The 69,603-nt window shown below is 39.5% G+C and overlaps 2 protein-coding genes across 3 annotated transcripts; both read left to right on the top strand.

Annotated features, from left to right (window-relative positions):
* Positions 1–17,092: 17,092 nt before the first annotated feature.
* On the top strand, positions 17,093–29,580 carry LGI1 (leucine rich glioma inactivated 1; the record flags this gene model as incomplete). 2 transcript variants are annotated; one of them, XM_082002025.1, is made up of 8 exons in its annotated part: positions 17,093–17,837; positions 18,224–18,295; positions 22,206–22,277; positions 22,381–22,452; positions 26,583–26,654; positions 27,921–28,090; positions 28,514–28,678; positions 28,763–29,580. In XM_082002025.1, the coding sequence occupies exons 1-8, from the start codon at positions 17,647–17,649 to the stop codon at positions 29,578–29,580; spliced, it is 1,632 nt and encodes a 543-aa protein (XP_081858151.1). In that variant the 5' UTR covers positions 17,093–17,646. The 2 variants fall into 2 exon arrangements, with proteins under 2 accessions (XP_081858151.1, XP_081858152.1); XM_082002026.1 differs by lacking the exons at positions 22,206–22,277; positions 22,381–22,452 and having other exon boundaries at positions 17,588–17,837.
* Positions 29,581–47,066: 17,486 nt separating this feature from the next.
* On the top strand, positions 47,067–53,602 carry SLC35G1 (solute carrier family 35 member G1). Its single transcript, XM_082002084.1, has 3 exons — positions 47,067–47,536; positions 51,557–51,737; positions 52,260–53,602. The coding sequence occupies exons 1-3, from the start codon at positions 47,329–47,331 to the stop codon at positions 53,017–53,019; spliced, it is 1,149 nt and encodes a 382-aa protein (XP_081858210.1). The 5' UTR covers positions 47,067–47,328; the 3' UTR covers positions 53,020–53,602.
* Positions 53,603–69,603: the final 16,001 nt, after the last annotated feature.

Raw genomic sequence — 69,603 nt, 5'->3', positions numbered from 1 at the left:
TAAGGATGGAGGGATGGGACAGGAGGGAAGGGGGAGGTGAGACACAAGGGTGGCCCTTTCAGCAGCAGCTCTCTATTAGATCAGCTTAGCAGTAAGTTACAATACTTAAGTTACAATAGCCCTGAACTTCATGTCCCAGAAAGGAGACAACATCACTGTAGTTCTTACTTTACTTCTGCTCTAGATCTAGAAATGGGGTAAGTATGAGACCTAGTACATCCAGAAAGCTTAAGTGAGACATGATTTTAAAACTTTCAAGAAGTAAATGTTTTCTCTCCCAAGTTTTCAAATCATCAGCATATTCTTTACTTAACTTTAATCACTTGGTTTTCTGATGACTCAGTGTAACAATTCCGTAGAAAGTTTTGGGAAGAAGAAATGGAAATCTCTTTTCCCCCAAAAATTCTTCCCAGGGATATTCTTAATAATACAAGGTAATGTCCATGATTCTGAAATAATCCCAAGAATTCATCAGCTCCTCTATGTTTACATTTATGCTGTCTTTCTTCCAGTCACCTATGTAATCTCAGAGCATATTACGTAAGCCATGGAGATAGCCTCAGCATGCAAAAAAGTTTGATTGAATTTGCCACTTCTCAGTCATCTAAATTCATTAAATGGGTGGTAAAACTGCTGCTGACACCAAGAGATTTATGAATACATATTGATTCATGTAATTTGTACCAGAGAGCAAAAGGTGCATTTTAACATCTGAGATGTGTGTTCAGGACAGACCTCTGACCTTCTTATCATTTGGGGGTAGCATTATGTTTACTTAAATAACCTGTCCATTTATTTAATTCCCCTGTATTTTTATGGGGGGTACTTTTACCCATGTGTATGTATGAAAAGCAGATATTAAGTCATGGAGATGCAGAATTCAAAGATCATACCTGACATACTTACTAAGCTGTTCCTAAAAGCTCCCAGTATAGGAGATTTCACAGCATAAATAGCTTAATCTATTAAACTCTAAGGTATATAGGGTTTTTTCCCTAATATCTAAGATAAATTTCCTTTGTTGTTACTTGAGGTAATTTCTTAATGCCCTGCACTAGTTGGTACAGAAAGCAAGAACTGATCGTTACTTGAGTAACAAATCTTTACATACCGAAGACATGTATGCCCACAGTCTTCCCTTTTGGAAGCTAAAGAAATGAAAGTACTTCAACTTTTCCCTATTGGTTACATTTTTGAGAACTCGGTATGTTTTATTGCTCTTCTTCAGACTTGGTTTTCTCTGTATATTTCTAAGAAACACTAAGCATAGCTGTTTAGCTAGGAAGAAATACCTCAACCTTCATGCAGGTTATTGCCTCCTAAGATCTTCTCGTAAAGTTGCTTAAATTCAAGAGCCTCTGATTTGTTTGGTCAAAATTAGTTTTGTTAGCCAATTAAAAAATTGGTCCAATTTGTAATGAAGCAGATCAGGTGGCTTTGCCAGCAGGACAGAAGAGGCAGCTACCACTGGTATCGAGGGCAAGGCAATCACTGACTGCCATATCCATTGGAAGAGCTGTTTGCAGAGGGCATGTATGACTACATTTGAGTTTGATGATGAGAAAGTAATGTGGAACCATCAAGAATGCTACTAAAATTGACATTTTTCCTGTCTAAGCTTTCCTCGTTCTCCATTAAGCCATTTATTTTGTTGAAAAATGTAGAAATTAGACTTTCTAACATTATTTTATGTTGGCACCTTCCTATCTTCTACATGTCTATGGAGTAAGTTGCCACATCATTTATTTTCATGTCTTCATGATACGAACAGTCTCAGGACATCTGTCATGTTCACCATCACTGGGACTGGTCACTCCAGACCAGTCATTAAATACTACTGTCATTCCATAATCATCTAGAGGTTATGTAAAGAGAGCAGGCTGTTGAAATGCATGGTTATTTGGTCAAATTCAGTAAATGCTATGTTCCAAGTTCTTTGTCATACAAAGGGTATCAAACATGGAGTTTAACTAGCCACTAGATGTCAATGTTGTTGTGCTAAAAGGCAAATGCAGTTTTATTTGTTTGGCTGTTAAAGTAATTTATTAAATAAAAGCACTTCTGGATTTAAATTTTTTTCTAGTATAGAGTCAGTTACAAAAAATATCATAGACAAGCTCATGCTATGTTATTTTGAGAGCAGCTGTGCTGTTTTATGCTATTTTGGACTTGCAATTACTGTTTCAGTGTGTAATCATTGTTAGAAAAGTGCCTTTGAAAAAATAGCATCTGATGGTTCATCAGTTTCCTTCCTTGTTCCAAAATCCTGTATCTTTTTATAAGTAACTGCAATCATTGTATTGCATTGTATTTGTTAATAAGATAAAACAGAGATAATAATATAGTATCTAATCCTATTATAAGTGTATAGAATTTCCTAGATTCAAATTAGCGGTGGAAATTTTCCTCTTAATTATTCCCGTTCAACACCATTGGAGATCAATGTCAAATACATTGTGTAGACACAGAATTTCTAGAACACTGAGGCTTCCAGTATGATAAACAATTTGGAAAACTTGGTTCTTTTGAAAATCTGGCCCTGGTTCTATGTAACTTGAGGCAGAACTGACAGATGATGGAATTTTAGAAGGCCATGTGAAGTAGGATTTGACCCATGGACCTTTCTTATTCCAGGCCCCTGTACTTCTAGGGTGAACAAATCACTCCAAATCTCCACAGCTACTTATTGCCTAATGCAGTGGCAGACTTTTATATGAAGGCAGTGCTTCTGTTGGCTGTCTACAGTTCGCTTTGAGACCAAAGTTTGTGAATTAGTTTTATAAACACTAATCCAAAGCTCAAGAAGAAGACGGTATACATCTCAAATTCCAGGTTAAGCTTGTTCTGCTGACAGAAGAAAAAAAATAATCAAAGGCTTTTATTAAAAACGGAGTTGAAACAGTTGATGTGAAAATCTCCAAGAAGAAAAATATGAGGAAATTGCTTCATTGTCATGGACTGAGCTAGTTTAAATCATGCTCAAAACTTTATTTATTAACATCACTTATACTCTTAAGATGCTAATGAATCACAGATAAATGAAGGCTTGTAACTGTTTTAATTTCTAACATCTATTTTAGTTTTCTTGACTATGAATACAGAGTTAGGTAAGAATCTTATAATATCTTGATAACCAGTTTATTTTATTCATTCATTCTGTTGCAATTAAGGGAACACTCATAGCAACAACGTCAATCCTAAAATTTCTGTGAACATCAAAAAATACCATTAAAATAAACTAAGCTGCAAGCCCTTGTTATATGTGTATTGTTAATAAAGTCAGTATGACCCTATAAAGACTAACTAATTCAGTTATGGAAATAATAAAGCAGACTTGCATCAAAAAATAATTCAAGGAAGGAATCTCCCATATTATCTCTACAGTTGGGGGTGTTTTTTTGACAAAAAGTAAAGAATTTTACCTAATAAATCCCCTAGAGGTATATCATGCAGACTCCTGTCTATTGTCCTTTAATTATCACTGCTAGTGCCATGTTGTGTGGCAGGTAATTTTGGTCTCTAGAGCTTACAGTCTGGCGGCAGCTCTGCTGAAAACAAAGCTTACTAAAAGATTACGCATGCACGTAGGCATGCATAAACAAGTATAGTGACTTCAGCCTATCAAGAATTTAATTAAAAGGTAATTATCAATATGTACAAAATGCTACTACTTAGTTTTATCAATCTGCATTGAAATAAATGGAATATAGAAACTCACTCCTCCAGTGTGTTCCAGTTTTCATTTGAGGAGATTTTAGAAGTGCATTATGTTTAAATTCCCCAAAGTATGAACATTTTCCTAAGAGAGCAAAGAATGCTTAATCCTATTTTCATATCTAGATCTGTTATGGTGAAAAGCGACTAATGGCATTCAAATACATAAATCCAAGAAAAAAGGAAATCTGCTTTTTCCAGTTTGATAGCAGAGTTATTACATGAGGGAAAAATGAAAGAAAATAATAAGAGGCAAAATAAATATAGTGAAGCGGAAATAAAAAAAACAACCAACAAACAAGCAATGTACTTGTTTTCTTTAAATTATATTGTTTCCCGCTGGATTTGTTTTGTGAAAATAAAAAAAACCACCTGAGCAAAATTACAGTCCATTGCACTTTTAAATCATAGTGGAAAACGCATGCATTCCCGTGTTTCCTGATGCGCATTTTTGTGCATAATGTCTACACTGTGTATATATATATAGAGAGAGATAATAATTCACTTATGATGGGAATTGAGGCAAGGTACAAATCATTCACAGCTGAATGTATGGAATCTGAAGTCTTCTATATAAACACATGAGTGGCAAGTCACTATCCTGAGTCATAGAAGCAGTTAAGCACTGCTCATGTACCTGTCATAGAAAATCTGGAAAAGAAAGGTGCCTCAGAGTCTGAGTCCAAGACATAATGTGATAGAAAAATAAGGTTATATTCCTGCATGCACATTCCAGAAAACACCTGTGCTTTTGGAGATGTGTTGCTTAACCGAAAGCTGAGATCTTAATCCAGGAATCAAGAAAGTCAGTCCTGCAAACTGTACTGTGCAGCTGGTCAGGCGTGTTCATCACGGTGTTTTCCACTGGTTGTCCTAAAGCTAAGAAGGTATTTCATAGCAGAGATTATTTGCAATACACAGTCCAATTATATGGAATATACAATATAGTCAAGTGTTTGGAATCTCACAGATAGATTTTTAAAAATAGGTAAAAGAGCATACTAGGGCATAAAGATGACAGAATCAACCCTCGTTCTACCTTATGATTTCACTGGGATTACATATGTAGTAAAGTAGTACAATAACTGCATGTAGAGGCTGGTAGTGTCTGGGTTGAGGTGGTGAATAGCTGATCATTCAGTGGAAACTGAGGGATACAGGAGTATAAAGAGGCTGCTCTGAGCAGTGAAGTAGGATGAATCATTAAAAGTTCCAATTTCACTTTTTTTTTATGAACATGCTTATAGACTACTACTGTGAGACCTCATTTAATTAATAATACCATTAGCCATTCTGCTAGAACTGACCTTGCTTAGTAAAAGCATACTACTGGTTGCCAGATTTTGGAAATAATCGAGGTTATATTTCAAATTAAATACAATTTTGTGTTATTTAATCACCAATATCATTCAGACATGAAGTACTGAAATACTATCTACCTTTCCATTGAAAGTATTGCCAGGATACTATTCATTCCATGGCACCCAAGTGGAATGGGAAGGATAACTATCCTAAATGGGAACAAGTAGTCTAGCTTAGTTTCAAATATCACATTTGTTATGTATAAGTTATGTTGCTTATAGTGAGCAAAACTGAGCCGTGCAATATCCACAACTCTAGAAGTAAAAATGGCAGACTCAAAAAACTGCTGAGGACAGTATCTATAACAAGTAAAAAGAAATATTCCAGCTTGTACCTTGGGGGAGATCCTGCTACTTGCTGAAATCACATTCAATTTGCAAGCAATAAGTTGAAATGTTAACAGTTGCGTATCTAGATGACTGTCTTTCTTGCATGGAAATAAAATATAAACACATGAAAGGTAAGGGTCAGGAAGTGAAGTGAGATTTGAGTGAAAAAACATTTCCTTTAGCATATCATGGAATTTTGTCTCAAGTTTGCATTACACTCTCCTCAGATATAGAGTTCTTAAAAGATGGATTGCATTATGTAAAGTTATATTGCGATCTGTTTTAATATATTTTAATAATCTTGTTTTAGTCAATCCACGCCACTCTTTCACTGTACAATTAACTTTTATTTGAACCTCAGCCTTAACAGTGTCAGTATTTGCCAGGTTTCTATAATCTGAATCTGATAATCTGATATATGTATATAAAGGAAACTATTCTTCTGACTACTTCATTTACCTTGCATGTAGTCATAATCCATCCACAAGTTTTAAGAACTAGGAAAATTGGTATTTGGAGATGAAACATTAAATTCGGTTCCTAATATGGGACTCCTGAAGCATAATCTTTTTCATACAAACAATTTTCTGTCAAGGTTCAACCTTTCATTGTGATTTTCTAAAATCACCTAATTTTGGAGAAAGTTAAGGTAGCTGAGTAAGTTTAAGGTATACAGAAACAAACCTGTTTTATTACACGTTTGAGAGCTAATGTATACTGTGGAATAAAACTCCCATGTTTCTTGGTAGGAGTTACTTTGATGACCAATGTTTTGCCATCCATTCTTTCTTGCAACTTGCCCTTTAACTCATGTATCTTGCCTTCAAATTCAAGATTACTTGTTACCACTTGGAAGTATTTTCATAGAATCACAGAATCATTAAGGTTGGAAAAGACTTTTAAGATCATCAAGTCCAACCATCAACCCAACACCACCATGCCCACTAAATGATATCCTGAAGTGCCATGTCTACACGTTTTTTGAACACTTCCAGTGATGGTGACTCCACCACCTCCCTGAGCCGCCTGTTCCAATGCCTGACCACTCTCTCCGTAAATAAATTTTTCCTAATATCTAATCTAATTCTCCCCTGGTGCAACTTGAGGCCATTTCCTCTCCTTCTATCACTAGTTACTTGGGAGAAGAGACCAACACCCACCTCACCCCAACACCCTTTCAGGCAGTTGTAGAGAGCAATAAGGTCTCCTCTCAGCCTCCTCTTCTCCAGACTGAACAACCCCAGTTCCCTCAGCCGCTCCTCATAAGACTTGTTCTCCAGACCCCTCACCATCTTCGTTGCCCTTCTCTGGACACGCTCCAGCACCTCAGCGTCCTTCTTGTAGTGAGGGGCCCAAAACTGAGCACAGGATTCGAGCTGCGGCCTCACCAGTGCCAAGTACAGGGGCACGATCACTTCCCTACTCCTGCTGGCCAAACTATTGCTGATACAGGCCAGGACGCTGTTGGCCTTCTTGGCCACCTGGGCACACTGCCGGCTCATGTTCAGCCGGCTGTCAACCAGCACCCCCAGGTCCCTTTCCGCCGGGCAGCTCTCCAGCCACTCCTCCCCAAGTCTGTAGTGTTGCATGGGGTTGTTGTGACCCAAGTGCAGGACCCTGCACTTGGCCTTATTAAACCTCATATGGTTGACCTCGGCCCATCGATCCAGCCTGTCCAGATCCTGCTGCAGAGCCCTCCTACCCTCCAGCAGATCAACACTCTCGCCCAACTTGGTGTCGTCTGCAAACTTACTGAGGGTTTACTACATTATGAAAGAAAAGTCTTATTCAGACACTTTCTTATCTCTATTAATCTCACCTTCATCATCCTGAAAGGATGTAACCAGTGATATACTCCTAATGTAGAAAAGTGATTTCTAAAAGCTGGAAAATAATTTTAACATGCTTTTAATTGCAGAGTATAGAGATAACTATGTTCCTAGAGTCAGTCCTCAAAACTTCTGCATGTTCAAGCTTGACAAAATATTTCCTACAATTCCAAAACTTTTTGTCACACAAATTTTGAAAATGTAGGTTTCATAACCTTAACAATCAAATGACACTTATCTATAGCACACCTCACTGTTTTATGCAGTATATGAGTTGAAAAGTTAGGTATAAGCAGTTTTTCATTTGCACTATCCATTAAATTGTAGACAGGGAGGTAACTTCCAAAATTAACATTAGCTTTGTCAGCATTGTCAGAGGACACGCTGCCAGAAGTTCAAAACAACAATATGTAGTACAATTTTTTTATGTGGTTTCATTGCTGTCTTGAAAGTCATCAAATAGATGATGAATTGTCATCCTTTCAACTCTGTAGTAAGAACAACTAGCAAAGCATTTTGATATTTCCTTACTTGACATCAATGCCTGCAGAAAAATATGCCCATACAACAGAATATTCAATTGTTTTTCCCAGGTAAAAAGAAACTAATGTGCTATTAACATATGAAGGTAGTGTTGTACCGTGATCTACCACTACAATATGAAAACCAAAGCCTTAAACTTATGGTTGCATCCATGATTTGTACTGATTTGCAGTTCAGTGCAGTCTTAGAACAACACAAACACCCCCCGCCTTGGAGCCTGAGAGTCTTTATGAAAGGGCAGCACAGCCCAGGCCACAGATAATCAGCCACATCCACGCGGATCCTCCACGTCCTCAGCAAAGAGGGATTTAGCTATCTTCCTAACATCACCCATTCTGAATCTATAGCAACCCTGCTCTAATATGCAAAGCTATTTTTAGCATCAGGGCAGCCTTGAGAACAGCAGGTAAAGCATGAAAAGAATGAATAAGTGGTTGTGGTGCTTGCCTGTGAATAGAAGCTATATATAGCTCGAGAGAGAGAGAGAGATCTTAATATATATAATATGTATATGAAGGGAGATCTGCCACCCTGAGGGGAGGCAGAGGTGTCAGAAACATAGAGTAGAGCATCATTACTACTTCTGACCTGAGCAGTTATCTAAAAAGTCATTATTTCAGATTGTTCTGTTTAGGAAAATAAATTGTTAATGGAATCAGGGTCTCTCTGATTCAGTCTTTATTTGCAAAGAATGTATAGTATTCATTTCCCTCAGTGAAGAGCAAATTGAACAGCAGGAGACTATTTGCAGCTCCAAGCTCTTTTCAGCCAATACTTGCTCCAAGTTCTCTAGGGATGTTTCTCAGGTCCCCCTTTCCAATGCCTGGGGTCCAAGATCTTGGTTTCTGTGACGTGTCTGCTGCTCTCTGAGTTCCCAGTCCTGGTTTCTTGTCCTACTCTTTTTCTCTGATCTATTCATCCATTCGCTTAAAAAAATGCTTAGGAAAAAAAAGGCACTTTGTTTAATCTGTAGTGTGTGCCATTTATTTAGCTGGGGAGCTATATTGCTTCATGAAGGAGCTTATTACTTCTTACTGATGTATTATATTAAGGCTGGGAATTAGGCCTTCCAGTTTTAATGACTCTTTGCCTAAATCACAAGGGCAGCAACAGTGGAAACCTGCAGATGCCTAAAATTGATTGGTGTCTAAAAGAAAGTCAGCTGTATGGAATTTGGATTGTTGTCTTAGAAAAGGCATATATAGGAAGCATTGTAAGCTGAAAATGAGAATGTTATCATAAGATAGGGAAAATCCTTTAGCTTCTGAGCAGTCATAACTAAGACATGTATCTCTCTGTTGCCACGAAAATTACATTTAAAACTACAGGCAGTTCTTAGATAACGATGTTGTGTTGGTTTCGCTCTCCCACTGCAGTGGGAGAGAGCCAGCAGCCAGAAGAGCAAGTCCTTTCTTAAAGCTGTACTGAGTAAATAGCATGTTGGCGTATGAGCAAACAGATGTGATGGACTTCTTCAGCCCTCCAAAGTCTTCTCTGCAGGGGGATGTGGTTCGTAAGGAAAAGGGACCGGGGAGTTCAGCTTGGTGCGGTACCTTACTTGATGGAGAAGCTGTGCTGGGCTTTGTGCAGCGGCAGTGGGCCCACCACAGGGTGGGGTGTCAGGCAGATCTAGTATGTGTTTGAAGTAATTGGGGTTAACTCTTACCAAAATAAGTCATTTTTCCAAATTTCTTGAATTTTTGAGAACAATAAAAACATCAGTAAAATACACTTAGTGGAGCTATCACCAACGACCCCTTAAAATGCTTCATCGCTGATCCAAATCCCAGCTTTGTAAAGTGTTTTGATTAGCAATGATGAAACAATAATATGCGTTTGATGAGGCACATCCTTCTCATTGTGCAATTCGTTAGGTCAGTGGCACTCCTGTGAGGCTTTTACTTGAACTATTTCAGTGACTTCAGGGGCACTAAGATTTCTTTCATTGTGAATTATTCAGGATGTAGAAACCTTCTGTTTTTAATGAATAAAGATTCTCTCCTCAAAAGCCTGTTATCTCTGCCATGTAACAAATAAATTTCTGTACATTTAAATAAATAACATTTAGTTACTTTTTTCTGTCTGCAAAATGACAAGGAAAATTAAATACAAGTTTATACAGATCAGAATAATTCTGCAGGGAGCCAATGCCATGAAAAAAGTACAGAAGGGCAATGTAAGATAGCACAGGTCAAGGAAAGGATTTTATAACACGCCGTCTGTTTTTAATTAGCATCTTGGCAAACTGGAAGAGCTCAAACATTTTTCCAGGAAGAAATGTATTATAGACTTTTCTAGCTGCCAATTAAATGGCATTTAGCTACAGTGACAGTGGTATGTTGTTTTGGGTCTGTAGAAAGCACTTGCTCATGCTAGAAAATCTGGGACATTTTGTTTTGGATACAGGGTTCTTACTGGATTGGATTTTCTATCCCTCTGTATTTTTACTGTAGGCATCAAGGATACCTCCTATGAACAACTACTAAATTAATAAATAGTGCAAGGAAGGGGCTGGCAGAGTGAATGTCATAATTATCAAGTGTTTGTATACACCTCTTGAAGGTCTGTCCTCCAGTTAGATGATAACTTTTAAACAATGCTAGATAAATACTAGGGCATTTTATGAGGTTCATATTTTGTCCTGTTTGGTCCAGACTGAGGTAGTTTGTCACCAGTTCTGTCCTATGGTTCATTTAAATGTTTGTGAGCATTTGTAATATGAAACTGCCCCTCAAAGACGTGGCTCCCTATACATTTCTCTAACAGCAAAGTCAATACTCGTGGCCTCAGCTGCTTGTTCTGGCTCTAGCAATTCTTGTTTGGTTTTGGAACGATTTGGGCTTGTTTAGGGTTTTATATGGGTTTTTGTTCTTTTATCAGATGATTTTTTTAATCCAATTTAGAGAATAGCATTAGAGACAGAGTCACTGGTAGTGAGGTGTGGAAGAGGGCAGACCCAAGAGAAAGAGTGGGGAAGAAGGAAGCCAAGCCATTAAGGAAAGCGCTGCACAGAACTACGTTCTCAATATTACCACGTCAGTTTCTTCAGAAGTCATGAGACCGTTTCCAATTATAAATTAACCACAGATTTTCTCAGTAGTATCATGCTTTTAATGTCTGCTCAGGCTACGTAGGGGAAAAAAAAGGCAAAAATGTAAATTGCGTATTTGAAGAGGACTTTTCCTCCCTGAGCAGTTCCTATAGAGGGCACTTTAATCTTACGGTAGGGTGCACGCTAGGTGATGAGTCTGATGTCAGTTCTACGGAAGTGGATGGGCATGTTTCTGGCTGCAAAGCGCTCCCATTTCTAGCCTTGCACACACGAGATGTTGATCTTCCCGGAGTATAAATTAACTACTGGCAAATTTTCTTGAAAGTTTTCTTGAAAGATTGAGAAAGTGCAGATTTCAGCAGTAAGTGAAAACCTAGTGTTCTTTTTTTATTCTTTCCTTTCTTAATACTTCCCTCTGTGTTAGGTGTGGTCTCAGTTCCTGCTGTGAACCACGAAGTAGCACAACTTCACAAATCTTTGAATGGGGCTCTCGTTTGCTCTTGAGCTTTTTGTGCTCGCTCTTTTCATTTCCCCCCATCTCGAAATATCCATTGTCAGCATTTTCAAGGCAAAACACAGACAACAGAAACAAAACAGGAACTATTTGTTTAGGTCTGGAGAAAAGTGGGTAGTATTCATGAAAGCAGTTAACTTCATGCTAGTGGATTGTGTGCTGCAAAGCATACTTCTTTGTAACAAAGCTTAGGAGCCTTTAAAAACCCGAGAAAGCAACTGGTCCCACTCTGCTGGAAAACAGAATGCAGGAGCTAGGGAGGAGCTGAGGAATGCCAACTCTGGGATTTATACAGGCATCCAATCTGGAGGAGCAGGAACAGACAACCCCAGAGGAAACTGGGAGTCAATACATAACAAGATCGATAATATTTATGGGGTCTTTCTCATAGTGAAGGGCCAGTCCAGGTAGTTGAGGTTATGTCAATGTCTGACCTGAAGGACAGTTAATGGATTCTTCTGTTTGATAGTTTATTCTCTTCCTTTTCTTTACTTACATAAGGTAAAGCTACTGAGCTGTGGCACTTATCTGCCTGCCTTGGAAAAGAGTCAGACTGGAATGAACCGTCATCCCGCTGAACATGTAAACACACTTAACATTAGCAGTACTGTGGATATCAGCTGTTCAAAGATGATGGTCCTTAAGATTCTGTGATACTGGTTTTAAAAGTCATGTGATATCAAAACATAGTACATTTTGGAAACTTCATACCTAGCATCTTAGCTTTTAACCCTCTTGGTTACCCACGAGGTTGCATAAAATGTCCTCCCTAGGTCCATCCCAGCCTGAGAGTGCCTTTCAAAAATCACAAGGAGTTCAACAAATTATATAGCTTTAAAGTGTCTTCTGAGGTAATTTATAATACTCTCTACTATTGAAAAACCTGCAATTGAAAATAAAGCATCAAGAATCATAAAGATGTTGGAAGTCCTTGGTTGTAGCAAAGAAAACCATAAACATAGATTAATTTTGCCTAGTTTCTCTTTGGATGAAATACATTGTGCATCTGTTTTTCTTAAAGAGTGACAGTTCAGGCAACAGACATCTCTCCTGACACACTCTGTTATTGGTCAACTTCTGGTGTACCTAAGCCAGGGAGCAGTCCTAAGGCCACCTGCACACTCACCAGGATATGCTCAGTGGAGTAGATGTTCTGCATTACCGTGCAATTTGTCCATGAGAGCAAAGACCTGACTCTCTTCAAAGGTGGTCACTTCTAACTCCACAGTGAACTGTGAACTGGCTACTTTATGCAAGGGAAAGGAGACCACCCTCCGAGTTTTTCTTTCCTCTAAAGCTGGCAGCAATTAAGTAGCCATTTCCTCAGCTTTTTGACACAAGGACTGGCCTGGTTGTTCTGCTTTTAATGAAACTCTTGTGGTGTAATAAAGAAGGATATCCGTAACTCGGACCTGTATAGACAGGACAGGGCAAAGTCAGAAGAACTTTCTAAATAAAAAGTTCTGGGCAGCCCTGTGGCCATTCCCAAGCCAGCCTGTGCTATGAGCTGTTGTAAAGGCATCTCGAGTTTTATTATGCCTAACCTGCAGAAGGCCTCTTCCTGGCAATGGCTCTTGGTGCCAGATCCACCAGGAAGCATAGTCTTTTGAGAACTGTTTAGAATTCACAAGACTTAGTTTTGTTTATTGAAAGTACAGCCTTGGTCTCAGCTGCTTTAAATTTGCCATTTGCTGTGGAATTTCTTAAAAGGGTGGCACTGGCAGAGCAAAAACTCAGACTCATGAGATGTTTGTATGAGTCTTTGATCTCAAAATCCTTCTCCTCCAAACACAGTGGTAACAGAGTAATGACAATATTGTATTCTTTAGGAGACTCATGAATACTGGGGTGTGATTCAGGCTATTGCGCATCTGTGTGGTGTAATATTATGGGTCTAACACTCAGCACAGTAAAGTTCACTAAAGTCTCGCCATCACTGTCTGTGGATTTTGGATTAGGCCACGTATGTGCAGGCAGCTCATCCGGAGCATGGAAAAGGCAACACAATTTTCTAAAAGCAGGATGAAATAAAGGATAACTGTAACAGTAGATGTATCTGCAAAGAGAAACGTAGTCAACATGAAACCACATGAAGCTTATTAAAATTTTGTCATATGTTGGTAATGAAAACATATTGGGCTAATGCAAATATGCAACTATAGTCAGTGGAGCAGAGTTAATCCCTTAAAAAAGTATTAAATATTTTTAAAAATAGTTTTTGGCTTTATGTTCTGGCTGGTTGTATTTGCTTTCCTCAAATATTTTAGCAAACAGGTTTACTCAGAAGTGTTCACATTGTAACCAGGTATTTGCAAATACTTGCTAAAGATGTATTTTTAGTAAATATTAATAACAATAAATGTGTATGTTTGCTCTAGAAACCAAACTACAGAAGTTGTGCTAAGTCTGACCAAAGAACCCAAGTGATGCTCGGTGGTGAACATCTCCAATGGCAACTAGCAAAAGTATCTTTAATTTTGACTGTCATATACCTGCACCAAGCTTGTTATCAGATGGTTGATTTATTATGAAAAATTGTTGTTACCAAACAATCTGGATACACTGGAAGAAATACGCTATTTGATTTTTACAATATAGAGTGAATATGTGGGAAATAATCAGTCACTAAGGCTTACTTATCTCTGGTCAAAATTGAAGAGGTGAAATATCGCGGCATATTAAAAAAGTGCAGGAAATACTAAGGTCCGCTCTGCCCAGTGCAGCGATGGAAGACTCTCCGTCGTTACAACGAGGGCAGAAATTACAGGAGGGCACCGGAGGAGCGCGGGGGAGGCGAAGGGGAAGCCAGGGCGCACACCGCCCTCCTGCCACGCCGTCTTGGCCTTGGGGGGGCTTCTCCTCAGGCCTGCTCTGGCTAAAAGGAAGCGGCAGGGCGAGCGGGCCGGCAAGGGCCGGGCCGGGCCGGGCCGCGGCGGGCGGGAGCGGGGCGGCGGCGCGGCGGGTTGCCGGGGTAGCGGCCCGCCCGCCCCGGCGCGGTGGGGGCGGCCCCGGCCAGCCCCGGCCCGGGTCGGACCGAAACGGAGCCAACAGCGGCGGCCAGCAAGCGGCACAGTATATCCCTGCCCATGCTGAAACATGTCTGCCAGCGAGCACCTCCGTTGCACAGCAAGGTGAAGCTTTTTCAGCTAAAACGTTGTCAAATGACGGGAAGCGGGCGAAGTAACGCAAGCCACGGCTGCCTCATCCCCCCTGCTGAAACCTTGCTGAAAGAAAAATAAATTTTGAATCACTTTGTGCCTAATTGGTACCTGAAACACCAGCGACAACAAACTAGCAAGGACCTGGAGGCTGGTGCTGGGGCGTGGGCGCAGCAGGCAATGGCGGGCTCTGCTAGCCAGAAAACAGACAGGGATGGCGTCGGTGAAGGGTGAGCCCAGTGTTGCAATGCTCTGCCACTGAAAATCCACGAACCAATTTGGTTTTAGACTGCAACATGGCAAGAAATGAGATACTGAGCTTGGTGCAAAAGGACCCTGGAAAATGTGATTTATGCCTCTCTTTTGACAGAGCTGTTATAAATATTCGTAATGTTTGCAATTTTGGAAAAAACAGTTGTTTCGGCCTGTAGATTGGAATAGAAAACCAACTTCCAGGCGGTTCTCTGCATGGACAAAGCTGGAGTCAGGTTACTGCCCTGCTGCAGAGTGTGCTTTTCTTACCGAAAAACAGCTACACTGCAAAGTTTTCAGGAGGTTAACAATGTGGCTGGAGTATTAACTAAAAAGAAATGCCTAAGTAATTGATGGTGGATTTCAGTGAATGAGCCGAAGGAAATGAAACACGGGGTTACACCATCAGTGGCAAAATATTGCCATGGCAATGGGTAGCTTTGCCAGGAATAAACAAACAAACAACAACAGGCCTCTTCTCTTTCAGGAAAAAGTTAAGAGAATTTTCTATTCTCACCTCACCAAAGTCTTTGCTTTTGGACATCTCGGAGCAGAGAAGATAGTGTACCCTACTTATGCAAGTCCCACAGATCCAGCTCCCTTCTCAGTCATACAATTAGATCATTTCCAGAGCAAGAAGTAACCTTTATACCCAGGGGAAGGCATCGACATTTGCTTTATAATGATTTCAGTCCTTTGGTTACTGTAATTCTGTACCATTTTCCCACAGAAGGTGGAAGGGCTTAGAAATAACGCGGCTCTGTGCTACTCCTAGTTGGAGTCAGTCCTGCTTCAGGAGAGACTGCTGACAAGGAAGATTTCCTTATGAGCAAAAACATGGGCCCGCACTTAAATTAATAAAGAGCTTTAAAAAAACCACACTGCTGAGGGCGAGGGGAGCTGAGAAAGCAGGAGCTGCCCTTTTCTGCAGGCACAGGTGCCTGGCCGGGGAGCGTGCTGATGCACAGGCACCGGAGTCCTCTCCCAGCAGGGCCTTCAGTGGCGGCCCTCTGCCTCTGAAAGCTTTCTGGATGCTTCTGGCCATCCCCAGCCCCTCGGAGGATGCAGTCCCACCACTGGCTGTGAGCTCTGTGGGTCTCCTCTCAACCCAGGGAGATAGACCTCAGCCACGGCCCAGGCGAGGACTCGGCAACACTGGTATCCTGCCTACTCTCCATGTGCCGAGTTTCTTGCAGTTTTGCAGGCTGCTGTCCCCCTTTGACATCTTCTACCCGTAGCATCTGAAATTCCTGCTGGGAACCCATATCTGGTTATGTGCTGGGGCCTTGCTGGTGTCATTCCTGAGGAACAGACACAGTCTAGTGTCGGTCTCAAGATTTCATGGCCTGCAGAGCAGGAGCAATGGGCCAGAGCCAGGTGGCTATGTGGAATCAAAGGAGGAATGACCAGCAGTGAAGAGAGATCTCCTCGTCAGGAAATTGAGTGTCTTCTGGTGAGGAGAAAGCACCTACGTGAAGGAGCCAGTAGCGAGTGTGACTGTATTAACCTTCTGTACCATCGGGGTGACCCTGGTAGGCTTTGTGATCTGTGTATCACAAACAGTGCTGCCAGTCTGATGGGGAAGTGTCAAGACCGATCAAAGTTTGCAAAACTCTTCTAATAGCAATCCTATATCGAAAAAAATAAAATCATCCCGTATGGCTTTCCAGCTCTTTGGCATTCATTAGTTTTGCCTTAGCATTCTTTATATAATAACACTTACGTGCTGCTTATCTTAAGTTCCTTATAAAATATTTAATGTAGTTTACTGTAAAGTCTTCAGGCTGAGAACTGTTTCTTACAAGAGTATTTGTACTGTACCTAGCACTAATTTCAATTGCAGCCTCCAGGCAGTATTGTAAAGATTCATTATGACCATCAAGATCTGTCCCTATCCTGTCACTTTTCAAAGAAGGTCCATTCTTAACTACAGCTTTAACATAGCTAGTGTTTAAATAACATTTATTTTTTCATCTAAAATGATCAAACCAGTCTCCAAGCAAATAATTTTTTTTAATTTGAACTTTTAATTAATGTTGTCCATTTTGAATGGTGCTTGCTCCACTTTATTTAACAGCTCAGAAAACATGTAACAAATAAGAATGTTTGAAAAAAAAAAAATTCAGTTAGGGTCTATTTTGCATGAGAAAATATTTTGTTTAGGAATGACAGTTGTAGGCATTCTCTCATACATTGTAATATTTTCCATGTGTAGCAGCTTGTTTTTCAGTGGTACAAATATGTGCAATAAGGGCTAAGGATAAAAATTAATCTAACAGCTTTTGCAGCAATGCTTTTGGTGGTTTCTCTCAATTTCATTTTCTGTGGATACTGCCGTTTGTTCCGCTGCTTGCAATATGTGAAGCATAATTCTCAAAGGTTCACGAGGTTGTAGGGATCCAGTAAGAGATGACTGATTTCTCCCCCCACACACATACACTCCACCCCACACCCACTCACCCACCCACCAGCAAAACATAATGCTGTACTATTTTTGGTAACAGGGAAAGGGCCTCCCTGTGAAAACAGAAAGCAGTGTATTTCTCGGTTACATCACTTTGCAATCTAATGCTGTGTCGTGCTCAGTGGTTTTGTGGTGATGCAAGTCTTTTTTTTTTTTTTCTCTCCCTTCAGCCGGTTGGATTTTCCCCATCTTACAGCACCTCGCAGGTCTCTTCTCTGAGCAGTACGTTGCCTGAGTGAGTGGAAACATACAGATCAGCTGCAGGTTTCTGTCTACAAAAACAGAGTGAAAGAGAAAGAAAAGGGTTGGGAAAGCAGAGAGAAATATTGACCTGGACTTATAGAAAAACATCCAATGGCTGAATAAAGAACCCCTGTTCATGTTTTGGGATATTCTTTCAACTGGCTGGAACGAGAGCGGATCAAAAGAATGGGAAATGCCAGCAGACCCTTTAGAAGAATTGCTTATTTCTTATGCCTTTTATCTGTGCTTTTGCTGACTGAAGGGAAGAAACCAGTGAAGCCAAAATGTCCTGCCTGGTGTACTTGTACCAAAGATAATGCTTTATGTGAAAATGCCAGATCTATTCCTCGCAGCGTTCCGCCTGATGTTATCTCACTGTAAGGGCTGTAAGCATTTGGTTATTTAATTTATGATTTAAAATGAACTAGGATGTGTGGTGTTTTCGGTGCATACGGAAGGATGCTTGCTGCAGGGAGTACCTCCAGCTTTCAAAATCATCAGCTAATGTGTTAAAATTGTGCTGCATCCTTGAATCCTGATTTTTACATCTCTCTCATCGGTCTGTCTGTCTGTGTATGTGCACACATCCCATTTTGTACCTTCTTCTATACTACATGAAACCTGTAACATTCATTTTTTGGGGTTTTGTTTTTTTTTTTTTTTAACTTATATAAATAAATTTCTCTGTGATGACCAGATCAGTATTATAACCACAGATATATGAGACTACATTAATATAAGGTTGTTTTTTTCTTCTTTCCAGATCCTTTGTGAGATCTGCTTTTACTAAAATCCCAGAAGGGAGTTTTTTGCTCACACCATCTCTGCAGCTTCTGTGAGAAATATTTATATGATACAATTTTTGTTATGAAATGTATATGTATCCATAAATATTATAGAAAGGGTCTCAGTATTAATTTTATAAGAAATATCAAGAGAAGATTCATTAGATGAAAAAATACATGACTTTTTAGCAATTTGAAAGATAGTGCATGTTTAATTTTTTTCAAAGTGTATCTACTTAGTATTTTGCAAGGCTATCAGTGCTACTTTGAATGATTACATGCTGAAGCTTTCAGTGACAGAATGTACGCTATCTTTATTATACTTTAATTAACATTACCGTAGGGATTTGAGCATTGCAACAACTATTCTTGTTTCTTTTTTGCAGTCCTGGGGCCTGATTCCACTATAAAGCTGCCCATTTGCAACTCCCATTGACTGTGAGCTCAGAACCCCTCAGATCAGGCCCTTCATTGCAGTGGGACAGGTCCTGAAGTCTCTTTCCATGTAAAATTGCCATTGACTTCTGTGGAAGTTTAGTCACTTCAGTGCGAGTTTTGCCTTCATAGTGCCTGGATTTGACCCTATTTGTTATTTCATGTTCTTTCAAAAAAACCCCAAAAGTAATGAAGATTTTCTTTCCGTTAAAAAAAATTTAGCAGTTATTTCAAAATCAAATACTGCAATGAGGTGTACGCAGAAAGAGAGTATTTTGGGATGTTTAAATATTAGCTGCATTTCTATATAGGATTTTTACAGTCTCACAGGCTTTCCTAGAAATGTGGGCATACGATTATATAATTGCGAGCTATAGAGAGGTAGAGGGGGTGTAACTTGAACTGTTTATAGTGGATGTGCTGCCAGCCTGACACACACCCAGATTTGTCTCAGGAATCTGGCAAGATAGACTCCCCGATATGATCCAAATCAAAACTGAAGGTCTGTCCCAGACTGACTTCCCGTGCACTCTAGATGTGGTCAGAGGTGTAATGTTGATGTGTTGGAGCCCTATAGCTGTTAGATTAAACTGCTGGTGCACCGATAGCTGAAGCCCTGACCCTAGCTGTACTCTGCTACCTCAAGTGGAGCTGATAAGGAGGTGCAGACGTACTGTACAATTTTGGATACAGGGTAAATAGGTAAATGCAGTTACTATGGAAACCTAAATGCTTTTCCATGGTGCTTTATTCCCAAGAAGCTTTTCCCAGGTGGTCACAGATCACAGAAGGGACACATTTCACATAATTCCTGCAATGGGCCTTTCAAAGGAAAGAAAAAAGAAATAGCAGCATTGGTGGAGCTTGTATCTGAAGAGAGCGAGTAGGACATCATCTCTCTTGGCTACGATACACCACCTACACTTAGCGATCCCGCTGCCAAGGAGGCAGAATTGGGTATGGTGGAGTAGGACCGACACAGTCATCTTGTTTTGAGTTGTTATAGTGCCTGGCACAGTGCGGTCTGGCAAGGGCTTATGGCGTTTTGGTAGTGGTAATAATTCGCATGGTCAGCCGTAGAGCACACATGTTCTAAACTGCTGTTAATAAATGCTGCAACAAAAGCTCTGATCCCAGAAAAGCAGGTTTTGTTCCATTATGGGCTTCAATGAGTGATCTGTTTTCCAGATATGTTTCTAACATGGTAGCTGAGCTGCTTGCCATCTTTGGAAAGTCAGGCTGCTGAGCTAAGGCAGACGACTCCTTAAACACGAGGAGCAGGATTGTATCTGTGGGGCCAATACTCCAGTTTGTATGCGGGAAAGAAAAATTTCCGCCTTTGGCAGAAGATAGTAAGGGAAAGAAGAATATGGAAAACTCAGGTTAATTAAAAATTGCTGTAAATTTTAGCTTTGCATGAATTTAGCTATATTGGTAGGCTTAATTTAGCAGCCTGTATGTTTTTTTATGTAATAGTCTCCAGCATTATGTTTTTAAAGTCCAAGTGTAACTTGGTATCTCCAGTATGCCAGTCACACATTTCTGAGTGCAGAATATATCTGCAGCTATTATTATTTACTACTATTTTTATTATAGTAGTGGCAGTGGTCTCTGGAAAAACCATGATCTCATTGTGCTAAACACTAGTCTTAAGTCCCAGGACAGGAGAGCTTTTCTTCGATGGTCCTTATGGGTCCCTTTCAACTTGAGATATTCTATGATTCTACGATGCTTGAATAGTATGGATTCATGAAGAGCTCTGTGCTCTTCATGTGACAACAAAAATACAAAGGACCTACACAGTTACCGTGAAGTGCCAGCAGGAGAGTTCCCCATATGTCAAGAAAATCTCCCTGCTCTCATCTCCAGCACTTGTAACTCTGTGTACCAGCAAGATGCTGAGGGTGCCCTTATAAACTGATGACATGAAGGCCCATCAAAAGAAGGGAGGTAATCACGGCACCAGGATCCGTACCTGCTAGCAGCGTTCAGTTCCTGCACAGCAATACAGTCCCTAGCCCCAGTGCAGTGTCTTCAGCCTCCGTCCCCAGGAGCAGCTAGCTGGTGGGTCACAGATCAAGCATATCTGGTGTTTGAGGTCAGAGAGTGGGAGAAAAGCCACTTTGTGCATCAAATACACACGATACAGCCAATCGAGGGACGTATGAGATGGGAGGCAATGAAGTCACCAAGTGCAAGACCTATGCTATAAGCCTGGCAAGCTCTAAAATAGCTATACTATTTAAAGAGATACCACCCTGTTCTTTAAATTGCAAGGAGGGTAGAGTACAGAAAAAGAACAATTATCCAGTGAAATCATATCAGAAAAGTAAAATTAGTTGCAGGCAGCAGATTTACTAAATTGGTCTTCTGATTCAGAGATTTTACAAAAATACTTATTTTCTCTAAGAAAAAGAAGTATTCATTGTTTCTAACAAAAAGGAAGTTTTTCCTGCTTACATTTTTAGTACATACGTAGGAACATCTTTAAAGTGGAAGAAGCACAGTCTGCAATAGCCAAGTGAGAAAATAAATCAACTGCAATTTATTCTTAATGTAAACTTCAAAATAAGAGATTAAATCATTAAGTGTATTAAGTCATACTTGGAAATCTTGAATTCCTGAATGCCTAAAGATGTCATAGTGTAAATCTGTGTATCCATCAGGTCCAACTGAATAAAATATAGATGTGCATCTAGTATTCCACTGGGGTAAAGTCAAGTTCATCGTACTTGACAATGCCTCACCATATTAAGGGTGTGGCAGTCCAGAGCTGAATTAAAATGGACAAATGCAAACATGGCTGATAAGTATAAATAAAGCTACGAAAATCAATGCTAGTCCACTTCTAATGCTTACAAAATTACATAAAATTAAATGCATTGCTGGTATTTTTGCTTCTAGATGGATGAAAAATACATGTACACTAAGAGCTATCTCCAGCAGGTATAGTGTGGTCTTAAAAATAGTTCCGATTTGAACACTGACTAAATTAAGAGATTTTCCATTTTTTTCCTCAGTAACTTCTCAGTACCCTCAGGTCAAATATGCTCGCAAGTGTAACTTGGAAGTTAAGGGATTTTCTTGCCTGTCAGTGGTGCAAATCCAACCTGATGTCTGGCTACCCAGCTGGATACTTTCCCTATGTTGTCATCAAAAGTAAGCATTCTTCAACACAGTTTAGACCTCTGTAGTACTTGAACATTTCATTGTCGTCCAAGTACATTTCCAGGGGCGCTTGTACAATCCCATTGTTTTATTACTGGCATGATAAACCCACGTTTACATCCCACAGAAGTCAATGGAATTTTATCAGATGGCCCCAGTAGGCAAAGCAACAAGTTGTTGGCTCCTTCCCTTTGCATCAGACTATGGAGCAATATATCAGCTTTACGATCCTGTAGTGCTTGCACAGACAAAGCCATGAAACCAGGCAGCGGAAATTTGGCCTACCGTGGCTTGCTGAACTGTTTTGTAAAGATGCTAATAACCTAATGGTCTTTTGTTTTGCATCTCTTTACACAGGTTGTTTACATCGAACACTTTTGATGTTATTAGTGATGATGCTTTCATGGGCCTTCCTCATCTAGAATATTTGTGAGTGGACAAAAGTCTATTTCCTGGCATTATTGAATAGAGTGGGTGGGCTTCCAAGTTCCAGGCATTGCTTTGACCAGAATGACTTTACGACCCATTACAGGTTCATAGAGAACAACAGCATTAAGTCAATTTCAAGACATACTTTCAGAGGACTGAAATCTTTAATTCACCTGTAAGTAAAGTGGTTGAATATATTACTTGGTATATTTAATATAGTAACTGAGCCACTGTGTTGTTGAATTTCACATTTTGATATATGGCTGTGCACATTTGTTTAAGCAGTATTAATAGTCATTTAATTAGAATGTTAATCTTTGTGTTTCCACCAAAGACTTCCAAACTGTGGTATGTGTAGAAAGCTGGGACCCAAACAGCTTCCAAGTGGTACATGTTTGGCAGTAGCTCCCTGACTTTCTCTGCTCAGAGCTGAGCAGGTAGGAGCAGGGAGAAAGCAGGATGGGTTGGAAAGCTTGGCACTGATGAGGTGAGTCCCAGTTCAGGACTTGGAGGAGAGGAAGATGGGAGCTCTGGTCAGCACTGGGGTGCCATGGCGGTGAGAGGCTGAGGGGTGGACATGTGCCTCTTCCCAGTACCCCAGTCTGGCATGGATCCAGGTGAATATTACAGTCATTCTTGGGACCGGCCATCACTGTCTGTACCCATGTCCACTGAAAATTCACACCTGGAACAATTTTAAATAGAAGAGTTGCAACAAGATGCATTTATTACCACTTACCGATCCACTTCTTCCACTTAACTGTAGGGCGTATCAGCCTTTAGACTTCAGCAGGATCAGCTTCAAACCCCGGCACTGCAGCCTGTCCTCTCCTCCACGCAAGCCAGAGTATCCCACAGCCCAGATCTGTCACTTACTGACACCAGGGCCTGCTTAACATTCCTCGGGTTGCTGCTCAGCCCTTCAGCTATCCTGGAAACACGGCCGGACCCTTGCCCTCTGACATGCTGCAGCCTCCTCGCTGCATCAGCCGAGAGGGGAAATTAGTCAAAGGCACCCTGGATGCTAATGTGGCTGTTAGGAGCAAGGCTTCCCATGCTCACACCAGCAGAGACATTTCTCACGCTGTGCTCCGCAGGCAAAACGCACACTGGCAACAAATACCTCTAACTAACATTTCACTGCAAACACAAGAGCAGCATCCTCATGCTCTGACCTAGAGAGACAGTTTTTAGACAGGCTTTTGTCTCTTATCTTACATCAAGTTTCTCTTTTAGCGATAATTTTATTTTAGCAACAGATAAATCATTGAAAATACAATATGTACCATAAGAAAACATAAAAAATAAAAAAAAATGCATGAGAAGGAGGCTAAAACATCTGGGGTGTGCCTGACACGGGTTTATACCCAGCTCTGAGCATTTGCATTCTGAAGCGTATATCTTGGGATGTGTGTCATAGGCCGGGGAGTGGATTCTGACCTTTTGGCCTTAACACAATAAACTCCAAGAGGGTTTTGAAACAGGGTCATTTAACTTTTTCTTTCATATATTTTGACACAGGAGAGAAAGCAAAGGTTCCATTTTAAATAGTTAATGCACGAATATGACAGTTGAATTGCAATTAATCACATTCTTCACCACATAGTAAATGTACCATAAAACACTTTACTCTTCCCTTTTTGGTTAGAACAGACAAGACTCGCAGCTGGCTGAAACTGAGCCTACATCGTGTAGATGAAGTTACTTACAGAATGGCTCTAGGTCTGAGGAAGAGGAAAGAGAGAGGAGAGGGAAAAAGGTATATAAACAGGCTGTGCACATCCCATAAAAATCCATGTTAGAATTATAGGCGTAACTATAGTATTGTTAAAAAAGGCAGATAATTGGATGGATAGTAACTGAGACCCTATCTTCAAAATATGTATGCATATGAATAGCTTGATATTCACAAATGAGTCCAGTACATTATTTATAATATTCATTTACTTATTTAGTAGCTGTTGCTGCCAGTGAGCAAATTGCTTTTCTAACACAGAGGAAGGCACAGTTTCTTCTCCACAGAGCATACAGTCCAAGAGTAACATCTTGTCTTGCCTGTTACATTGGTTTCTGGGGATTCTTCAGCAGTTTCATAAGAGAAAACATATGCAAAAGATAGAACCACATTTCAGGAGACACTGCGGTTTGCATGTGCTTGCATGCACATTTTTGGGACATAGATTTGTGCATCATGCTGCTATTGCTCATGGAGCTCTATTCATGAAGACAATGAGAAATTTGCAGAAAATAAGTGCAAAGGCAGGTCCATTAACCACAGAATGTGACTAATTTAATCTGCTTGCAGAACCACTCCCCACTCTTTGGGGAAAATTGTACATACACGTTAAGAATAATAATTTGGCACCCCGAGGCTTTTCTCATTTGAGAAACAGGAGAGTACTTGTGTACATAAAATATATCATAGTAAATAAGCATACAAATGAGTTCCATGAAGATAGAGGAGAAGATGAACTTTGTTCTATTTATTCTATTCACTTCCTTTTCACAACATCATTTTTGCAATGCAGCAAGCTATCCAAACATTTGTATTTTTATAATGCAATTAACTTGGATCATTAGTGTGTCCTTATTGTAAAACAGAGCCATCTAGTATTTATTGTTATGCAACACAACTTATTTTCTGCTCAGAGTAGATTTAAGAAAAGAAAAATTAAAGAAAAAATAGCATTTTTTTAAACTAATTTACTAATTTAACATCAAAATATCAGGATTGGACAATAATTTCTATGCACAATATATAATTTTGATTGCATTTCTTTCAGACTGTGACCATAAGTCTAACTGCATGTTTGATTCAACCTTTACTCTCATATTATAAACCAAATACCACATACAGCACCATCTAGGCAAGCCAGTGCTTTCTGATATATAAGTATGCTTTTTAACAGTGGAATATAAAATGCATAATTTTCATCCAAAAATTGGCAAATGCGTAAACTTCATGTAAATTTTTGTCAGTCATATTCCCATGGCAGGGGTGAACCACTGCTACTTCCAAGTATGTCATCCATTTCAGTTTGCTATATAATAATATATAAAGAATATATAAAGCATTAAACCTGCATCAGCTTGCAAGTCTACTTAGCTTTCTCCATACAGGTTACCTGACTTTTAAAAAATTGCTCTTGAGTTTAAATTAAGCGTAAGTGAAGCACACGATACATATACCAGTGATACAATCAGATGTACTTTGAAAGTAGTGAAGTCAGAATGGACTAATGGCATCATCCTGTATTTACTACTCCTGATAAGGCAAGCACTTAATTTTAAATGCAGCAGCAGATCTAGTATGTCTGGGCCTGTTCTTGAATTTGAGTATATGCCTAAGTGGCTTTGCTTGGCTAGAGAAATTGTAGTTAATAAATAACTTCTATGTTTACAAGCGAAAATGAAGAGGTTCTAAGTCTTACTAGCTACAGATTCTAACTGGGATCTTAAACCAGAATGATTTCTTTCCATTTTCATTTCCTCTCATAAGTAATAAATAATTCTGTTAATCAAAAGAGGTGTAAGCTATACCCTTCAACATTATTCTTTTCCTGTCGTGCCCTCAGTGACATCTTGGAGAACCCAGACCTTTGGTGGACTCACACAGACGTGTCTGACTGAAATGTAATATATTGATTGTTCAAAGCCTGCTCACGTTGCCTCATCACTTTAACTAGCTAGAATACTCACTGAATTTAAATGAGTTTTCCCAACATTAGAAATTGGGAATTAACAGCAGTTTTTTGCTGGTCTCATACGCACATACTCACACACATGCACATTCCAGGAAAAAAACTCATGCTGATCAGCAATTTCTTGTGAATTACTGCATATTTCCAAAAACTATGAGCTAAAACTAAGTCCAGCAGAATGAAACCTAGCATTAAGATTTTCCTTCCAGAAGAGATAGAAGAAAGTGGGGAAATTGCAGTAATATGAACACCATGTATTGGTATCTCATAAGGAAGACATCAGTAGATCCAATCACAACTGATTGTTTTAAAATAATGGTGTTGGCAAAACACCAGAGGTGACTGCACTTTTTACCCTGCTAAGTGAAGTATTGTAAATGCTGCAAGGCTGCTGAAGAGTGAGAAAGCAGAAGGAGGCATGGCATTTTAGTGGAAGAAAAAGTCACAAAGTAAAGTAGCTATTCTTAAAAGCAATCTTTTAGAACTAAGTGCTGGAGAACACCAGGGTTCTTTACCTTAAGAAAAAAACCCCACACAGTATTACACCTTGCAAAAATGTGTAATTTCATGGACTAGCACTGATACTAAGTGTTTTCTTTTACAGGAGTCTCGCAAATAATAATCTCCAATCGCTTCCAAAAGACATATTCAAAGGCTTGGATTCTTTAACAAATGTGTAAGAAAGCAATTAATTAATCTATTAATTATACTAAAAATATAAAGAGAATGTTTTAGAGGACATTCTGAGTAACCATTCAAACTGATAGCCAGTAATGGGATCTTATTACTGGGTAGAGACTACTCGAGACAACCCGGGTAGTCTTGGTTTTTGTCTACTGTTGTTGACAATTTGCTTTAGTTTTGAATATTCTACCGGTTTTGAAGATAAGTAATACTGTTAGTAGTCATGTAAGAGAGCTGCATGTTCATTAAGACAGTGAATAAGAAGGAAGTATCCTTAGGGATGCGGGAGAGAGCATGGCTTGAGGGGAAGGTGGAAGATACTTAATGGAATAACATTTTAATGTGCAAATAATTTCTGGGAAGGCTATCTTTTATCACAAAAGGATGTGTTTTAGTAAGTACCATATCCCATACTAAATCTAATTGCAACCAAACCAAAACATGAACTTGTTTAAATATATAACTTAAACACCAGTAAAAATGCAAAATGTAGATGAACAGATAAATCCTATAGCTGCTTCACTGAAATATGTCCTGCTTAAAACACACCACATTTCGGCTCACATGATTTGGGATAATGTCTGCAGAACATCCTTTGCCTGCTCCCTGTATTAACAAGGTAGCCTGAATCCATAGATTCAGGCAGAGCTGCAGTAGTAAGATGTGGAGATGGTCGGTGTACCTGGTAGTATTACTTGGCATGACTGCTCACGGCCAGGTGGTTACACAGTCTGGTCCTGGCGCTTGCCCGTTCCTGTGCATACGATCTCAAATCTGACTGAAGACAGCTGTAAAAGACTTGAACAGAACTCCTTTGCTTGTGTCTCCTAACGCCCTAAGTGAGTATGTCTAAAGGAGATTAGCAAATACCAACTGGCTGACCATCAGGTTACATTAAGTCAGGTTTTGTTACTTAGAATGCTCTTACTGAGAAAGGGTAATCCAAAAGAAACAGCCTCCTGAAACATGGGGCCAACAGTTTGGCAGGCTTATGTGTACCTGTAATCTTGGGGAAATCAACAAAAATTTCCTACTGATCATCAAATTAAGTCCTCCTTCATTACCTTAATATAATTAAATCTGTGTGGGTTCTGGTATGTAGATGTAACTATGGGTCAGGACAAGTTAAGCCAGGAAGGCATCAATTGAGAATAAGCAACAGGGCACATCTTTAAGAACAGCACAGTTTGTTGTTGTCCTGCAAGAAGGAATATATCAGCTGACTACTTATTTTCAATGCATGTTTTATTTGTTGTAGAGATCTTAGAGGCAACGCATTTAGTTGTGACTGCAAACTGAAGTGGTTAGTGGAGTGGCTGGGCAGCACCAATGCAACAGTTGAAGACATTTACTGTGAAAGTCCACCAGAATATAAGAAGCGCAAAATCAATAGCCTCTCTCCGAAAGAATTTGACTGTATTATTACAGGTAATGTGCTTCAAATTATTTAATCTTGTTAATTTAAAGTCAAAGCTATATATTTTTTTATTCTAGGGTCCATTTTTGCAGGAAGTCTGTATCCTGGATGGAACTTTCACTAACATCAATATGAATTCTGTGCAGGTGTAAGTCTGACATGCAAATCATTTGGGACTGGGGTCTTATATCGCAGCTTCTACTGAGACTTTAATATGCTATATAAGGATTTTGAGAACTGGGACATAAAACAGCACCTCTTTTATTTGAGAAAGACTGAAAAACAAGTTGCAGTGCTCCTTTACCAACACAAAAATTGGACTAGTGATGAAATATTGTGATTTGTAATAAATTGGTATCTGTTAAGTGGATGTTTTTTCAGTACAGTGTGGAAAGTATCTCTGTAATTATCATATGTTGTGTGCACTTTTGCAGAATTTGAAGTTTATCAGTCCCTGCCATACCAATCTCTGTCAGTAGATACTTTCTCATACATGAATGACGAACATGTGGTTATTGCCCAGCCTTTTACCGGAAAATGCATCTTTCTTGAATGGGACCATGTAGAAGTTATGTTCAGGAATTACGACAACATTACAGGTATGAACACTGCTCGACAAATAACATTACAACAGCTGATCCAAAAAGTGGTGCTAACCTTGTCTTTTACTTTTCTTTTTATAGGTACTTCAACGGTTGTGTGTAAACCTATAGTAATTGAGAGTCAGCTGTATGTCATTGTCGCACAGCTGTTTGGAGGCTCCCACATATATAAAAGAGATATTTTTGCTAATAAGTTTATAAAAATTCAAGATATTGAAATCCTTAAAATCCGAAAACCCAATGACATTGAAACTTTCAGGATTGCTGAAGACTGGTATTTTGTTGTTGCAGACAGTTCAAAGGCTGGTTTCACCACGGTTTACAAATGGAACGGGAATGGATTTTATTCCCATCAGTCTCTGCACGCCTGGTACAGAGATACTGATGTGGAGTATCTTGAAATATCTGGCAAACCACATTTAATTCTGTCAAGTAGTTCCCAAAGACCTGTAATATATCAATGGAACAAAGGAACAAATGAATTTGTTAAGCGTTTTGATATCCAAGATATGGAAGATGCATATGCAGTGAAACATTTCAAAGTGAAAGAGGATGTATACATTTGCTTAACAAGATTTATTGGGGACTCTAAAGTAATGAAGTGGGGTGGTTCAGCATTTCTGGATTTACAAAGGATGCCATCCCGAGGGTCAATGGTATTCCAGCCGCTTCAGATAAGTAATTATCAATATGCCATTCTTGGAAGTGATTATTCTTTCACTCAAGTCTATTATTGGGATGCTGAAAAGGCAAAATTTGTGAAGTTTCAAGAATTAAACGTACAGGCACCAAGATCTTTCATACATGTCTCCATCGATAAACGAGATTTTCTCTTTGCTTCAAGTTTTAAGGGAACTACATTGATTTATAAACATGTCATAGTTGACTTAAGCGCATGACACTCATAATTCTGAGATTACATCAGACTTTCTACCATACGTGGACAAAATGAACTAAATGCATGATGACTCTCTTATCTTACTTCCAAATGAATGCCTTTAAAAGTTGAGATTGCTAGAACAAAGTATTACTAGTATCTTCATCTTTAATTGTCAAGTCTAGTGGTGTTGGAAGTTGCATTTTTTAACAAAAAGAAATGAAATCAACTGTTCTTTGCATCCACAATATGTAAATATGTGTGCAACTGCATCTGTTGCTATAAAGAATATTAAGATGTACTTTTCCATTTATTTATTCACCTGTTTGAAACAACTGCCAAATAAAATGTTTACATTTTGTGTCTTTCACATTCCAAATATTATTTGCAGGTGACAGTTTTCATTTGTGTGTACATTATACACATATAAAATAAACCTAGGAAGGCATGTTGCCCAATGCAGTGTTGTACTGCATGGAAGATGCACAATATCGAAGATCAGGTGGGTTTTACACATAGCAACAAGTTCTTGATAAAAAGACAGCATTGAACCCCAATCCTATAAATTCTCACCTGGACATATCCTTGCATTTATGTGAAACTTCACTGATTTGAACAGGAGTCCACGCAGAAAAAAAGCGTTCAGTTATATAGATCCAGTTGTAAGATGGGGCTTTGTACTGTGTATAGCTGGAAGTACCTGATTTTCTAAAAATTTACAATGAAATCAGCAGAATAAAAGATGATATAAAGGTCTGTCTCCATGCTGAAGCAGCACACAACAAAGCTCTGGTATAACACTGGGGCTGTTACTGTGCTGAAAGCTAGAGGCACAGCTTATTTTTCAGCTAGCGTCATTTCTATCTCTGAACTGTCACACATCACTTGCATGAATTCTGTGTGTCCCTGTCAAGTCTTTCCACTGTAATTGCAATTATTTAATCTTCAATTAATTTATTCATTATTCTGAATGAAGCTCGTGAATGTGAAGTCATTTTTCCCACTGTCCTGCAATGAAGTTCAGGAACGGATGCTTCTGAAATTCAAGGAACATTGAACATGTCAGGACAAATTCAGTTGGTGTAGCACATGCAACTCCAGGAAAGATACCTTTATCTGTTAAATTACTCCAAGTCTGAATTTGGCATGAAAATCTATTACAAACTCAAAGTTAAAATAGTCTTTTGTTTACAAACATCTAGTGCATCACTTGTGAGAAACCTATATTGCTGCTGAAGATCATTTGGTGCAGCTCAGGAAGAGAGCTCAAGTTGATTTTAGACACCTTTGCACTTCACTTGAAGTTATCAAGCCTTGTGCTCCAGTGCCATCTTTAAAATACACACATGAATACTGTGTATGTTTACAGACATTTCTACCATTCACAGACACTGGTTGGCAAATAAGGCTTATCACACTGTGCATGACAGCTAATCACACAAGCTGATTCAGCAAGCTGGCTGCTCCCTGTCCTCACAGAGACCCCCAAAATGGCAGAGCACTACGGTGCTGCTGAGAGCACCTGCAGCAGAAAAATAATCATTAAGAAAAAGGACATATAATGTGTATTTTAAGAAGCCAGTCTTAAACAGTATGCTTCTGTAATAAAGAATAGAATTTTTTTATATTGAAAAGAAAAAAATGCCATGTGACCAATACTACTCTAAGAAGTTAATTTTTCTGATGCCTTTTCATCCATAACTGCCTATGCTCTGGTCAGTATTTGGCTCAATAACTACCTATTCCCTAAGTATTTACAGTGTGACTAGAAAGATTTTAAACTATGTTTCAGAGTTGAAACCTCAAAATTTTTTCTTAATAAATACATTTCCAAAAATCATCTTGATAAATCATCACTTGCTTACAGGTTTCCTTTATAAATTTTTAGCCTTTATATGAGCATGATTTCAAACACCAGATGGATCCAAATAATCTCTTTTATTATTTCTCAATGTTGCACATCTGTTATTGCCAACTCTGTCCACCTCTTCTTCACTCCGCCTTGCATGGCAAAGGAATGAAATGGAAAGTCATGAACCAATCTCCAAGGTACCAGCAAGTCGTGAAGTGTTTTCTACTTCATCTTGTCTTTTGCTTCGATCTTTTACGTAAGGTCCTATTGAATTATGTGCGCTGATTTTGATCTGATTTCTCCCATTATACTTGCCTACATGCACTCTCTATCAAATTATATAGATAATGGCTATGTATCCTTCTCATTATGGACATATTATGGACATCTGGCTGAGCTTAAGTGGAGTTGGATAACCTTGCTAATCTGCTACCAACATTTATTTACAAACATTATACCCCAATATATTGCCTCACAATTGTACCTTGAGAAAGTTGTGTTTCATGGAATTATATTTCAGAGCCAGCCAGCTACATACCGTATGCTATAGTAGTGCTATGATTGTTTTCCTGAGTTAACTTACTGTGAAATAATAAGATGGACTTACCATGTTATTCACTTATTCACTGTTCCTCCTGGGTTTAAAGGAAGAGTTTAAAAGCCTGCACGGGTGTGAGTGACTAGAATTTTACATTCACAATACCTGTAAAACTAGCCACGGTATAGTGGAGGGTGGTAAGGGATTAATCTGATGTGTTAATCTGCTGAAGTACGCAACCGTGTTACCAGTTTGGTTGTTCCTTCAGGAAATTTTACCTGTAGTTAAGCACTAATGATTTGGGAAATTCTTAATGCCTGTGTCATTTTTGGAAGGTCAACTAATGGCTATAAAATGCTGAATCTAAAGCTGTTCTCTTTTGAAAATCCCTTCCTCTAGTCAATTTATGTCAGGTGGAGATTCACAGGGACTGTGGCCGGTTTCTCACTGTGCAAGTATAGCAGTTCATTGCACCACATAAGGAATTGGAGTATTTTTAGAACAGAACTCATAATCCTTAATGTAGAAGAGCGTAAAGGCTCATTAGGTGGTTCCCTATGCTGCTTCTTCCTAATTTAAGAGACTAGGCATTTTAACAGCTCCTCTGAGCCTGAAGTCTTGTTCTGTCCTGGTTCTCTCTTCAGTATTCCTTCTGGTATCAGTGTAAGTCCCAGACAAAAACTAAAATAGGACCTTTTCTCATATATATATATATATGTATATATATATATATATGAGATACTTTTTTTGTGATACTTTTTTCAAACATTTAAAAAAATACATTTCTTTCAGCAAAGTCTATGTTACTTGTGGCCGACTGATTGTCTTCTGTGGTTGTAATGGCTTTTCTACAGTCCCTAACCATTTTGTTTATGACTGACAGAGTATGTAAAGTACTAAAAGTACTATAGAAGACAGTATTGAAGGTTATTAACGGATACTGCTGATCCTTGATGCTGCTTAGTCATGTTAATATCTAAGACAGAAAAAACTGTTAATAGAATCATATTCCTACAACTCTTACATTATATACTTAATGGAGCACAAATATCAAAGAATATACACTTCTCTACTCTGGGAGGGATATATAAAATACATTCAGAATATCTGACATTAAACCATGTGTAGCTTTTTTCTTTGTCTGTTGTAATGTTTAGGACTTGCAGGTTTTTTGTTTCTACTTATTTTCCATTGAAAAAATATTCCACAATGCACTCTTCCTACTTAGAAGAAAATTCAGTAAGGAAAACTCTTGTTCTGTAAGGTAACAAAACAAACAGAAATAGGGACAAATTGTATTATCGGCTTGGAGTTGCATTTTAATTATAACTTCTCTTAATTCTCCTATTTTTATTTTTTTAACTTTAATTGAAGTACACTTGAGAATGGGAAACAATTATAACACAGTTAATGTGTGATATTCGTTGATATGTTCTAGTGGCAAGCTAAGTGTCTAACAGCTGTATTTATGTATATGTGCATTACAGTATATTGTGTTAGTATTCAATGGAAAATAAAGAATATTTAAACCATAAAAGTAACAAACAGTCCTCAGACTGTTGATGAACGCTACTGATAATAGCACCAAGAGAAAGAAAAGAAGTCAGCATGCTCAAAATGTTACAACTAGGGCCAGAATATGAGCCCGCAGCAAGCCTCAAGAGTCTGGGAGTCTTCCCTCTCAAGGAAACATTTTCCTTACCATGAAACCCATCACGCGTTCCTCCTCAGCGGGGACCCTGGAAATCCAGACGAATCCCTGGTTCTTGCACAACATAGCAAGAGGCTCACAAACTTAATGCGCTTACATCCATGACCTCAATTTGTGGCAATTTTTCCTTTTGACATCCCTCTGCGACGTCAGTCTCAGCGGCGGGGCCAGGAGCGGAGCGGTGGGCCGGCTACCGCCCACCGAAAGGGCCAGGGCCCTGCGCTGCCAGGGCAGGACAGAGGCTGAGCCAGGCCTCGCAGATGGAAACCACAAACCCAACCACGCGATTCCCTCGGCTGCCTAGCGGGTTTTCTCTCCGCTTTGTTAATACGTATTGCGAACACCCGCGGCTACCTTTCGCGTACCTGCAAGCCTTCTCCTCTCATACCTGCTGATCTGGAGACCCGGGCGTCGTAGTAAAGCTATGATTTAGCTTCCTATTGATTAGAATGGCTAAAGGCGTTTTTGTGGTCGGGAACTAACCGATAAATGGTGAGGTCTCGGGGAGTTCGGTTCCCCGAGGCCGAGCTGTGGTACGCTGCCTGACTTACTGCTAATGGCAACTTCTCTTCATTACTGATGACTCTGAATTCTAATGGCCCGTGTTACAGGCATGTCTCTGTTTATAGTTCACTTAAACAAAGTGCTCAGAGGCCAACCTAACCCTATTCCTATTCAGGAATTCTCCTGAAATGAACTATAGCTACAAAGACCTCCAGTGTGCTATACAGAAGGGGTGTTGTATTTGTGCTTTGAGACTTTGAATTTCTCCAATTAGTTATGCTAGTGTAATACTTCTCTCTTCAAAGTTGTTACAGAAGAAAGCAATTTGCCCCCAAATATGCATATTTATATTCATATAATTGTTTGTTTATTCTCCAAATAAACTGAAGTGGATGATGGCCATAATTATGTTACTGTTCCCAATCTCCCATTCATCAAATCAATTTTTGAATTCTCAGAAGTTGTTTTCAACTCAGCCTTACTTTATGCTTCTTACTGAATTATTTGAATCGAAAAAGGACTTTCTGACCCATTCTCACTTCCTGTTCGAAGGCCTGGATAGTGACAGCAGTACGTTAGCAAGTTGTCAACCTGCCCAGATGGTGAATACCCAAGAATGCTGAAAGAGCTTCAGAATAAACAGGCTGATCTACTAAGAACACACAGTCCTTCATTAAAAACCATTTATGTGCAAACAAACTGGAAGTAACAAATATTGTGTCTATTTTTATTAAAAATTCGTGGGATAATCAGTGGAGTTTCAGACCAGTAAGATCCACATTAATATCTGGTCAAATATCTGAAACGATAATCGAAAACGGAGGTGTAAAATTTCAGGAGAAAGCAGGTAACTAAAGAAGTGGGACAGGTTGGGGTCCAGAAATGCAAAATATTATACACAGGAAAGAAACGCTCACAAGGTTTAAAATTAGCAGTAAAGAAAAGCAACTTGACATTGTTGTGAACAAGTCGGCAACAAACTGTTCTCAATATATAGCAATAGGAAAATGCAAATAATGTTACAACATGTGCAGGATAGTAGGGAGAATACAACACTACATGTTATGGCAAATCAATGTTGTTGCCTTATCTGGGATACTGCATGTAGTACTAATGTAGCCATCTCAAAAAACACACTGCAGAATGATTACAGACTCAGGGAAATGTGGAAAAACTCATTGAAGTTGTGGAACAAGATGACACTTGACTTCAGCAAACACCAAGCCATAAACCAAAATACTTTCCCCCCCAAATTAAACTGTGACATTCATTGCAATAGATGGTTGTTGAGAACAAGAACATGGCATTCAGAAAATTCAAACATGGGCAAATTACATAAAAATTGTGTTTCTCTTTTTTTTGGTACTTAAAATAATTTCTAAATATTAGGGAAGAGGTGGTTCTTTGCACTTCTGTCAGAAGCATCTGGCTGTAGCCATTTTGGACAAGAGGACAGCCAAGCAGCTGGATAATGACTGTGCTCCAGTGTGGTATTTCCTATTTTCAGTCCTGGAGACGCATTGCTCAGAAATTAGCTCAACTTTGTTGCTGAGATTCACAAAATAAAATATATAAGATGTGCATATGAATTAGCTGTTCAGAAGCATTTACAATACTGAGAACACGAACACTGAAAAAATCTGGAAGATATTGGCAACATATATTTCGAAGATGTCAACAATTGGAAAATTTTGGCAAACTACATGCAAGTGCTTGAAAATGCAGTTGCACAACTTTGGCTGGCCTCAGCTATGTAAGTCCTGACAGACATAGACTCCCTTGGGAAGAACAGAACACAGTCTTTTAAAAAGCTTATTATTTAAGAGTTGAGTATTAGAGCTGTAGAAATATTAGTTGCAAAGTACCTTATGATTATCCAGGTAATAGCATCATCCTGTGAGGGAGTAATTTCTAAAACTCAAGACCAGATCGCAAATTTTAGGAAAAAACTCAAACAAAGAAATAAACAACCACAAATTTCACAACTTCCAAATAACTATAAAATTTGAAAACCTGATCCTGCTCCCTTTTGTCCTCCATATACAATAACATAATGATACTGGCCATTCAGGAAAAACACCAGTAAATATGTTGCTCCAGAGTGCAAAACAAAGGAAGAAAAAGGACAAAGCTGGAACAGAAACAATAGTTTGTGGCAGGAAATCTGTTTGATTTTGGAAAGTTTAATCGCACCTGTGAATGTCTAAATTTTCTGATATACAGAACGTTACTGAAAAGAGAACATCCTTTTAATGTTCACATTTGAAGGCATTGGCTACCTGGATTATAAACTGCAAATACCAATAAAAATCCACTGTTTTTAAATAATCCATACGCACTGGCATTAGTCCAGTCTTAAATTCTCTCTTTACCTTGTCCTTAGCATTATTTAAGATAACAATAACTCCATCAAACTAAACTCGCTTCAAGGCTGAGACCAAGAAAAAATACCTGGTAAGCAGCCGCCTGGAAAGCTCTGCCTTTCTACACAGGGTTCTGGAGTACATCAAACTGCAACAGCAGCACAATAATCATACTGTATTAGCTTGAACCAAATAGGAAATGAATGTTTGTTCCAGAATTACAATTCATTTCAGAATTTCTGCAAAGTTATTTTGAGAGCAGTGACACTATCAACGGATGTAAGAATAAGAAAAAAGGAAGGTAATTTCAACTGCTTCTCAGAAAATCCTACTATTGGGGTGGTTGTCACTGTTGTCTAAAAGTAAGCATAAATGTAACTAGGTAAAATTGCAAAATAATCAGTTAATTCAGTGACACGAACTGGAAAGTGTACCTCGAAAGACTGTTAAAAATAAACTACGCTACAGTGGTATCAGCGTATACAACCAGAGCGCTCTTAAGCCAGGAAGCGGCAAAGTTCTGTTTCCCTGTCTGAGGGTGCCTTGTAGCCCTCCTTGTGCCTGCGCAAGGAGCAGGCAGCCCAGAAGCTGCCCTCGGAGCAAGGGAACAAGCTCCACGCGTGCCTCCACAGTGACAATTTCCTTGAAGTACAGCCACAGACCGGAGGCACTCCTCCCAGGGACAGGGACAACCCAGCAGGGTCTTGAGGATGCCAGCTCTTGCATGTCAGAACATTCCCAGTTTTGCTGGTATTGCAGAGGGAGCGATCAGCTTGTGTGTGTCGTCAAACCCGAGCTCACTTAGCGTCCACTTGCTGGGGAGCCAGGAACAGATTGCGGAGATCAGCACGCTCTGCAAAAGCTTGGTCAGCCCGTTCCTGAGGGGCTGCCACACTGGCACTGTGAGCAGGACTGAGCGAGCTGAGGTTACAGGGACATAAAAATAACCACTCAGAGTAAGACCGGGGTTCATGTGCGCCAACATCTTGCCTACTTGGCCAGAAGTGGTGCTTATAAAAAAAAAAAAAAAAAAAAAAAAAGAGTAAACCCAGCATGATGATTTCCCTTCTGTATTCTGTATTCAGCCTCCAACCTTAAGGAAGTATTCTTGTGGACAGCAAAATGCCTAGAATCGGTACAGCAGCAGCAGGGTTTTTCCCATAATGAGGAATGATATTCTGCATTGCAGCTCCTGGAGGTAATGAAGGAGCACTGACTTCACTTCAAAAAAAAAGCCAACCAAAAAGATCCCACCTATAGCTGTGACTCTGACAAATGGAAATGGCTTCAAAATCAGTGCTGCGAGGTTTTCCTCCCATAACCACAACAGTTAGGGTTGCGTTTCAGATCATTCCCCTTTGAACATACTAGCACAAGCACACAGAGAGGCGCCGACATTGCGCTAGCATGTCAGAACAAAATGAGAGGTGCACAGGCTGAATCATGTCAGTGTTTTATATATATGTCATATGTTTACACGAATACAGAACATAAATAGGTTTTATATAAACCATATATCATTCATATATATAAATATATGTATGTATGATAGAGTCCCATACACTAATACGGATCCATCACCTCTGACAAGGTTATGTGCATTGTATGTACTTTTTGTTCCAGGGAGAAGTAAAAGCCAAGGAAGAATAATCTCCTTCAAGTAAGGAATATAAATGAATGCTTAATAATTCATAGGAGATGCAAGTAAGGAAGTGTCCTCCTTCCTGCCCTGCAGAGCAGCCCCAGGCAGATAGCTTGTAAGTGCCAAGAAATGCGGCTGATTGAAATAGTTCCCTTCCACGAAGATAAACTCTATGTTCAGTCTGCAAAAACTCAGTTCAGATGACAGCAAAAAAATATAATTGAGCAAATGATCTTCTTTAACAGTCACAAATGCCATTATAGAACAGAACAAAACAAAACAAGCAAAAATGATCAGTGGCAACTGTGAGCAATTTCCACTTTCCTCCACTGCTCCTTGGGAGCTCTAACACTCAAGGCACTCAAGCTGTACTTCTACTATTTGATTTTTGTCCTGTACTGCCTGCCAGGAAAGAAATCTCTGGAAAATCACCACGAACTTTAAAGTTATATAATTTTTTAATTTCTCTTTCCTCACCACAGTGCTGACTGCTATGAAGAAGGAAGAAAATACTTGCCCTTGTCTACTACTAACTCTCTGAGTAACTTAGAAAGAGCACGTATTTCATTATTACGTTATTTCTGTTCAAGCATGTTGCAGAATGGTAACTGATGCCTGCTGCCTATTCCTGTTTTCTCTACCTATAGTTCAAAGAATATCTACCTTTCCCTCTTGCAAGACCTTTGGCTTTGGTAGCTGCATCGAACAAGCTTATATAGTAATCTCTGCTGTACCTAACTGGCAATTTGCACTAAATAACATGACAAGTTCCTAGGCAATTCCCAAGAAGTCCTCCAAGAAAGAGATGGAAAAAAACAAAGTTATCAAAATTGCCAGACATAATTTTCTGAAAGACCCAGAAATTGGGATGGATTTGGGAAATAATTTTAAATGAAAAAGATGTTGGGGGCTGAAAATGTCACAACATTAAATTTAGATATTCCCAAAATAAAGCATTTTTTTAAGCAACTACCAGGAGGAGATGCTTACCAGAAGAAGCACCTACCCAGGGCAATGCATACATAAATGCTTATTTCTTCTCTTCTGTACATCAAAAGCCATCAATGTTTGGGTGGGGTTTTTTTCTAGATTCCTTGTTCATTTTCTCGTATTTTATTTTTGTTCGTTGTGCATTTCTGTATGCACTCGATGATCTTACTCTTTATGAATAAAGAGTTATTCAAAGGGAGCAGAGCTTTAGTTAGTTTTATAGCTAATCTCCTCATGTTCTGCATTCCTAGCAATAGTACTGACACATCACATCAGAAAGTACAATAATGGAAAGGGAACATGCCAAGGCTGCAAGCTCTTCACTGCTTAAATGGCCCCAATAAACAACTGAAAAAGGAATGATGAGAGTCAATGTGTTACAGTGTTATACCATGTTCCTCTAGTATAAAACCAAATGATACGCACTTTCCTGGAAAATTTTTACATATAGTGATACCCTCAACCAACCAAACGAAACAATATGCCTGAATAAAACACCACCCACATTTCTTTTGCCAGGAAGGGGATTTTTCCACATTCAGGCTTTCACACTGGTTGCTTTGCCAAGTTTATATTCAAAATACAGGTTCTCCCAGAGACGTAGAAGTAACAGCCTTGGCAATGTACGTTTTATCAAGCACTGCTAGTTTTGAACATGTAGGAATTCTGTTCATTACCTTCACTTTGTCACAGTATAAACTAAGTACATACATGTTGTCATGGTTTAACCCCGGTCAGTAACCAAACACCGCACAGCCGGTCGCTCACCCTCCCTCACCCCCCGCGGTGGGCTGAGGGAGAGAATCGGAAGGGCCAAAGTAAGAAAGCTCTTGGTTGAGACAAGAACAGCTCAGTGATTGAAATAAAGTGAAATATTATATAATATATGATAGATGATGATAGAGGATAGATGATAGGTGACATATATTCTTGATTCTTCATTCGTTATTCTTCATTCTTTATTATTTATTATTGTTGTTATTCCTATCACTGCTGTTGTTATGAAAACAACAAAAAGAGAAAGAAAAAAACCCAGGAAAAACAAATGATGCAACTGCTCACCACCCACCAACCGACGCCCAGCCAGTCCCTGAGCAGCCGTCGCTGCCCCTCGGCCAACTCTCCCTAGTTTATATACCGAGCATGACATCATATGGTATGGAATATCCCTTTGGCCAGCTTGGGTCTGCTGTCCTGGCTATGCTCCCTCCCAGCTTCTTGCACACCTCCTCGTGTGGCAGAGCATGGGAAGCTGAAAAGTCCTTGACTTAGTATAAGCGCTGCTCAGCAACAACTAAAACATCAGTGCGTTATCACATTATTCTCATGCTAAATCCAAAACACAGCACTATACCAGCTACTAGGAAGAAAATTAACTCAATCCCAGCCACAACCAGGACAGTGTCCACCCCTTATTCCATACCACCTACGTTGTGCCCAGGTCCCACACTTTCCAATACATTCCAATTAATCACCACCACTTTTCCTGTCTTTTGATATATATATACACACAGAGATATCATTCCCATAGTCTATGGGCCATCCCTGTAAAATGTCTGTTAAGTTCATTTAATCCATGACTTTGGGCTCCATCTGTCACAACAGTCCTTCAGGGCAGGAGAGATGGTGTGTGGTGTTGGATTGTTGAGTGCTGAAGTCAGTTATGGTTCAATCAACGCTGCACTTTGCTCCGTTTCATCAAAGTACACTCTTCATTAATCTGGGTAATTCTTCTTGTAATACCTTTGATATGGTATGTAGCAACTATAGTAGCGATGACTACAGTGTTACATAGCAATTAACATCATACAATTCAAATCATTGGCTATGCTTTTCTTTGTATTCCCAGAGTTGTCCAGCCAATTCATCCACTGTTGGTCCGTCTCCATCTTTCCAGGTCAGTACTGCCAATGAATTGGCATATGATGATGGTACGCTCCGTACAAACTTCTGCCACATGGGTCATGTGCACTGGGCTTAATCTGGATCTTTGGATAACTGCTCATTGTCCAGGTCACCATAAATCACCTCCAGCATGGCTAATCCCTTCAGGTACTGGCTACCTCTCTCCACGATGGCCCATTTGCCTGGGCAATATAGAACATCTTCCTTGAAGGGATAACTTTCCTTCACACATGGCAGGAGTCACCTCCAGGGGCTGAGGGCTTCTGCTCCTTTTCCAATTGCTTTGTCAATGCCCGCTTTCCCTAGACCCAGATCCCCGCTGCTTGGCTTCCCTACCCTCTAATTCCAGGCTACTCGCCCCATTATCCCAGCATCAGAGCAGCCAGGTGATGATGTGCTCATCTGGACAATAGCTGAAATATTTTTGCGTATCTCGCAGCTCACTCAGGGATAGGGATCGAGTGGATACCACCTCATTTATGAGCTCTGCCTCTTCCTCCTCCTCTTCTTGTGATGGCCCTGCTTCGGAGTGGCCTGCCTCATCCACTTCCCTTAGTAGGGAAGTTTCTTCCCTAACTAAAGGAGCTGACTTTTGCTTCCAATATTTATTCTTGTGTATAGAGGTGACTGCTACTGGCACGGGTTGGTTCTCTGGTTCAGCTGCAGTGCCTGTCCCAGGGGCTGGAGTAGCTCCAGTGCCTGTTCCTGGGGTTGGAGTAGCCAACAACAATCTGTAAAACTTGTAAGACAGCAAGTGCTGCCGTTTCCTCTGAGTACCAGGGCAAATAATACCCAAATGCCACCTGCCACCGTGCTTTACAAAATTTACAGTGGTTTGGCCTGTGGCAAATAGATGTAAGAGCAACAAAACCAGTACTGCTGTTCATTTTCTCCTCTGTCAGTGAGCTACTGAATTTCATTCTATTGGTTTGCTTAGATGTTTATGTTCTTCAGTGTACACAAAATGATAGAGAAAAAAAGAATCAGATCGTTTTTTTATTAAGAGATTAAAATAAAAGGTATTCTGTTCAACATGTATTGGAATAACAGCCTTTTCCACATGCAGAGAGACCTAAAAAATGACATAATATTTTAAATTTAAGGACCACCATCTAGATTTGCATAAATTCTTCAGAAGTTTATGTGAAATACAAGAAAGAAAACACTAAGCTTACAGTCTTCACTGTACAGGGAAAATTATTTTTAATTTATCCTCCCATGAATACTAGCTACAGAGACTTGATTGCTTAGCAAGCAGGTAGTTAAACCATCTGAGGATAGAAGCAATGCTGCATGACCAGAATCAGCTAAGCAGCACACCTTTAATACTTGATTGAAAGCACACTAACAAGTATAGAAGCAGAATCTGAATATTGTCCTGCTTATCCATTATTTTTCAATTCTTCAGAAGTAAAAAAAAAATAAAATCTTTCATTCTGAAAACCACAGAAGCTTTTTGTTACATATATTTTTTACTTCTACCTGAATGTACTTGTCTCAATACTTTCAGTCTCATCCATAGCAACTGCTAATAGCACAATCTGAAAACCACAGTTAAAAAGAGCCCCAGCATCTCTCCATAATATTGACCATACTTGCAGGATTTCCTATTATTACAATGTTCTAGCCTATCTCCTATTATTATAGTATTATTCAGTATAACCACCAGCTCAGGAGGAAGAAGACTGTGATATCCTGAACGCACTCTTTGACACAAGATTAAATGTTTGTACAACAGTCATATATGTACATATGGAAGCAATTTGTGTTGATGGCAAAGCTGAGTATCATTCACGGTCCACCTTAACAGTGAAGCTGAAAAATATGGCTCTCTGCTAGTAGAAAAGATGGACATAAAAAACACTAGGACATGCACTGGAATTTTGATGGAGCGGCAGCAGCTCATATGGACCATATCTTCACTGAGCTGCAAGACTACAAGGGCTCATTCATTTTAAACTTTTTTTTTTTTTACTGTGAGGGTGATTGAACACTGGAGCACGTTGCCCAGGGAGGTGGTGCAGTCTCCATCCTTGGAGATATTCAAAACCCCAAGGGACACAGTCCTGAACTCCAGCTGACCCTGAGCAGGGCAGTTTGGACTAGACAACCTTTCAAGGCACCAGATGTGCCCATCAGCCTCAGCTATTCTATGATTCCCAAACAACTCTGGGTTGACCGGAAGTTTGAATGAATGACTGGGACAATGAAACTCCTTGGTGCTGCAATAATCATCTGTTTTATGGCATTCAGGTGCAGAGGTAAATGGTTATTACAACGCACTTAAGAGTTGGATCCATTTCAGAAGCTGATAAAGTAATTCTATTTTTTTGTTAAACCTTTCCAGAAGGAAAGGAACAAATGCAAGTTTATTATTTATTGTGTTACTTCCTTTGCACTAGCCTATATTAGTTTTAATGAATTTATGCTGGAGAACTTAAATCCCAAATTAAGATCTTACAAGTGGTTTTACAGAATTAGCATTTTTACAGAATAAAAGCCACCAATATGGATTACTGTTTTGATTTAAATCTTCTACTATTTTTACAGCTCAAGCAATACATAGCTGTGCTGGCACAGCTATATTAAGATCAAACTGGGATAGATGTCACCAGGATGTTCCACGTGCAGTACCCAGCAATCCAGCCTGCTGTTTTTGCGCTGGTGCTCCGCAGAGCCCTCAGTGCTGTCCTTCGGTGAGGCGAGGAAGGGCTAGTTCAGTTCCAGGGCTCCCTGGGTTTATATTATTTAGTTCTCACTAAACCTCCAAGAGGCAGCAGTGTTTCAAAAAGCTTATTAGGATAGCTCAGCGTTGGATAAAAGAAATGATGTGATAGTGGATAAAGATCTTATAATCTCATAGAAAACTCCCACAGTTCTCCACAAAACTCACATAATTGCTTTGTCATTTATGCCTGTTAGAGTTTCCGAAAAGCCACTCTGAGAAGTCGGAGACAGCACTTGCAGGCAGGGAGATGGAAACCGAACACCAGAGAATCCCTCACCAGGCACACAGGCCCAGGCCAGTGACTCAAGTACTTTACTAAGCACCTGTCAGGTCTGTATCTCAACCTGAGGTGAAGCACTGGCTTGTTCTTGGCATTTATGATGACAAAAACTGTCTGCCTAAATTCTGGATGAGGATGAGAATATTCCTCCTTTGAAAAACGGTAACGCAGGAAAATTCTCTGTGTGGGGAGTGGTGACTACACGCAAGAAGGTAGCTCCCTCTCTGTGCCTATGATATTACGGAAGCCAGGTAAGTGCCATTCTAGCTGGTGCTGCAGTTTAAATTTTCAATGGGCAAATTGCCCAAGTTCACTAAAACTTTTTCTTATGGACTTTGCACTCAGGGAAAACACTACAGGAGGTCCTTACTGCTCTACTGTTGGTTGCAAGCTGGCAGTGCACTGGAGAAAGGAACAGCTAGTTCTGAGCACAGTATTACACAGACGCGGCTTAATCTGTACTTGAAAGGGCTGCATAAAACATTGACCTGTCACATTTATGCAGCTACTTAATTTTCCAATCTAGGGCAGCATGACTGCAAATTACATTTGCCTACTGGTTAGTTTGGGCAGCTGCAACTGTTCTGTCATTTTGGAAGTGGTCTCCTTAGAGAAGAGGCTTGTACTTTACCAGCAGAACTTGGAAGCTCTCAAGCTGAGACAAGCCTGGCAGTTCGACCAGGAGCAAAGAGAACACTTTATGTATCTTGGCATAAACAAACACTGCCCTTAGATGTTCCCTTTCAAAGCCACACGAGGGAGGGGGAGGGGGGGGGGCGTGGAGGGGGTTGTTGCAGAGTCTCTTTGAAACACTCTACAGCAGAGTATTTGGCATTGTGGCATTTAAAAATTTTACTTTGGGTTTCATCGTGGCAGTATTATAAAATAAACACAAAATCTGTGTATTTTAACAAAGTATATAAACAAATAGCCATAAATCGTAAGAAGTCACTAAATTTTGTTCTGTGTCTGTACTATGGATTACATGTTTTGGCTCTGTTTTTCTCCACTGAAGACTCAAGTTAGCCAGCTGCTTCTGCGGTTGCTGACTAGGGGTAACTCACCTAGTGACTGCGAAGATAGGGCTTTTTGGGGATGCGTGTGCTCTGCAGGCCTGCTTCTCGCTCGCTGGCCAGGGGATGTGCCTGGAGACCTGTGGGATTGGCATCCCAGGATGGCTGGTGAGAGGCAGAATCTCCACTGCTGTCTTTTACCAAAACTTCTCTGGGGAAGGACGGCTCTAACGTCGTGCTGGTGATTCATGGAACAGTGACTTGCTGAAGCTGCCTCGGAGTACAGAGAAACGTCAGTTTGTGGGAAAGCAGCAGGCTGCCAGGTTTATTTGCACCTCCCTCTCTAAACCAAACCAAACTCTGAGGGATAGGGAAGTGCATCAGGCAAAAGTAACTTAATTAAGGGTGTCTGGGAAATTTTGCTGGCCTGATTCTCCCCTTTTTGGGATGTACAGCTGCCATTGCATCTCCACACAGGAAAGGTTTAGTACATCTTTCAATATAGACTTTGTAGAGGACTATGCTGATAGCAGCTTTAACAAAATTAGTTTATATCTTGTGCAGCAGATACTTACTTATTTTATTGGTTTATAGTAAGAGGAGTTCAAATAATGTAAATATTTTGAAAGAATTAATCCTGATTTCAACACAAACTTTTAAACTGATTTATTTTCTCTTCTTTAATAATTGATAGAACACATCTAATTCTGGTCATATTAATCAAATGCTAGCTCCAAGACAATGAAATACTTATGGCCTCTGGTGGGTTAGCATGGACTATAAAATGTGCTAAATCAGAGGCAAGGAAAGCCTGAAATAGCTTTTATGAGGTAGCTTGAGGGGAAGCTTGAAATAGTTTGTGTGAAACATTTGTACTTACCATTTATTACTCATTTTGCTAAAGCTATAGGCTACATTTCCCCTTGTCAAGAAATAAACACTGGTTCATTTATACAGCTAAAAGATTAGTGTAAACATAAATCTCTTCTTTGAAATTCCTCCCTATTTTAATTATTGATAACAGCTCAACTTGCTCAGAAGGGAAGTATTTTAGCATTTGAAATTTATTCTGCTGCTTTTTGTCTTGCACTCTTTGACAGGTAAGAAAAATGGGCTACTTTATCTCTTTGCACCAACTCCCCTTTCTGATTCCCCTGTCCAAAGACATAGGGAGCATGGATTTTTTTGTTTTAAGGAAAACAGACCACGAGAAGGTGGTTAAATGTTTTTTGTACCCTACTAACAGCCCTGTAAGGCTTTTCACACGCACACAGAATGACTAAATCGCGCACCAGGTTCTCATCTCCATTTTGACCTCTACGAATGCAGCGGGTGCAGGCAATGAAGGCAGCTGACACGGCAATGAAGTGTTAATGGGCCCGCCGGAGGAAAGCCGAGCTATTTAAATCGGTGCGGAGAGCGGACCACTACGATTTCAAACTGCGACACGGAGAACGTGGAGAAGCTGTCATAAAAGCTCAGTTAGCTCGGTGCACATCCTGCCTACGAGCAGGCGGGTAAGACCATACCGTAAGGTATCAGTCCCGTCTACAGCAACAGTTATATACTTTTATTTCAGGCGCTCAGATGACGCAACGACGCCCCTAAAGTAACTTCGCGTCATCGTTTTCCACCGTTTTATTTCCTTGCGAGCGCACCGCCTCAGAAAGCTGGTCAGCAGCAGCGGCCGCGGCCTGGGCCGCCCCAAGGCTCCGCACCCGGCGGCACCGGCCGCGCCTCACGGTCACCCGGCGGGGGCCAACCCCGCTCCTCCCGCCGTGACTCCGCTCCTCTCTTCGGCGGGATGCGAGCTCCCCCTCCCGAGGCGCCGGAGCCTCGCTCCTCCCCGGCGCGGCCCAGGCCCCTCGCCCAGGCAGAGCTCTCCGCCGCCCGCCCCGCGTCCCTTCACAGGGGGCCACCGCCGGCTGAGGGGACGCCGGGGAGGAACTGGCTGGGCCCTGCCTGCTGTCCCAGGAGGGGCGTTGGGCTCCCTCCGGGCTTTCAGGCAGGTATCTAGCCCCTCTTGCCGGAGGTGGACTGTCCAGGCGGCTGTTTCCAGGCGGGGCCCTGCCTCAGGGCGGGTAAGCCGCGACCCGGCATCGCCCCCCCGCCCCGCGGCTGTACGGCGCTCCGGGCGGGGGAGGGAGCCGGGCGGCGCTGGGCGGTGGCACCGCATGCGCAGGAGGCCAGGTGCCTGCCGGCTTGCGAGCAGCCGGTAGCATCGCGGGCAGCCCCGCGTCCTCAATGGTGCTGTGTCAGGGCGGCGAGGCCGCCGCTGTTCCGGCAGCGGGCGGAAAGGAGCCGGAGGTGCCGTTGAGCCGGGAGGACGGTGCGGGTACGGGGCAGCCTTGCCTGTGCCCGGCGCCCGGCGTGGAGGCGGCGGGCGCCGAAGAGCGCCGCGTTTGTGGCTGCTGCTCGGGCTTGTCCTGGCCGCGCTGCTGCAAGGCACCCGGTGAGGAGGGGGGAGTCTGGCAAGCGGGGCAGGGGGGGCAGCGCCCTCCTGGCTGGGCTGCCCGCTCTCGGGGTGACATTGCCGGCGGGGCGGAGGAAGAGGAAGCGGCCCCGAGGGCACCGGGGCTCACCGCAGGCGGCGGCGGGGCGCGGAGCGAGCTCGGGCGGCCGCAGAGGGCGCCCGGCACCTGTGCCGGCCCCGGCGGTGGCGGACACCGGGCCCCCTGCGAGCGTGTTCGGCCTCGCCCTCTTCCTCCCTGCCTCCTCTTTACCAGACAAGCCGGCCCCTGGTGAAGAAGTCAAGTGAAGCGGCAGGCACGGCCTCCTCGGTGGCGCTGGCCCTTGTGCTTGTACGCCGGACCGGGTCCGCGGTGCCCACCCGGGAGCGGGCAGAGCGCTCGGGGCCGCTGCGGCCGCGCAACGCTCACTCCCATCCCCGGGGGCGGGCTGCTGCTCGGTCGCTTCTGTGAGAGCTTCGGTAGCGATTGTGGCTGGCGAAAACAGTGCTTCCTGATGCCAAGGTGTAAAGTAAGGCTTGGCAAGCTTGAGTAAATCGAGGTGCCTTCTAGCAGCGTGAACTTCTGGCACGGTGAATGTGTTGAGAGAAGGGGAATGAGTGCCGTTCAACAAGTCCTTACACTTGCAACTATGACTTCCTTGGCAGTTCTTACCTTGCTTTAGTGTGAGCGTACTCTTTATTTTGTCTTAATCCGTGTTTCACTTCTTGGTCATTTTGAATTGTAACAGCCACAAACCTGCTGCGAAATACACAACATGTTTTTTGCAATTTTCATGTGGCTTCCTTTCAAAACACAAACGCCACCTTAACAACTTCAAAAATTATTTTATCTGAAGGACTTTACCATGAGTAATTTTTAAACAACTTTGCTGAAAATGTGTTTCTCAGTAACTATGGGCTATAATTGACCTTCCGTCAGAAAATGGATAAAATGGCAATCTTTGTTAGCTAGTGAGCTGTGGGGAGGCCAGAAGAGGTAGTGTACTCCACCACTGACATACATGTTAGTATCACTTTTAAGACAAAGCTTGGGGAAAAAACCCAATATTTGAAATCCTGAGACACTTGCATTTATTCACCAAAAGATACTCCTTTTTGGGAAGGGGTAGTCTGTCTAGCAAAATGTTAATTGAGTCAGTGGCTGAACTTTATGAATCATGCCTAGATCTTGTCTGCATGACCATGATTAGTTCATAGGGAGGCTGTTGTGCTCCTGGTGCTTTCCTGAAGGCTGTGAGAGAGCTGTTTGGCTGCTGCTTATGGTGTGAAGAACAGATCACCCTCTTCTGGATTTCCTTAGGTCTGGGAGAATCTTCTTCTCACTGACGGCCTTTCCCATAGCCAGTACTCTTCTGCCTCTGCTATTATTCTCAAGAGGCATGTATACAATAAGTGTGATTTTCTTCAGTGTATGCATTTTGCAAGTATAAAAACTGCAAGAAAGCATGGCATTAAAATGCCAACAAAAAGAATTTACATAGAAAATGGTGTGCAGTGGGAGACTTCTAACTAAGACTTAAAACAGGAGTGGAAGATTGTTTGAAAGCATTACGTGTGGAGATGGACAGGGAATAAAATTGGAAAACCAAATCTCAAATGTGTAGCCACTCCAAGAAGAGGACTTGAGTACTACTTGAAACTTTTTTATTTTCAGACTGCTACGCCTTTTTAAAAAAGCATGAGTGCTTGAGTATTTTGATGGCATTGGGCTAGTGTTTGGAGGCTTAATATTTTGTGGGGTGGGAATGTCATCTTAACCTAACTTCTCCATACAACATATTTTGAAATAAGTACTCTTCAGAACTGCAATTCTTGTTTTTGGTGGAAGAACCTGTACCGTTTTATTTTTAGAAGGAAATAAAACACTTTCTCATTGCACTGAGTACATGCTTTGGCAATATGAGATGTTGATGGTTTAAATTCTATCATTACAAGATACTGTTTTTGATAGGCTTAGTATATTGGATAGCTTACAGAAATGAGTTCCTTCTGGTTTTTCTTTGTTCCTTCAAATCCAAAGCTTAGTTCTGGCTATAAGATCCTTTTAGCTTCCTTTGCTTTAATTTGATTGGTTTTCCATTTCAACACCTCCATTATTTAGATTGGCTTTGTTCTGTAGTAATCATACAAGCTATCATGCCTGAAATAAAAGTTAATAGTTCTGTTTGTGCTGCGCTCATCACAAGCCAGCCTGGGTTTGGATTTCCCATTTCAGTTTTAGGCCAGCCTGATTCTTCTTGCTTTAATATTAGAGACGTTGTTGATTTTGTAGTTCTGTTGTGTGACTATGTGGATTAGGACATTATGTAATGCATGAACTTTTTTTTTTTAATCCATTCTGTTTCATAGTTGGTAGATGTCCAGGTCTAGTGTTAGTTGGTGATAATTTTTATAGTCATTTTTATATAAGTGGCTGTTGCTAAACAGAAATATTTCTAGTAGACACTGTCATTTATTTTCAGCTGTAGTGTGGCTGGATTCCTTGAAAATCAGGCCTTCTGACTACTTTAGGTTCTGGTTGCAGTTGTAAAGCCTGGGTTTCTAGAACTGTTAAAGCCAGAACTAGTGCTATACACACTGTATCAGCCCACAGTCTCGGCTCTTACGTAGTAAGATGCAGTTTCTCAGCCTTGAGTGCTGATCTCGAGGAGGATCAAAATGGTTTGTGACAAGTTTTGTTAATTAAAAAACCCCACACACCCAAGACAAAAAACAAAAAAAACCCTCAAAACCATATTTAGTTGCTAAGCAACTCACAGCAGTGCCCTGCTGATTATGTTTTAGAGGATCCATGGGCTCCCACACTAATGTGGGATGAGGCACCCTTTTATCAAAATACTGCCTCGGGGACATGGAGTTCTCACTCTTCTCTTTCAAAGGGGTTGTAGAAGAAAAGGTAGCTCCCAGTATTTTATGCAGACAGAAAGAAAAGAGATAGTGAGGTAACATCCCACTCAATTTTTTTAGATGGGTTCTCTTTTGCATGGTGGTCATCTCTAGTTTCAGTGGAAAGACTGTTCCTCTTAGGCAGCAAAGCGGCAACAAAAAAGGCTGGTTTCTTTGGAGGTGCTGTTGAGGTCAGCAGTAGTTCACTCTCTTCTTTTTTTTTGTTTTAATAGTTTAGTGTGGCAAAGATCAGTGGAACGAGGAAGGGTATGTCACTGAAGAGTGCCTGAGGCACTGGTGAAGCTTGAATAGAAACCATTAGGCTTGGGAAACTACTTCAGGAAGAGAAAGTCTGACAAATAAGCATAAACTAAGGTCTTCATGGAACTGTGATAGATATCAGTACTTTAAGCAGGCCTATGATGTTTTAAAACTAGTCACTTAAATTTCTTCTTAATTTATAGTTGATGTTTATTTGAAGAAAGTATCTGGATTCTTACAGCAAGATAAAAATGTTATATAAAACTTCTGTAGGTCTAGGTCAAATTTAGGGTGACTTAGCTGCAAAATAAACGTGTATAATAAAAGTGAGGTTCTGTACACAGTTTTTACATGTGTATATTTGTGAGAAAGGAAATTAAATTGTTGCTTATGAACCTTAATTAACTCAATAATCAGATGATTCCCAAGGTAATAAGTTTCAGTGTGTCAGAATCTAAGCGTGGACCCTTTAGCATTCAGCTGTATTTATTGATCTTTGGGCAGTGGTCAGAGTCATATGACCAGTTCTATTGCCCAAACTAGTCTGATGCCTCCAAAAAGTAAAGCCTACTAACTCACGTAGAACTGAGAAGTTTTGTATACAAAGTGTTAGGAGTTCATCTCTTAGCTCCTGTTTTTTTAAAAAAAAAAAAAGAGGACACCAGTGGTGGTCAGTGAAACCTGTTTTCAAGGTAGATCTCATAAATGTGTGTAGTATTTGCATTTGTTCTTCTGCTTCCCCTGTCCTCTACCATGAGGATAGCTACAAATGTATGGAGCACTGCAGTATGTACAGCCACCTGACCTGAGAAATATTCTAATAGATCAGTATTAACTGCAGTTTATCTGTTGCAGGAACAAAGAAGAAAGCTGCGTGTCCAGGACTTGGTTTGTTTTATACCGTACTGTCTGCCTTCCTTTTCTCAGTGGCCTCTTTATTTCTTAAAAAAATAGAAGATGTACATTCAGTGGAAGTGAGTGCATTTCGATGTGTTTTCCAAATGGCATTTGTTCTTCCTGGTTTAATATACTACAAGTAAGTGTAGCACATGTTTAAATTTAAAGTTATTTCTTAAAAATAGATCTAGAATTATAACTCACTTAAATCAGATTGCAGTATTATTTGAATTCAGACTGCAATTGCATAACTGCATTGTTTTGGATTAGTTGATAGTTTCTTAATACAATTCAGAAGACTGAAAATCTTTGACTCCCTGCATTGTAGAGGTTTCTACAGGGATTATATAAAATGTAATGATCTTCCATGAAGTGGTGTTCTTAAAAAATAGAAGGTAATTTGCAGATATTCTTGCCTTATTTTGCAAGCAAAAAAATAATAGCTAGACGAACAGGTTCCAGACTCTGAATGTGATTGGGGGTGGTGATGGGAATAAATTGATCTGTGATCAGACAGTTAAAAGTATTTTGATATTTGAGATAGGTCCCTCATCTAGAAAGGTGTGTACAATCTAGAAGGGTGTGTACATTTAAATGTGATGGGATGTTGGTCATGAAAGAAGTAAGCCAGTGACATTAATGTGACCTTTCTGTTTTTCAGAACAGGGTTTTTGGGACCAAAAGGTAAAAGAATTTTTCTTTTCTTCCGAGGATTCCTTGGCTCTAGTGCAATGATTCTTCTCTACTATGCTTTCCAAGTCATGCCACTAGCTGATGCCACTGTTATAACTTTTAGCAGTCCTGTTTTTACATCATTGCTGGCATGGATCTTTCTCAAAGAGAAGTACAGTATTTGGGATCTTCTGTTTACCCTCTTCGCAATCACTGGAGTGGTTCTTATTGCCAGACCACCATTTCTGTTTGGGTCAAACGTTACGGGGATTGAAGGAAGTTACACAGATCACCTTAAAGGAACTATAGCAGCAATTACAAGCACAGTATCTGCAGCTTCGACTTTTGTTATACTAAGGAAGGTGGGAAAATCTGTGCATTATTTTTTGTCCATTTGGTATTATGCAGTCATTGGTTTAATTGGATGTGTTATAGCATTGTTTGTGATGAATGAATGGCGTTTACCATATTGTGGTAAAGATAGGGTTCTTCTAATATTAATAGGCTTGTTAGGATTAGGGGGTCAAATATTTCTTACAAAAGCATTACAGATAGAGAAAGCTGGACCTGTAGCCATAATGAAAACAATGGATGTGGTGTTTGCTTTTATTTTACAAATTCTTTTTCTCAATCATCTGCCAACTTGGTGGACTGTGGGTGGTGCCCTTTGTGTCGTAGCTAGTAGTTCTGGAACTGCCATTCGTAAGTGGCGTCAAAGCCTGAAAAAAGCTAAGCAAAATGAAATCTAACAATACAGACACTAATTCCTTACAGAAACGTATATACACAATATTTATTTTTATTTATTTTAAGTATCTCATTTACCAAATTGTAGTACCAAGTTATCCAATAAAATAAGTTGTTTTTTTTTTTAAAGCAAAATTGAAGCTATACCTAATCAGTTGTTAAAATATGCTTTTCTTATGTTTAGGCATTCAAATATGAGAAGTAGGGAGATACTCAAGAGTTGCTTGCTTGCTATCAAAAGTGGATAATAGTTTTTTGGCATTTATTTTCCTGAATTCCTGATTCTCCACTTCTTAGACCCTTTCTCTATTCTGCTGAGCAGTGGAAGTCAGTCTCCCAGGCTTATTTAATACTCTGCTTGATTACCAGAGGGATTGTAGTACAAAAGTTGGAAGAGAATGAGGAGTTGTAATCCTATAAACATTCAAATTTTGTAGAACAGATAAAGCTTGCACATTTACAAGCTTTCTCATTTTTTTTCTTGCACAGAACAGATGCCAAATGGGGATTTATTTTTAATTTGGATTCTAAAAGAACAAAGGCTATTTCATCTTTCCAAGTAATATCAAAAGAAAATTAACTTGTGAAAATTATCTGTTGGCTTTGCTTTCTTCCAAAAAAAAATTTTCAACGTTTGCACTTGCTTTGCAGACATAGTGAAACAACTTAATCCCTTTTTTTTTAATGCGATTTTCCCAATAAACATGTCTTTAGTTGCTGCAGTCTCAGTGATGAGAGATGACAATTAATTATAAGCCACTCGTAAATTAGCTATTTCTTGTGGTATGGAATGTTATGCTGTAGCTGCACTTTTCTTTATTCTATGCAAAATACTGTATTTTTTTAGGTATTTAATACAGGTTGTCTTAAATGATGATTATGACCTTTTTGTTTAGATTCTTTTATACAAAAGTTCTTTATAAGACTAAGTTTAAGTCTTCTTGGCCTTCACGAAGTTAGGCAAATGCTTTATTGTAAATCCTCCTATTTCCTAAGAATTTACAAGTGTGCAGACAAACTGCAGTTGGCCAAGGTCTTAGCAGAGATTTTGCAGAACAGGTTTGAGGAGAGCTTGGTGGGAGGGTGGAGCTGTGCATACACATCTCATGACCTGGAGACATCCCTACTACATCAGGCAGTTCTCCAGCTGGCCCTTTTAAATCTGTGCTTAGTCACTTCTCTTACACATCTCTCACTTTTATAGGCTTTATCTTGATAGTGACAAATACTGAGAAAAAAGGCTTGTGTTACTGATCTTAGTGTCCTTCATGTTTGAGGAGGAACATAGGTTTAGTATCAGCTAGGGGGATTTTCCCAAATGGAGTCTCACGTACTTTTGGGTCTTGTCTCAGTAGTGCTTTAAGAAAAATTTAACTTGGAGCTTTATTTGTTCCTTTGTATTGTGAGGTGTTTTTCAGTTATTTACTTACTCCAGTATTTTTCTAAAGGAGAATGCTGTGTTCTGTAGACTTGATACTTGTTTGTTTGTTTTTTTCAAAATCACTGAAGGTGGCAGATGTCTTCTTATTTTGATTTATAGATGTCTAGTCACACACCTTTTCTTTTGCCAATAAGCATTGCATCCAGGCAGGGCAGATCTAGGGCACTTGAGTCCCAAGGGACTGGAATGTGTATAGTACTTTGAGATGCATCTGGGTGTTAGGAGCCATCTCTTGGTGCAAGATTCTGGATGTAAACCAGCACCCTGAATCCACATTTATCTGCCACTTGAGTGGTAGATATAGCTGCCCATTCTCTGCTTCTCCTGAAGGCTGAAGTTCAGCTACTGCTGACAAGGTCAGGAGTAGTATGAAATGGCTTTCACATCTCTTCAAAGCCTGGTGTAATAATAAAATTCCAATTTGGCACCCATTTTACTTACTACTTGAAACTGTAAACTGGGATTGTTTCTTCTGCTGCTCAGCCATCACTGCCATTGAGCAGCAGCTTTCAGGGGAGGGAAGGAAAATAAACTGCATTTTTTTTTTACTGCTTCATTTCATGTTTAATGTGCACGTGTTTGAATTGACACTTGCAAAGGTGTGGTTCCAGAGCAGTTCAGATGGATGTAAACTTGAGTTGTCAGCTGGTCCTGGTCCTTCCTGTTGGATCAGTGCTCGTGCTTATGTGGTTGCATGGTGAGGTGACCCTGGGAGCTGATCCAGCTACGTAACTTCTTAGTTGTTGAAGAGGGCAAAGTCAGAGCAGCCTGAACTTGATGACAGTGTGAAAACATTAGGAGGGGGAATTGGATAATAATTTAAATTACAGCGTACGAATGCCGCTTTTTCAGTACGGAATAAAAATAATGTGGAAGCCCAAAAAATGTTTAGGTTGTATGATTTCAATGAATTTTGTTTACACTTAGTAGAGAAGAACAGACTACTGAAGAAAGGACTGTTTTCTTGCGCTTAACACACAAGTGCAGAAAAAAGCTGACCTGAAATCAGCAACCTGATATAGTGATTGGTAATTTTTCTCTCAAGATCTTGCAGAAACTCTTTAAATATATTTCCATACCTGTAGTGCCAAAAAACCCCAGATGATTATTTTTTTTTCGTTGTCCAAACCTATAGGGTTTCCTTATGGGCTCCATCTACTTATTTCCTTTTGCTCTTCCTAAGCTTTCCTAAATATTTAAGTTGTTAAAATAATAAACTAAACAAGATCCTATGTTGGAGAACATCATATTTTTTGGAACATTGTTTTGATTTTGATCCATTGTTCAGAGAATTGTTTAACTGGTGTGAGAATGAAGGACTTGACTAGAGCTTCTCTAGTCATGAAGTATGACAACCTAGCTTCTGTAACTAGCTTTTCTCGATGATTTTGGGAATGGAAGACATTTAAGCTTTAATTCTTTTTCAATCACCTCAACCTTTAAATTTTTCTTCCTCTCAAATATAGGTTGAAAACCTAAATTAACTAAAAGCCTTGAAGAGAATGAAATTATACAGAAGTATGGATACCCTAAAATGTTGCTTATGTGTTTTTATTTAATTGAAAATATTGCTTACAATCTCTGTTAAGATGGTCAAACTTTTTTTTTTGTTCCAGAGTTTAACAGTTTGAGAATCTGAAATGAAACTGGCTGAACCTTGATTCTTTCAGATTCTGATTTTTCCTTTTTATCTTTTTTTTTTTTCTTTCCTTGTATAGAATTTTACTTTAGAAATATTTTTTAGCTTTTTAAGTTTTAATACAACAAGTTTCTCAGGGTCAAACATTATTTTTCTGAGCTTTGAGTCAGAAATATATTATTAATGTTCATCGCCTGTAGTGTCCTGTTGTGATCTTAACAGTATTTTTAAGTTTGATAAATGTACTTTTCTAACAGGAAGTCTTTCCTTTGTAATATGATGCAATATCATTGCATTGCAATTGCTATGGTATGAAGTTAAGTTTCTCTTGAATGTCAACATATTAATTCAATGTACTGATTTAGTGGATCCTGAGTAGAAAGAGTAATAAATAATTATTGGTTGTTTTGCACATAAACGCAGGGTAAAAAGATTTGGTCATTACTTATGTATCACAAGCATGTTTGTTATGTTCTTTACTATGCAAAACACTGTAATCATCTGTTGTCTTCAGTGGGACTCTTTAGCCTTAAAGCCTTATGTACCCGACTCTTCTATATAAAGCTGATGGCTGACAAAGCTATGTGCTGTCACTGTGCAGTAGCCAATTTCTTTCAGGTTAAGTTGGTTGTCAAAGTTTGCTCTAAAAGCCCCCTAAATACATCTACACTAAGAATTTGACAAGCTCATTGGGTGGACAAGGGCAGTCTACATAATTAAAATGTATTTCCTGCATTTGTCTAACACCAGGCATGAAGTCACCTCAGCATAACAGCATTGGTGAAATAACTAATCCAGTGTGTCATTTTTCTTCTGAAACCTGAAACTAGGCTCCTTCTCAATTCCAGAACTGTTCTAAGGTGGCTCTTCCTGTAATTGATAATGACAAGACGGATAATGCTACCCTTGATCATCATTTAGTATAAACACTTCCCCCCGCCGCAGTATTTTTTCTTCCTTGAGCTTTTGTTCAAGAGCTGCCTGTTTGAAGAAAGTTTATTTCTAGAGACACAGCCTCTTGAAAAGTTATTTCCTTGCTAACTAGCAGTAGTTAACCAGAAAGAGTCTGTTTTCCAGTTCTCTAACCATGCTAGGCTCATCTGTGGCATCAGTCCCACAAGGGTAGTAGAAGCAGGATCTCTGTCCCTGCATGGGTTCAGGGTTGGCAATGCTGACGGCAGATGTGCAACACGGACTTCAGCAGGACATTTCAGTTACCAACAGAATGTTATTGTGGTCATAACTGCCTATCCATCCAAAGAAGAGTTGTGGCTTTATGTTCCTGCGGATGCAGGTAATTTCAGGGCGGAACATACATAGACTTCTATGGTGATAACACTTCTGTATATCAGAATGAGTAATTTCCTATCTTATGTGAGTTATTGTTTGACAAAAAGGGGGTAAAGATACCCTCAGCATTAAAGGATTTTTACTATGTCCTATATATTGTTAAATATATGTTGAATGATACGTTTTGTAGAAGTTACTGGCTTTGTTATGTAGTAGTTTATTTTTATAGACAATTCTTATACATTGAAATGTTAAGAATATTTTCATAAGAGATTTATATTCATCATTGCCAATAAAATGAACCTGAAGAATTAATATCTGGTTTTGCATTGATTTGTAGAACATATTTGAATGTCGTGATTGTAAAAGCCTTATGAAAGAACAGTTTATCAAGCAGTCCTTGTTAAATGTGAACATGTGCCTCATTCTGCTACTGTTAGCACACTGTGTCACTTTTTATGCCTTGCAACAAGCTAGAGACTAAAGGAAGCTCCATCAGCTTCCATACACCAATTTCTTAATTGGAAACACTGTGGCATTTACAGGTCAGTAAAGTTAAATTTTCCTGTGTTCAAGTGGCAGTTTGTTTTTGTGTGTTTTTTGGGGGTTTTTTGTTTATTTTGTATGTCATGATTTGAATTCAAGTCTCGTCCATTTTGTCAGAAGGTGATACTTAATTCATCCCAGTGCTGCCCATTATCTACTGTTTCAATAATTAAATTAACTTTTCACCAAAGAGGGAAAAGCAGAAGAAAAAACTGATTATCTCATTTGCAAAACCACCATCATTGCTAAATATTACAAAAAGGTTGTAGTCATTTTTTTATTATCTGTAGAACAGTGTTTCCTGCTGCAGTGCTGCCTGGGTTTGCAAGAGCAGAAGGTAACAGAACTGGACAAGGGTGTTAGCCTACTTGAGAGCTTTGTGCATGTAATGAATCTTTATTTCTGGGTGTGACTTGACTTAGCATTATAGAGGGAAAAACAGATGAGGCAAGACAAGTTACGTAGTGGGGAATTACTGGCAGTGTTAGCCTGTCTATCCAGCACCCTCCTCTTCACTTTATATGCTCAAAAAATTAACTTGTAGGATGACTTGGCACCACCTGTTTCTCAGGCTCTAAAGTAAAGGAAAAGCTAAGTACTTCCAAGGGAGCTTACTGTGCCAAGCATAGGCAGGAGAAAACTAATTGTGAAAGAATTTTGTGGAGAACTTTGCAACTTTCTTTTGGCAGTTCTGTAGGTTCTTTGGAACAACTATAAATATATAATAAATAGAAATTTAAGCTTTAAGGGAAGGGGAAAAAGAGCTTTTTGGGTAGACAACATAAATATCTTCCTTATTTACAAATGGATAGTGACAGCACATGGAGAGATGAGGGGTATTGCTAAATACTAAGACTCTTGAAACGAAATTCTAGAATTATGTCTACCCGCTCAAATTAAAAAAAAAAAAAAAAAAGACAAAAGGGATCAAAGGATTCCAAAGGAAAGAGCATTCCCATTATTGCTTGGACAACAAACTTCCCTAAAGTTGCAAAATACTTTGGGGATAACTTGTTCTGCTCATTATTGACTTGATAAAGTGTTCTTACAATCCTGAGCACAGGAAGCAATACATGAGATACGATACGCAGATGAACCATTCCAATAGGCTTCGCTTGATTCTTTTGATTCTTCACTTAGCTTTGTATCGAACTTTATTTTCTGACACTACTGAATGAAGTTCTAACATTACTGAAGTGTTATCCTGCCAAGTAGCACTAAATTCTGGACAGACCAATTAGCAACTACTTTGTTATCTGAACTTACATACTGAGCAAAGGCAAAATGAAAGATTTGAGTTCTTGCCCTGCTGGTATAAAGTGGATCTGGGGTCTGTGTGAAAGAGGTGGAAAGAAAACTCACGATTTCTGGTCAGCGAGTATGAAGTTCAATTTTTACTTTGTACTGTGACTGTCCTATCAGCAGGTGGGGCTATCTTTCTCAGTTTATTCCTTACTGTGTACGATTAAACACTGCTAAAAATCCAAATCCACAGTTTGAGACAAAAGTTTCAATACGGTGTGATGTATACAATGTAAATATCGAAATGTAAATAGGAGTCCAAATGCTATTGAAGCACTTAAATGACTATATAGCATGCTGCTCAGCAACCCCCTGAATAATCATCTCTTTAAAAGTTCAGAGAAGAGTTTAACTGTATCCTGCACCCCCTCTCAGAGCAAAGTGTTCTCGAGGGTACAGGGCGCCTTTAGCAGATCTGTCTCTCAAATTCTGTAAGCTCTGTGTTGCCCCAAAACACTCGACTGGGAAAGCAAGTGGATCGGGAGGGGGCGTGGTAATGAAATTAGACATCTCATCAGTAATGGTGTTGCTGGATATGGTACGGTCTGTATATCTGGAATATATCCTAAGCAATCTTAAAAAAAAAAAAAAACAAACCAAAAACAAAACAAAAAGGGGACAAGAAGAACGTTCTTGCTATTAAATTCCTTGGGGTAATTTGTAATGAGTTAAGATTAATTTAGGCTAATAGTTCTAATGTTGCACAGAAATAGAGCACATACGCTGTCTGAGCAGTCAGTCAGCAAGCTGTAACTATTGCCCCTGTTTTTCTCCTGTTTGACTGGAGGATTTACAAAAACATTTTCTGTTCCGCTCTGATTTATATTTTGGGGCTGGGGTGAGACCCCTGCATAGTTCCCGAGCAGGTTCTTGGTGCAGGTGCTGAGGCAGGGAGGCCCTATACGTCTTCTGGCACCTCATCCCCAGGGCCCTACTGCCGAATATTTGCAATGCCAGCGTTTCCCAGTAACGGTGTTGCTCTGGTCGCCACAGCACAGGGTACGGGCAGGGCCGGGTGTGCTGCAGGAGCCTCTTCAGGCAGCCGGGCCGATGAACTGCGGGAGTCACGCGAGCTGCCGAGCGTAGCTGCTAGAGCTGAGAGCGGTTGTTCCGGCTTCAACTTAATTTAAAGGAGGGAAATACTCGAAAGGGAGGAGGTGATACATGTCATCGATACAGCAAGCTAGAAAAAGCACTTGTCGGCCTGTTTTCCATTAGAAGGTTAGTTGCAGGATTTTTTGCTGGTGTTGGCTGGCACTGGTAGGTGTTGCTCTATTTAAGAGGAAGTACTGGACAGTTTTTGGGAAGCTAAGCCATGTTAAAGGAGAGAAAAACCTGATTAATATTACTTGGAAAGGCTATGTGGCAAATCCCTTTTTCTTCATATAAGGGGCGCTGTGAATCGGATATTAATATTTACTTTCTCCTTTTCCATTTGAAATTTATTTCTTGAAACAAACATTCCTTTATATTACCGTAAAAACTGTTCAGTCACTATTGAGTTTTGATCAGGAAGGGAAGGAAAAAGTGGTATGCTTTTAAAAACTAGTCCTAATTGTGTCGGTTTTTCACTTCACCAGAAACATTTCATGCCAGCCAATGCCTTGCAACAGATGTGTGTTCAATTTCTTCATTAAACATCACCTTTATATGATATGAATAGGGCCCTATGTTCTACTATTTGTAATAACATACGTAGGAAGTCCATACGAAAACACTTAGACGACGTTCTTTACTCTGGCCATATGGCAAAAATTTTTTTTCATTATTAAAAATGGATAGTGATAAAGAAATACTACAACCTGAAATCTCCTACGGGAGGACTGCAAATAGCAAGGTAGCCTGGTTTGCTCATGTGTTTCATCTCACTATTTTGCTTTACTTGCCGGAACCAGAGCTGTATTTCCCTTGCAATTAATTAGTTCTTAATCTGTAATAAAGGTGGCTAATTTCAATTTATGATGTTATCAGCAGAGTTATGCTATGCTGCACTTTCAGGGAAGGAAGGTAGGTGTGATTTTTTTTTTTTTAAAGCTATGCAGACTGTAAAATTTACAGATTAACCATATTTCCTGCATCAGCAGAACTTGTAAATTTTAATGTAAATGTCTACCATAAATCATCTTGACCAACCCAACTTTAGAGAACAGCCTCCTGTATCTCACATGCACTTGCAAGGGGGTGGGGGGGAAGTGTTGGGGAAAATCTTTGTTCTCTTTTTGGCAAGTACTCTGCGGCAAAACTGTCCCAATGAACCCTGTCTGTGTGATTGGGCACAGATTTAAGGAAGAGAAGGAACAGTCTGTTCTCTGCTGATTATACAAGAATACCCTTGACTGTGTTGCTTGCTTCAGATTACAACTCGTATCCCAGGGTTAGCATGGAAGAAAATAGGAAAACTAGTGTTAAACCCACAATTTTGTGTCTTTAGGATGCCTTTATTGAAACCTGGAAACCTTGGTTTTGAGGTAATGGCTGCTCCGTTATGTTAGCCTGTAACACTCTAAGCGTCAGAGTTTTGATCAACAAACTTATATTCTGTTTTCCTTGAAAGGAATATACTTGGCAATTTGATTCACCCCTTTTAAATTTTCTAGAGGACTCTGTGGTCTTCCCAAGTTTTGTGATGTCCACAGATATTTTGTAGCATGTTTTTCTAATTGGCCTTTTGTCTCCTTTTATTGGATATTTCGAGCTTCGTTTCAGGATTGAAAACATTTATTTGCAGTCTTTACTGATCAATTTTTGCGAGAAGACAGGTTTCCTCATTCATATGCACATTTACAAATATGTTCCAGGTAGGTAACTAATGAAAAACATTCACGTTTCATTTCTCCCACCGAAATGTTCCTGGTGCGTTAGGAACTTTGAGAGGTAAGCATTAAGGATTAAGCTGCACTTTTAAAAATTACAGCCTAGTTCTCATTCTCTTTTGATTAACGGATATTTTTAGGCCCCCTAATTTTTACATAGCTCGCAGCATGCTTGCATACAATTTGCTGAGAAGAACAGCGGCTGCCTTCAGTTCCTCACTTGTGCTGAGGCTGTCGTCTGTCGGATGTGGAAGTGAGGGTGGCTACTACGCTTGTACCCTCGAGGGGATGGGAGTATCGGGTGTGCGGTGGCAGCCCGCAAAGAAAAGGGAATACGCCGCTATGGATCGGTCAGGACAAAAACTCTCCTAATCCTGCATATAGTGAAGATTGATGTGACAGGGAGATCATCCTGTGCTCTCTGTCCCCACCAACGCTCCCGTCGACAGACTTCTCTGGAAAGCCAGTGGTATTTACAACACGCCAGCAACTCACAAACTCGAAATACCAGCCCCTTTCCCAAACAATTTGGTTCTTTAGCAAGTTTTACTGTCATAATCTGGATGGCAACACTTCTGCGTGTTTTCGTAGGTCATTGGTTTAGAATCTGATGGTGCTTGTGTTTAGTTTTATTCTTTTTTTTTTTCCTTTACCCCTCAATTTTATTTTTACAGCTTTGGGGGTAATTTCAAATGTACCTATATAGGTTATGTTATCACACTTTGAGGAATTTTTGGGTAGGTTGTTTGGGTTTTTCAGTTTTAGGTGTCTCATAACCACATGTATTTATTTTCTTAGCCTTAGCATATGATTCCAAGTTGTAATTAGTGCCTCTGTGTTAAAATGTACCAACAGGTCTATAAAACACAGCACATGGATGTTTTGATGAAAGGAAATTAGGTTTATAAAAGCAGTATCTCCCAAAAGCTGCAGAGCAGATGTGGAAGGAATTACTGCAAAGAATCTCAGCTGGCATATAAAACAGAAGCTGAGGTTTATTTTGGTTTTATTATAAAAGAAAGAGCGCTTTACTAAGGATCTGTTGTATTTAAGGTTACACAAAATTGAGTTGTCAGGACTACCTGTGAAACTATAGGCACTGATGTGACACTTAATGGAACAAGGCAATTTTTTAAAAACAAAATTTAAATATTTTTACTAGAATTTTATATGTTGATTGTAAAATATGTATTTTTAGAATTTACAGTAAATTTAATGATGTTCCCTTTGGGGGAAGAAGGTTATAATAGATATTGCAAAGTTCATGTCCTTTTTTTTAATTCCGGGAGCAAAAAGCAAAGTACATTAGGATTAACCACAAGTGTTCCCATACTCTCACATTTTCAACACCTAATCAGCCAACCTGACTTTCTAGAAAACAGTACATTTTTAATATTTACCTTATATAGATTTCAGTAAAGCATTGAAGTGCCCACCAGGCTAGAACATGGGTGCTATTACAGTGCTAAAAGATTTTTCTCACTTTATTTTCCTTTTCAATTAATTTGTTACTCTAATGCTACATTAGAATTGCAGTGAATTACTATTCAGTGTAAATTACTATTTGTGACCTTTAAGTATAATTTTGGCAGATAATGGACTTATTTCCTTTTCATAAACCTACTGTTTAGAGCAATATATTCACTGTTTTTCATTCTATTATTAGCACTTCCGAGAAGAAAGATGATGTGGCAAAACCACGCGCATCTTTTATGTGCCTAAGTATCAAAGAAATTATGTTGAATTTATATATCAATCAAATGCTGCTGGTCGTATAATTATGTTGCTGTGACAAACAGCATGTACACAAGCACAGTGACGGCAAAAGTCAATATATTAACGGAACTAAAAAGTGGATTGCTTTTAAATGTAAAATTACAGAATGTAGTCTGCCATCATTGATGGAAAAGATGGATCCTTCAACATATCAACTATCGGATGCTTACTCTTGAGCTTTTTTCTTTTTTTGGTAGTATCAAATGTCAAAATGGTGGGCAAAGCAAGACCTTTTGTTACGTGTTCAGAGTTCACGCGCGCTAGCAAATCCTAATCAACGCTGGCAAAAAAAAAAGTAGTAATTGGTTACACGTTGGAATATCTGAGTAGTTCAATCAGATGTTTTCTTTATAAAATTGTTTCAGTTTTATTTTTGCCGGATTCAATAAACAGTTTAAATACATGTTGGAATCTACTTCCGTTCAACAGCTTTTGATGAGGAAAACAAAGAACAGCATTACATTCTCATTGAAAAACTAAATTTGAAAAAGACACACGAGGGGCCAGGCTCTTTTAAACACTGTGTTGTATAACCAAAAACAATTAAAGTTTTGTGTGCAGATTTTTGAGTGCTCTGATTCCTGAACACATAGATTTTTCCAAAAGCAAATGCATCCTTCAGCCAACTAATGGTATTAGTAGCAGATGAAAGCACGTTACATGTAGGGTCACTCCTCAAAAATTTGTAAGATGTCTTCTTGCAAGTACTTGCATAAGGTAGGAGAATACAATAAATATGAAACAAACACGATGAAGACATTCAGAGTATGTGAATTCGGAAATATGTTTTTACTAGATTGAACAGCAGAATTTGCCAGTTATTTTTATTTAAACTCTGCCCTAATTCATAAAAATTATAAATGAGTTATATAAGCTTTTATATCCTTAGACTTTATTACATAAAATTTAACATCCCAGCATCAGACTGTAAAAAGCACTACCTAAATGTCTACTTTCAGGATAAGGCAAACTTTCCGTTGAATTGTGTATGCCAACATTACACAAAACTTTAGTCTGTTCTGCAGCCTTTATATGTTAGTAATTCCAGCAACTTGAGTTTTTATTGGAAAGCTAGAAGTAACTTAGATATGCTTGGGATTTTTGTAAGATTTATAATGTCTCTTCTCAAGCAGTCTTGGAAGAATCAGGTAATACCCAGGTTGGTACTTTAAAGCAGATGTCAGTTTCTGCAAAATGTACTTTTATTCTGATATTACTAATTTCAAAAAGGTTGTGCATTGTACACATGTAAAAATCTCATATCTCGATGCTAAGATTGTATAGCATTAGGAAGTAGGATTTGCTTATTTCAAGCATTAAAATTTTAATTAAAGATTAATCTTAATCTCAAGATGATAATCTTTCATCTACAAGCATATTCTTTAAGAATATCTAGAGAAGCAGCAGAAAATAAAATGGCTGTGGACATGAAACTTTGAGGATGTGCAATAAATAGATAATACATAAAATGGTCTTATTTGGCTGTAATAAGAATACGTTTCCTGTAGCACAAAAGAGAAATTATACTAATATCAAATTGCAGAATTAAGTCCTAAAAGAAGAGCAGCCTGTTGGAAAAAGGCAACAACATTCTCAGCAACTTTATGCAGTTCCCTCCCTATATTCCCCATGTTTTTAATAAGTAAATCTCTCAATGTCTGTGTGTATTATATATCTCTGCAAAGGAACAATTTTTGCTGAATTTCACTGGAAAACACTATAAGATGTTGAGTTAAACTTTTTACATAGAGGGTACTTTGAATCATTCAACGTGAAACGTTGAAACACGATTCAAAGTTACACATCATTTGCTCTTAACATTAAAAGCAAAAATACTAACATACTTTGTAACTACGTGTTTTCTGTTATTACGGTGGTTCCCAAATTTTTCAGCTAGTAAAAGAAAAATAAACAAATGTCTAAAACATCTATGGCTTTAACCATTCTGGTCGGTTACCTAAACAAATTCTTGTGCTGGTTCTTGAATTTGGTCAAATGTTTACTTGGAGCATGTTGCCAGTAAAGGAACTGAATGTTAAATTGACCCTGTACACTGGTTGTTGTTTAGACACGAGCATTAAGGGCAATACAGGTTTTATAATTTCTGACATGAATAACTCATCGTCCTGGCTGCTTTTTCAAAATGATGACAGAGCACGGGCAAGTCAGCTCATTTGTTGGTCTGCGGCTGAAGTGAATCCCTGAGTACAATAATAAGCTGGTATTCAAACTAAAGGCACAATTATGAGGCAATAGAAGAACTGCCTTTAATAAGGTAAAGCTTCCTTGAAAATGTCAGTAGGGAGAAACAAGCCCAGAAATAAAGTACTGTTCAACGAGATTAATCAGGTGAACGTGAACAGTTAATGGCATTATACAAAGATAGAGACATCTAATGAGCTTAGATAAATCAGGCTTTATTGTTTAGATGCTCACGACAATACTCCATCCTGGTTGGACCACATAATTTCATTCATGAAACAACACATTTTATCATTATAAATGTATTAAAGACTTACTGTGTGTTTGAGAAACTTTAGATCTGAGACTATATGAGGAAAGCAATAAAGCAGGCTTCTCAATACATTTTCATTATGGCTGTATAATTTGATCTGGAACGTCAGTGTTTATTACTTGCCACTTTGATATCACTAATACTTATGTAGTATTCTTGACCCCCAATACATATTTTTCCATCTTCTGTTTTTTAGGGAGAATTAACAGAAACTTAGGGTGTAGTATCCAATTTTATTCAATATATTGACTTTATTCAATTACTACTACTAATACTTGGAATTCCGTTGTCCCTGAAATGTATACGAAGTAAACAGGAGTTACTCCTCCAATGTTTTGAAGACCTGTATTCTAATAGAGTCTCTAACTTTTAAAAAACTGTCATGAAATAATGGTGTAGCAAAAATCAATACTAAAAATATAGCTAAGTTATAAGATGGGAATACAGTTGAGGCATAAAAGGCTTCTTTTAATTTGATCTCTATCAGGACTTACTCCACTGAAATATGAAATTTGTTAGACTAAAACTTGTATGGCCAAAAGAGCCATAATGCAATTATTCCGTATTTATAATTAATTATCCTTATCAGAAATGCTTTATCTTAAAGATAGTTGAAAATAATGTATGGGATTTTTCAAGCTTACTCCAAAACCTTTTGTATCTCTTCCAAAGACTAATTGGAAGATGATTTTACTAATGATTTGAAAGTTGAGCATCTGATGTCAATTCCAAAACTCAGTTAAGTGTTTCAGCTTATTAGTCTTTTTTTAACTTTTATTTATTTTGTCTAGTTTATTTTTTTCTTCCTAATTGAAGTCTCAGAAAGTCTTTAAGCATGTTCATTAGGCTTTCAGAATTGCCTCCGTGACTGCTAGTGTTTATAACAGTCAGATAGGCAAAACAGGCTTCACATCACATAAAGTAATATTAAATCTGTAATATACATTCATAGAATAGCAGGCTTGATAAGAAACCTCCAGTCCAGAGTTGTTAATTTAAAACAATTTCTGAAATTAAAGTAGTTTGTCTTTCATATGTTTATTATTTTGAATCAGTATAGCAATTGTAATCAAAACCAGTTGATTATTTATGTAGCAATAACAATAAAATAGTCTCTAAATCGGGCTTTTACTAAAATAATAGTTGTCTTAACCGAAACTGTCTTTCCATAAAAACTCTTCTCACAGGGCAGAACCACCTTATGATTGAAATAGAATTGTGCTTTATAGAGAGAGCTGAACTGCCCCGACAGAGCAGTTGCTACTCTGTGTCCATGGGCTGTGCTTGTGTAGAATGACAATCGGTCTAATGGAAGGGAGGAATTAATTGCAGATAAGGCCTATGTGTTCATTCACAAGAAAAATTGCTTTCCTTTAGTAAACCAGTGAAAACTTCGCTGTACTAAAATCAGAGTGCAGTTAAGAAAACACTCTCAGTCCTTATTTTCATGTGTTTCTAATTTTCTTTTAGAATTTCTGCTTGCATGTGCACAAGCGTGCGTGCTTTTCTTTAGTCCTAGCTGAAGGGTGAATTTTGGAGCAAAGCCCAAGGGAAAACCTTTTGGCTATTTTTTTTAAATTAAAAGCATATTTTAAGTGTTTTAGGTAATTTGTTAAATAAATTGTTTGAAAATATTGCTATAGAATACCATGAATAAAGACAAAATATTCCTTTATACATTACATCGCAGGGTTTAGGCAAGTGATGTATAGTTCAGAATGTTTCTGAGTGCAGAAAAAAAGCCAGGTATTCTTGAGTACTGATCCTACCGCCGTAGCTACTTTGTTCTTCCTTGGGAAAATCGCCCAAGTAAACTCACATTGCTTTAGTTTTCCCATCTGTATAATGTGAATAATACTTACCATCTTACAGGAATGTGTGGAATTTAATATTTATGCATCGCTTTGAAGTTCATCTCTAAATCAGTTGTGTAACCCAAACTCCAAAATACATGGTCAGTAGAAGACTGTTAGCTGCTAAGAGCTGAGACACATCAATATTTTCTGAAAGTCCTATATTTTTCTCTGCATATAGACATTGTATGTAGAATCCTAGATGAGTGAAACTTCATATCTGAATCTCCACCTTGAGCTTAGACGTTGCTAGTGAATCTAGCGATATGGTGGATTTGAGCTGGATGTGTTGTCTCTCTATATGGTCAAGCCTGATGGAGTAGGGTACAGTGCAATGACTAACAGGCAGTTCTCATGAAAACACGGCAGACACTGATGTACAATGAGAGAGAAAAGAAAACTGAGGCATTCTCAAAGCACTTGCTGCCTGGCCAAGAATGTTAAAAAGAAACTGTGATCCACAAGTCAAGTCCAGTGCAGCAAAAAATAGTTTCTTCACCTGTGTAGCACTGAGGCCAAGCAGCTCAAAATGCACTTCTGCAGAACTCGGACATGGGAGTCCTCTGCGGAGGCAGCGGAGTCCTGGATGCTAATGAGTGCCTGCAGACTTGTCCCACCCCAGGAACAAATTAGTTTTGAAAGAAGGTCAGAGACTTTTGTTCAGGGGAGTTACTTCTGTTGTGTGTAAAACCGGAAAGAGAGGTCCAAAACCGATTAATCTCACACTGAGGCAAAGAGATTACCCAGGTAACTGTTCTAACAGGCAGCTTTCCAATGTGTCACCAAGGACGTGAGGTTCTTCCCAAGTAAATCTGCTTGCAGCATCTCAGAGGAACATATGCTTCTCTTGGAAAGGAAAGAAGATGGCTTGTATCAACCATAAATGTGTAACTGGGCTGCAAATTCATGCTTCTCGTGATCTGTGTATAACTTCTGACTTGTTTATAAAGAAGGAAATCAGATTAAAGACATTAATTAGCAGCTTATTTTTCTTAGCTATGTCTAGGCACGTTATTACTTCATATGTAAATTTTTGTCAGTCTGCACTGCCTTTTGGGATCCAATTTCTGAACCATGCATAAATACATTTTAGGAAGACAGCAGTGATATCAGCAGTCCTGCAGCTTTGTAATCTTGGTCATTTCTTCTTTCCTACAGTATTCAGAGAAGTAAACACTGTCTCAGAGGAAATGAGCATCTAATTACTTTGTAGAGAGCACCTGTCACCATTGTGTCTCACAACTTCCACATTATTAGAAGCTTTTTGGTATCTTCCATTGTCACAGTGTTCAAAAATTTTACTGTTATTAAATAGTCTTCCAATGTCCTGGTGAAACATGGAAATCTTCGATGTATGGTGAGGCGCTGGATCTCAGGAAGACTCTTAATGCAACAAATTCCTTGAGCATGT

The sequence above is a fragment of the Phaethon aethereus genome (genome assembly GCF_964289735.1).
Source record: "Phaethon aethereus genome assembly, chromosome: 7".
In the NCBI taxonomy this organism is placed as follows: Eukaryota; Metazoa; Chordata; class Aves; order Phaethontiformes; family Phaethontidae; genus Phaethon; species Phaethon aethereus.
This window is presented reverse-complemented; position numbering and strand designations above follow the sequence as displayed.

Coding starts and splice junctions, on each gene's coding strand:
- SLC35G1 (XM_082002084.1), top strand. CDS start 47,329: ATGGTGCTGTGTCAGGGCGGCGAGGCCGCCGCTGTTCCGGCAGCGGGC. Junction 47,537..51,556: donor GCGCTGCTGCAAGGCACCCG/GTGAGGAGGGGG, acceptor TATCTGTTGCAG/GAACAAAGAAGAAAGCTGCG. Junction 51,738..52,259: donor CCTGGTTTAATATACTACAA/GTAAGTGTAGCA, acceptor TCTGTTTTTCAG/AACAGGGTTTTTGGGACCAA.